Source organism: Neopelma chrysocephalum, unplaced genomic scaffold, assembly GCF_003984885.1.
Source record: "Neopelma chrysocephalum unplaced genomic scaffold, ASM398488v2 Primary Assembly neopelma1_94, whole genome shotgun sequence".
NCBI lineage: Eukaryota > Metazoa > Chordata > Aves > Passeriformes > Pipridae > Neopelma > Neopelma chrysocephalum.
This window is the reverse complement of record NW_020897756.1, coordinates 1,251,962-1,321,337: the sequence shown is the minus strand read 5'-3', so window position 1 is coordinate 1,321,337 and position 69,376 is coordinate 1,251,962. Positions and strand designations below refer to the sequence as shown.

At 49.9% G+C, this 69,376-nt stretch overlaps 2 protein-coding genes across 4 annotated transcripts; one reads left to right on the top strand and one right to left on the bottom strand.

Annotated features, from left to right (window-relative positions):
* The first annotated feature begins 36,007 nt into the window (after positions 1-36,007).
* Positions 36,008-54,748, top strand: RPN2 (ribophorin II). Of its 2 annotated transcripts, XM_027693798.1 has the most exons (18): positions 36,008-36,043; positions 36,153-36,358; positions 37,767-37,862; positions 38,874-39,049; positions 39,890-39,965; positions 40,350-40,484; positions 42,316-42,492; positions 42,836-42,954; positions 43,319-43,424; positions 45,779-45,870; positions 45,998-46,112; positions 46,441-46,635; positions 47,152-47,238; positions 47,745-47,840; positions 48,988-49,063; positions 49,970-50,099; positions 51,831-51,915; positions 54,367-54,748. In XM_027693798.1, the coding sequence occupies exons 1-17, from the start codon at positions 36,031-36,033 to the stop codon at positions 51,880-51,882; spliced, it is 1,947 nt and encodes a 648-aa protein (XP_027549599.1). In that variant the 5' UTR covers positions 36,008-36,030; the 3' UTR covers positions 51,883-51,915; positions 54,367-54,748. The 2 variants fall into 2 exon arrangements, with proteins under 2 accessions (XP_027549599.1, XP_027549600.1); XM_027693799.1 differs by lacking the exon at positions 51,831-51,915.
* A 1,648-nt stretch (positions 54,749-56,396) lies between these two features.
* GHRH (growth hormone releasing hormone) lies at positions 56,397-64,669 on the bottom strand. 2 transcript variants are annotated; one of them, XM_027693800.1, is made up of 7 exons: positions 64,453-64,669; positions 61,254-61,353; positions 60,297-60,428; positions 59,584-59,688; positions 58,851-58,988; positions 58,461-58,557; positions 56,397-57,648 (listed from the first exon to the last, which is right to left on the bottom strand). In XM_027693800.1, the coding sequence occupies exons 2-6, from the start codon at positions 61,331-61,333 to the stop codon at positions 58,494-58,496; spliced, it is 519 nt and encodes a 172-aa protein (XP_027549601.1). In that variant the 5' UTR covers positions 61,334-61,353; positions 64,453-64,669; the 3' UTR covers positions 56,397-57,648; positions 58,461-58,493. The 2 variants fall into 2 exon arrangements, with proteins under 2 accessions (XP_027549601.1, XP_027549602.1); XM_027693801.1 differs by lacking the exon at positions 64,453-64,669 and adding an exon at positions 61,446-61,541.
* Between the last annotated feature and the right edge of the window lie 4,707 nt (positions 64,670-69,376).

Genomic DNA, 69,376 nt, shown 5'->3' with positions numbered 1-69,376 from the left:
CCTCCCACCCCTCCACCAGGCTCTATCCCGTGCCAGTTGGGGGAACACACCTCTGATAAACACCACATTTCTGGCATGGCTGGCTGCGCACACGTATGGCTTCATCACAGGAAGAAAGGGGGGGAAAAAAAACGAAAAAAGAGAAGAAGAGTCCCTTTCTTTTACAAAACCATGGAAACATCCTCATTTGTGTGAGCAGATGGCTTTCCAATCGACTCCGTGGCCGAGGCTGCCTGCAATGTGCACAGCAGAGCCCTGGAGCCTGCCTTGTACTGCTCTGCAGAGGGGAGAGAGAAAACCAAATCACTGAGACAAGCACGTGGCTGTAATGCAAAGCAAAAGCCTTGCTGCAGATAAAATCAAGCACAAGGCAGGATGTGAACTTGAGAACCCAGAGCGGCTCTTTTCCCCCTTGGACTTCCCAGGCTCCAGCTGAGTGGTGATTTTGTCCCACTAGTCTTTATTTATTTTTTTGGCACTGGGGAGGCTCAAACTGAGACACAGCAAACCCAAAGGAAGCTGCTCTTGCTGCACTCAGGGATCTCATCCCGGCCAGTCAGTGATGCCAGCACAGGGTCAGGTCTCCCTCCGCAGGGGCAAATCTGTCACTGCCCCATGTTGTTTCCTCTCCTCGGAGCTGCAGCTCAGCTCATGTCCCATGGGGTGTTATAGGGTCGATATTGCCTCTCCAGCTGTTTCCTTCTGCCATCAGGTAGCTGTTATTTTTTCTCCATCAGGAGAGCCAGCCCCAGCCATTCACTTCCCTGTGCTCTCCGGAAAGCACCTAAGCCTCTTGCTTTCAGTCCAAGTGCATCCCTTTAAATCTCCCTTCTGGATCTAGGCACTTAATAGGTCTTAGCATTTCATTAGCAGATGCTAATAGCAATGGCACAGAGCCATGTACTTTGAATTCAAATCCTCCTTGGCTTAGCATGCACCACTCATTCCCCCGTCCACCCAGCACCAAGGATCCAGACGTCTCCTGCATCCCTGCTTGGAGCTCCTCCTGTCAAAGGGGTGAGAAGCCAATGTTTCCAGCTAATTGCAGTGCTGGAGAAGGGGGACACCGATCCTGTGGCACCCAGACCTGCCCTGAGGGAAAGGGAAATCACCACGTCTCAAAAGGCCTTCAAAAATCTTCCCTCCAGCTTCCAGCAGGAAAGTGAACCCCACCGAGCAAGATGAACCAAGGCAAGAGCTCAGCTGGAGAACATCAATGGCAGCATAGAAACCAGTCCAGAAGGGTGTATGGGATGGTCCCATCCATGTTTACTGAGCTGTTCCCACAGGCTCAATGGGAAGGTGACAGTCTCTTTCCACAAATGTCCCGCTTTTGCCTCTTCACTTCCAGGTCCAAAATGTTTCTGCCTGTGGAAACCCTTGTGTGGTTCATTCCTCCTAGCAGTCATCCTGCCCAAGTTTCTCTCGCAGCAGAGAAAGCACAAAACTGTGCCTGGAAAGCCAAGACATGGTCAGTCCCTTAATTCCCTTTGGCTTCCAGTCTCCAATGCCTGGTTATTGAGAATCCCCAAACCAGTGATGTTTCTCATCTACGTGACGGTGATGTGATACCTACAGAGTCCCAATGAGTCCCGTGGGAGACCACGGTGCTGCCAGGAATTGTTCCCTATCCCAGCCCTGCCTGTGAGCCCCCTTCTTTCTCATGCACAGAATCACAGAGTACTGAGCAAACCAGTACTCAGCGACCCTGCTCACTGACCTTCCCCCAGGTTGGGATGTAGAACCTGAGGCGGGTGCCCGGGGTGACAAATGCTGCACTGGATAGGACAAGGAAAAGCACTGCTCAGGAAACGCACACGAGCCAGGAGTGATCCCATCCACAATGGAGGCAGTTGCCCCTCTGGCACAGCATGGAGAGGTCCCTCAGAGGATCATGCAGACACCCCGAGTCCACGCTGCACATCTGGAAGTTGGATCCATTAAAACAAACCCTATTACATAACAACAGACATCTGGAGCCTGTTACCACTACATTTTTAGTAAAAATAGTTTTTTGATATGATCTCTCCTAAGAATGTGGCAGAGGGGCTCAGAGCCAAAGTCTTCCAAGAATGGCTGTGACTGCTTTCCATAAAGCATCCCCCACCTCCTGCTCGGGGCAGGGCCGTTCCCTCCCAGTGCACACACCATGCCTCCACACTGATGCTCAGAGTCACAGAGGAAGGTTTCAGGGTGAAAGGTACGTGTAGTGCTAGGGACAAAGATGGAGGATTCACCAGGTCCCAAACCCTGAGCTCTGTGTAGGCTTCACACTGCCCCTGAGATCAAGAATTGGGCAGCCTGCACCCAACATTTCGTTTTCTTAGTGTGGGGGACTATTAAGTCAAGTTAATAGAGAGAGCAACAAGTCTACACAGTGTTTCTGTGCATGGAGACCACAGAGGGACTGGGGTGAGCTGTTATCATGGTTGCTTTTGTCATCAAGGAGTAGCACAACAAGGGGAGCTGTGGGTTTTGCTGACCTCTCCAAACGGGGAGCCACGGGCTATGTGCCTCAGTGCATTCCCCTTATATCCCTGGAGCTTGGAGGAGAGGGCTTCCCAGGTGAATCTAGAGAAAGCAAGCACCTTTGAGTGAAAGCTGCTGGAGCTGTCATGCAGAAAATGCTTTTCTTTTTCCTGATCCCTGTCCTTGCAAATGGAGGTGCTATTTTGGCTGATGCGCAGCCAGTTCAGGCCAAATGGTTTGAGTCTGACAGAGTTAAAGGCAAATGAAATCACAGCCTTGTAAGTAGAAGTGTCAGGCTACTTTCATTAAAGTTCCACCTACAATAAAAACTGCTGGAAATTTGTAAGAATGCTCTTTTTCTCCCCCCTCTTTCTTTTGGAGGCTCTCACCCACTCTGCAGTCCCTGGCTAAAATCAAAGCATCTCATCCTCACTTCCCACCTGTACACTGTAAGCACAGCCAGCTTCTGACAAGCTGAGGGCAGGAGGAAGAAGGGACAGCAGGAGATGAGACAAGGACATTGCTCCAGGCTGATGTGAAGCTGGTGCCTGCTTTTGGTTTCATCTTTGCAGCCATTGTCTTGGGAGATGTTGTTCAACTGCTTCAAGCCCTGAAAACAAAAGGTCTTTATTTCCCATATTTTTTATTATTATTTGTATTTCATTTCCAGATTCAGATACTGCACATTAATGGGAAATTCCTGCATGGAAGGAGCAGCAAATGGAGGCTGCTGAGACACTGACTGCAGTGACTGTTCATGCCTCTCAGACGGCCCCTCTGCATCGCTCCGTGTGCTGGAGCTGCCTTCCCACCCTGGCTCTCTTTCCATCCCTCCCTTTACATTTGGAAGGCAGTGTATGTTGCCTCTGATTTTCTACAGTTTTATCAAAGAAAGACTGTGAATAAACAGAGCAATCTGGAGAAAAAACAGGCTCAGATTAGCTTCAGTTTGTGTTTGCCTGGCCAATTCCCACCGGCGCTCTCCTCACTCACAGCCTGTGGACGTCATTTCTCCTGCTGGAGAAGTAGCAAAGCTGATGGTTCTGGTGCTTTTCTGTGCTTTTGGCAGGCAGCTCCTCTCTGGTCACTTGTATCTCTGGGAGCAGCTCCTGGGACAGGGTTGAGGGAAAAAGGGTGATTTCTGCAAGCACAAGGTGCTCCCAGAACCAATGGGATCAGGAGCAGGGGCTGATCCCCAGATGTGCTTCAAGGGGAATCAGGGATCATTAATTGCTCATCACACCCAGGAGTGTCCCCAGCTACCCCAGGCACAGAAGGGGCAGGAGGAACCCTCACGTCCCCAAGCCCCAGGGACAGTATTGCTTTCTCCAAAGGCACAAACCCTGGCTGTCACATTCCCTCTGCTCGGCCCCCCTCTGGGAAATGCTGGGAATGATTACAGTGGGACACCCTCACACTCAGCTCCCTGGTGGATGTTCCCACACCCTCTGTTCCAACTCCCGTGCTGCAGATCAGCCTGGGCTTTCAGGGTGGGAGAGCTGCAGGAGATGCCATGGACTGGGCTGCCTGACCCACGGTACCTGGCCAGATGCGCCCCAGGAGGTCACATACCCTACATTTCTCCCAGAACAGCTCTGCCACGTCATGGGGACGCACTGCTTGGTCCCGCTGCAAGGAAGGTGCTGGCAGGCTGCCCCAGCCCTGTCCAAAAACACAGACGTTTGGCCTCAAAGCACTGGGAGCATGAGGAATCTCCCAAGAAGAGCAAAAAGTCAAGACACTGATTTGCAGATACTGTTATGAACCAAAGCCCAGAGCTCTGCTCATTGTAACAACTGACATAATCGAGGTCGTTATTTATACAGTATCTGCATGAACATTTGACACTGGGAAAATACTTGCAGTTCCTGAAAGACTGGCAAGTTCTAGCACAAGAGTTTATTCATGCCAGAATCTAAGCCAGAAACTCATTTTTCTTTCTCAGGGGATGTTTTATCTGACGAGAGCAGGAGCTGTGGTGAGCAGGCAGAGCCCAGTCTTCACCCACCTGAGCTGCTCTGGGACAGCCTATCCACTGGAGGTACCTGCATGGATGATGGGGAATAACGAGGATGCTTCTCAGTTATCCAGATTGCCTAAACGTTCCCTGATCCAGGGAAATAGACTCCAGAGATCCTGGTTATTTTCCTTCTTTGGAGGATGAATCCATCCCCTGTAAGGAGAAGGAGAGGTGCTCCTGAAGGTCGCAGCCAAAATCCCGGTGGGCAGCTGAGTCCCATCACACCCAGACCGACCCTGCCAGCAGTGATTTACTGCAGGGAAGGTGCCCAAGGAAATAAATAAAGAGGAGGAGGTGGCCCGAAGGTGAGGAAGGACGCCGGAGCTGCAGCGCCCAGCGCGGGTGCCCCAACATCCCTGCCAGAGCCCTGCACTTCAGATAAATATTTGAAGTGCCTGTAAATAAAGATCTCACTCAGGAATGGGAAGAAGCACTTTTGCTTCTCGCCCAGCTGTCTGGGAAAGGCGAACACGCTGGCCAGCAGCCAGGCAGGGAAGTGCCCTGTGGGATGTGCACGGGCAGGGGGTGGAGGTGACAGTGGGTCGGGGTCACTGGCAAACCCAGCTCTGACCCTCCTGTGGGTCACCCGTGGGATCTGGGGTGGTCCTGGGGTGATGGAAGCTTCCAGGGTCCCCTCTTCCAGCATAGGAGCACACACCAGCTCCTGATGCATCATCACCTTCAGCCTCAGACAGGAGGGACTGAATGAAAAACGCGCCCGGTGTGGAACAGAGCGCAGGGTTTTAGCTCCATCCCCCTGTGAGCCTCCATACCCCAGTGAGAACAGCCCCATTTTCCTTCCCCTCTTGCACCCCCCGTGCCTTTGGCCCCTTCCCACCACAGGGAGTTTCCATTGCTCCTCTCAAACCGCAGCCCCATGCTCGGGAACCTGAAACCTGTATTTGCCAGAGAGAAGAAAATCAGATTGTAGGAAATGCAGCACATGAAAAGGAGACGGGGGAGGGAGAGGAAGGGTGAAAAGCAAAGCCATTTTTTATTGCTCCCAGAGTTTCTTGCCGTGGTTTGAAGCGTGTTCCTCGTGCCAGCACACGGCGGGACAGCAGGGCTCCTGGAGCAGCCACTTCCCTATGGCACCTCAGGGGCTCAGGGCAGTGTGTGAGGTGCTGGATTTGGAATAGAGCAGCAGGGGTGGGGAGGGGTGTGAGTTTTGCTCTGGGATCTTCCCCCCCACCTCCACTCAGGCATTTATTTATTTATTTACATTCTGGCAGATTACCTAATCCCTCCCAGTTTCCATGGCTGTCACATCCCTCTTCCACAGCCAAGACACAATGGAAAATATGTTTGATTTTTTTTTCCTGGCAGGTACCTGATTTCTGTTGCTTAGGTTTTGTCCTTTTTTTTTTTTTTTAAAAAAAAGCCACCATCCCTTCTCCCAGAAATGCAGCAGCAGTTCTGCACCTCCCCTTGTTCATCTCAGGATGCCTCCCTGTGCCAGCATTGGCAGCACTGGGAGGGAGGTGGCGGGACCTGATGGATAGAGAAGGGAGTCCCAACCAGAACCACTGGTTCTGCCTTGCTTTCCTCTACCCTCCTCTCTTTAAAGAGATCAACCCAGATAATTAATCTCATTGTGTCTATCCAGTGGGAGCAACCGAGGTGTCAGTGCCATGACTCCCAGCTCCAGAGCAAGGCAGAGCTCTCAGGGGGATAAAGCTCCTGCATGCCTTCAGCATCTCGGGGGAAAAAAGAGAGAGCAAAAGGTGTGCTTGACACAGGGTTTGATGCTCTCCCTGGAAAGGACTGGGAGCATCCCCAGCCGGGGACACTGCCCGGCAGCCTTGCCATGCACAGACGGGTCCAAGCCATGGCCATGAGCACAGGCTGGATCTGCACCCAGAGAGGAGACAGACTCATCCTGCCAAAGATCCAAATTAGAACTGACAAGCGGGGAAAACAGCCTTTGAGGAGCGGGAGCGGAGACGGCAATACTGGATATCAGCCAAGCAGGAGGGGCTGGGAGGGGGAGGCAGCAGGACCCCAGGGCTGGGACTGGATCAGCCCCACCAGCCTCTGCCTGTGGTGAGGAGGACAAGGACACATCCTGCAACAGGGAGGATCAACACCCAGGGAGGAGTAATTCTGGGAAAAGGTGAAAAATGGGAACAGTTGAGTCATAAAGCACAAGGCTAGAGAAGGCTGACAGTGGGAGCAATGTTCTGGGCAGTGCAGTAAAGGCAAGGAACTCTGTCACCATCCCTGTGGGGCTTTGCAACATGGAGAGCACCTGCAGTGTCACAGCCCTCAATGACACCTCTGAGATTACTTCTCCAGAGCCCCCCTTTCCAAGTGACCCAGGAGGCAGTGGCAGGGCAAGACCCATACAAAAAGAACTCACCAGGAAAGGTGAGGGTGCTCTGGCCTTCAGGGCTGCCAGGAAGGATTTGCAGATTGTTCCAAAATCAAAAGCTTCTATTTTTAAAGAAAAAGTTAGTATTCTTCATGGAAAGCAGCGGGATTTCTGTTGATTTAAGCCAAACTCCACATGTGGGATAGCTGGCATGGCCAGTCCTCCTGTTGATGCTCAGAAACAAACATAAGGAGCAAGAACAAGGTAAAAGCAAAATAACAGACTTGAAGTTTGGGCTCATCTTCTTGTTTTCCTCTATTCCCTTTGCTTTCCATTTCATAATCCTGTGGGAGCTGGTGACACTGGGACCTGCCCCTATCCCTGGATATAAGCATAGAAGTGATGGTGTTTCAACCTCTGGGTTGACTAAAGGAAAGGACAAAGGTGCTCAGGCCTTTTGCTGCTTGGTTGCGTTTGAGAAGACCACGTGTGACTGGGCAGACCCCGCAGGCAGAGCAGGGCTTTGCCAGAGCTGCGAGCGAGCTGCTCATCTGCCGTGCAGCTGCAGGGAAGTGCTGTGTCCGCACACCTAACGCTTGGGAACACCGGCCGGGAAAACTGGGGGGGAGCTGGGGGGCATTTGCATAGCAGTCACGTTTAGTGGTGAGAAACCCTGCTCAGGCACAAGGATGTTGCCGGTGCTCGGGCTGCCTCAGCCGAGCCCCACGTTGGTACAACCCCCACGCTGGCAGCGCCTACATGTGCGGAACCCTTCGCTCCTGGGATGGAGCCACCGCCCCGTCGTGCGCGGGATCCGTCCAGCCCCAGGCTTCACCGCGCCCTGCCATCCCGCCCGTCCTCCCTGGGAATGACGGCGACACTTGGGCAAACGGGGAAGCAAAAGCTTTACTGTGCTTTTCCATCGTGCGCGATCGGCCGGGGGTTGAGCGGAGCCGAGGCGGGGCCCGTGCCAAGACCCAGCGCTCCCGCCCGGCCAGATGAGCTGGGTTAGAGTTTCAACCGCAAACCACGCGAAGGAAGGAACGAAACCCAGGGGCAGTGAGATGTGACCTGAATTCAACTTTGGGGGGCTGGTGCTTCTCCAGTCCCGCATCCCCCTTTCGACCCTCCCCGTCCCGTGGCGGACGCTCGGCCCCGCGAGGAGGAGGTGGTACGGGAGGGTCTGGGGGCCTCCGCGGTTTTGGTGCCGGTGCAAAACCCTTCCCATCCCGCTCCTGCAGGCACGCTGGGCTGATGGCCCAGGAAATGCTTTCATTTTAAACAGAGCGTGGCCCCCGCTGAGGCAGTTCCTCCCCAGCTCCCACACTGCAGAAATGTTTCGATCGATCTAATCTTCCAATAAACCCCCCTGCAATTCTTGCAGTTTTTTCTCCATTTCCTTTCCCGTTTGAGCTGACAGCATCAGATCTGTATCTCGCCATGGAGACACGGTGTCCCTTCCACCCCCGTGGCTTTGCTTGTATTTGGATGCTACCCCAGCACTCCCCAGCAGCAGAGGGATGCAGGGAAGCAGCACTGGTCCCTTCGCCCTTCTCGGTTACCTGGGGCTGCTCTAGCACTGGAGAGCAGAAGGAAATACCTGACATTCCTGCTCCATGCTCTCATTTCTCAGGCAGACCCCGCACAGCCCAGCTCACTGTGCTCCCGTTAGGCTCTTCAGGGAGATTTTCTCTTTCCAGTAACGCCACGAACTCTGCTTGTTCCCCACACCGAGCCAGGCAGGCGGCTCTGCCCAAGGAGACCTCGCAGGCATGGCCCAGCCTTGGGAGCAAGCAGGATGGACCGAGGGGAATGGAGGGGACACGGGAATGTCCTGCTGCTGTGCTGGGGTCAGGTGGCAGCACTGCTGAAGGGAGAGCTGGGAGAGAGGGACAATGCTGGCAAGGGAGGTGGACTTGGGTGCTGCTTTTCCTTTCTGTCCTGAGGTGGAAAGAGAAAAGGGGGAAGGAGAGGAGAAAGAGAGAAGAGGAGAAAGAGAAGAGAGGAGAAGGTTTAAATTCTTTATTTATATTTTCCTCTCTGCTGCTGCTGGCCAGCAGCTGTGCACAGCTCCTCCAGCATCTGGAGTCTCTTGGCCACTGGCTGGGGCTCTTGGAGGACGTGTGAGCTCGTGCACACACTGAACTGCAGCACGCCGGGTGAAGGGAGGAATGTGACTCTGGCCAGAGCAGAGCAGAGGTTGTGCCACCCCTGTGCCAACAGCTGCCGACTCAGCAGGAGCTGCAGCTCCATCTCTCCCTCTCCTGCCTGGCAGATGCTGCCCTGAGGTGCCTCTGACAAGGGGAAGGGTGCCAGGGTGTGCTGAGGGTTTGGTGCAGCCCCCGGGCCTCGTGCAGGGCTGAGACAGGTGAGCCAATGGGGCAAAGCCCAAATTTCCATCTCCGGCCCCACAGCTCCACTCATGGTTCCCAGATGTGGGAGGCAGTGGCCAGCACGAGGAGCGTTCCTGCAGCAAGGCTTGGCAGAAGCCCAAATTCTGAGGAAAAGCACAGTGGGGAGAGGGGCTGCTGCTGGCAGGGTGTCCAGGGGTGGAAAATATCCAAAAGCTTGTACCAAGCACCTGGAAAAATGGGGAAAATCCTCTAGGTCTGTGTAACAGCCATCAGGAGGGCTGGAAAGCAGCTAGGTTCTGAAATTTGGGGCACACACTCATGGGACGCTTCTACTCTCCAAGCTACAGCACCAGCCATGCCCACCTTCGGCACACGTGTAGGGGAGGTGTTTTGTGGCCCATGGGTTGCTCAGCTGTAAACAGCAAAATCAAATCTCACCCCAAGTTTTTGGAGGGATTTCACACCGCCCAAGTGATGCTGCCATTCCCTGCCCCACGGGGCCCTTGGTAGCTCTGCCCCTGCCAGGGAGACGTGGTCCAGCTGTCCATGGGCACTGGATCAGGGCAGGAGAGACTGGGAAACCACGGCTCCCTCCCAGTTCTGGCGCTGACTGAGCAAACCCTGGCTGTGCTCGCCTTGGCTGGGGCCGCAGCCTATTTTTGGAAGCTCTTGAGATTTCCAGGGATGGAACCGCCTTTTCTTTCCCTTCATTCACAGACGGGGTCATTTTGATTTGTTACGTTTGTGCAGGGATTTTTTATTGTTCTTATTATTTATTTATGTCCTGCCTTTTATTCATGGCATCAGCGAAACCGGAACGCGGCAGAGGCTGAGGGGAAGCTTTGGGCTCTCCTGGTTGTTGGAGCAAAAGCTGCCAGGCTGCAAACCCAGTGGGGACTTGAGTGTCTCTGCCATGAAATGTCTGTTCTTTGTATCTTGCTGGTGGCACTTGCCAGACTTGGGGATATGGAGGGAAGGAGAGGAGCCGGCGGGTTCCCACCTGGGCCCCAGCCTGGTTCAGGCTGCCTGGCAGGGATGCTGTGAAAACTGTGGCTTTCCAAGAAACTGGGCTCAAGGCTGAGCATTCAAAAAAGGACCAGCCTGCCTCTGACTGGGGACATTGGACTACTGACTCCCTTTGCCACCAGATCTACAGTTTCCCAGCCCAGAATTTTTCTTGCTGGGGGTCTTCCTTCTCCCTGCTCCAGGTGTCCTATGTGAGTCCCAGGTCCCATTTCTGGAGAGTCCCTAATTCTGCAGCAATCCTCCCAAAGCACAAGTGCAGCTGTTCTTCCGGGGATGCAGCAAAGGACCCAGAAAGAGCCAAGGTACAAGAGGCCCCACTTTGAGGAGAATGTGAGTCTCTCTCTATGGTGTGGGTCAGACCTTGACCTCTCTGGTGACAACAGTAGAGGGCAGAGAAGGATGAGTGGTTTGTGACCCACTGCAGATGATGACACTAATTTGGGTGTCCCAGGTGAGCCAAACCCTTGGCCTGCCACAGAGGATGGCTAATTGCATTGGGGATTCATGGGATGCTCCTGTGAGGCTGCCTCATGCAGTCTTGGTCACAGCTCCCATGTCCCTGCTGGGCTCCACAGCCTCCCCCAGGCACACATGGGGAAGGCAGGAGGGCCAGAACCTTTCCCATGGGATCAGGGCTGGCCGGATCTGCAACCCCCAGCCCTCCTCCTGGGCTCTCCCCATGGAAGGGGTTAATGCAGGACATGGTATCAGGCTGGCTGAAGGGCATGTCCTGACCCAAGCCAGGAGAGGGGACACCAGGAGAGTACATGGGGTTTTCCTCTTCCTGGGGCTGCCTTGCCCTTCCTCTGCACTGGCCCTATCCCATGATGCTCAGAGGGACTCACAGTTCTCCCAGAGGTCAGATCCCCCCATCCCAGCCAGCTGGGCGGGGGTCCTGGTCTGCACGGTGCCTCAGTGCTGGACTGTCCTGGTCTGCCTGGGAATGGAGGCAGGAAACATAAAAGCAAGGCTGGGCTGTGCTTGCCAGGGCTGGAGCTGCAGCGGCCGGGGACTGCCACGTCTGTGAGCAGAAACAACAGGGCTTAAATATGCTCCCTCCCCCTTGCTCCCCCCACCATCCTTCCCCATACAGCCCCTGGGTTCACAGGAAAAGGGAGGAGGGGGTCTTGAGGAATGTTCTGGATGGATCCCAGGGGCACAAAGGCTCAAGCTCAGAGCCAAGGAGCCGTGGTGGATGGTTGGAATCCCATAGTGAGAGGGGTGGGGAGTCCTGGGGATGTCTCTGCAACTATGCCCCTCTCTTGCTCTGTCTCCTTGTCCCAGCCAACACTCCAGCAGGGCATCCAGCTCACCTCCACTCCCAGCCACGCATGGTGGGGGTAGTCCTGCACCATCTCCCACAGCCACCAGGTTTTGTATCTCCATGGAAATCCTGTGGGGAAAAGTGCCACCAGAGTCCCTGGGAGGGGAGCACCGAGGTTCCTCTCAGCTAAGGGGGTTGGAGGCAGCCCTGGAGTGAGCCAGGCTGGGGGGGAGGCCTGGGGGAGCAGCTGCTCCACAAGGAAAGCTCTGTCCACAGGACTTTGTGACATGTGAAAGTGTTTATTTCATTGGATGGAGATGGAAAAACAAAGGCTCAGCAGCGGCGGTGGAACAAAATCTCCCACAACAAGCCCTGGCCGGGAGCTGCCAGCTCCCATTCCCGCGGAACGCTTCTGCCTTGGACCCAGCCCCTCCAGGGAAACAACAAAGGCTGGGGAAGGCAGTAATGAGTCTGCCAACAATTAGCACACACGGGCCCAGGCTCTGTTCAGTTCACCTTGGTGTAAACCTGGTACTGGCAGTGTCTCTCCAGGGAAACTGAGCAGATTTGGTCTTGAGAAGCAAATGCAATAAAATAGTGGAAATCTCTTTAAAATAGTGGGTTGGAAGGGACTACAGGGCAGAGGGAGCAGCAGGTAAATGCCATGGAATGGCATTACATGACAGAGCCTGTTGAAGTCCTGACAGCTGATGCAAGACTACAATGGAGCATCTCTGCACCTTCCGCTTCTCCAGATGGGCTGGCAGAGGATTGCTGGCACAGGGCACCTATATTCCCATCTTGGGGCATCAGACCATGGGGCATTTGCAAGGCTCTTTCCATTGGAAGAGCTGGAGGCATTTGGAATGTGCACAGAGGCGAAGCCTTGGAGAGGAGCAGCCAAGCGGGCCCCGCTGGGCTGGGCCTCGCGCTGCCCCAGCCGTCAGCTGCACGGCAAGGAAGAGTTACGTGCCTTTCCCAAGCTCCCCAAGTGACTCAGAGACAAGGCCAAGCCAGATGTCAGAGTCCTGACTCTGGGGCTGAGTGGTCTTGGGACCTCCCAACTGTTTGAAAGAGCAGATGTGCTGAGAACTGGACTTGGCATAAGTGTCCAGGATTTGGAAGGAAGAGAGGAAGGAGGTAAAACAGAGATAATGCAACTGTTCTGAGGTGGTGAAAGGTCAGGTGTATTTCTGCTTTGCCTTTTGCACATGAAAGCAGCCAGACGGAGAGGCTCTGACGCCAGGGGAGATGTGCAGCAATGCTCATTCCAGCCTTCTTCACATGATCCCATCACTCCAACCCAGGAAAAAACTCCTGGAGAGGAGGAAGAACAGTTTGAGAAGACATCAAGCATCTTCATTGCCTATTAAATTCCTGGCTTCTCCTCTGATACATGCTAAGAATGAGTCCGGTGGATGTCAGCAAGGGGGGAGTGCGGGTAATGTGCAGAAAGGGAACAAGGCTGAGAACAGCCTTCATTTCCCACCGGCTGCAAAACAGCAGCTATAGATATAAATAAATGTGTATATACATACATGATGTGTCTGGAAACTCCCAGGGAGATCTGGCCAGCATGGCTCCACATCACTCCACCAGACACTCTACGGAGGGGGCTGCACTGTAGCACCGTGTGGGATGGGACGGGGCCTCCCAGGCTGAAAAACACCTTTTGGCCCTTGCTGGGCTCCCACTCACTCCCACCAAGGACATGCCCCTGCCCAAGCAGGCAGATGATCTCCCATGCCCAACTCCTGCACAGGCAGGTGAAGCTCAGACCTGCCCTCCCTGCCTGCTGCTCTCCTCACTTAGGTGGGCAAATGAGCCAAACTGGGACAGAAGGTGAGGAGAGGTGGTTTTCAAGGAAGAAATATTTTAGGATGAGGGTGGTGAGGCACTGGCACAGGTTGCCCAGAGAGATGGTGGATGTCCCATCCTTGAGAACATTCAAGGTCGGGTTGGATGGGATTCTAAGCAACCTGATCTAGCGGAAGGTGTCCCTGCCCATGACAGAGGGGTTGGACTACATCGTCTTTAAATGTTTCTTCCGACCCAAACCATTCTGTGATTCTAATGGAGCTGGGGAAACGAATATACAGAGAGGGTTTTCTTTCCAATGGAGCAAATTTCTCAAGACCACTAGATCTATTGGGGTGCAGCATCTCAGCTGCAGTCCTTGTGGCCTGGCACGGGCACGAAAGAAGTTTGTCCTTCTCTGTACTGCACCCACAGAGCAGAACACATTCATTATTTCACGAGTTAACACATCCCCCTCCCATGCTGGGAGCATGTGCTTTGCTCAGTCTGAGAATTTCCAAAGGATGGGAAAGGTTGGTAGCTCAGTTTCCCTCTCCATGCTTTGGCCATGCATCCTCTCAGCTCCCCTGTGGCCACGGGGCTGGGCAGGGAAAGGTGGAGTCCTGGAAATGTCCCGGGGATGGACAGAAAGCCAAGAAATTTTCCAAGATGGAAGCCATCCAGCATAAATACAAGGGTTGGGCATGTGTGTGGTCTCCATAAATTAATGCTACTAATTGGCTTTAAAGGGGCGTTACAAAGACCAGGCCTCACAACCAAAGCTGGCCCACGTGATCTGGGTCCCAGGGACGCCGGTTCCTCGGTGCCCACTGCTCACTGTAGGGTGAGCAGCCGAGAAAAATCCCTCCTGACACGTTCTCCAGAGATTTCCCTCCTGCTCCCTCCTCAACACCCTCCAGTGATATCTGCCCCTGTCAACACACAAACCCTCCATCGAAAGCTCGCTGGCAAAAGAGAAAAAGCCCCAAAAGTAGCAGGTGTCCTTAAGTCCTGTCAAAATACATCAGCGCTGTCTTTCGAGCACGGCTGGCCCTCGGAGCCCGGCCTGACCCTGCGATCCAACCGCGCCAGGCTGGTCCCTGCAGCAACGCCGTAATTAGGGCTCGGGAGCGAGCAGCGCCAGCAGAGAGGAATGTGCGGCACTGCCCGGTCCTGCCGGCAGCAGGGCACCCACCTCCCAGAGCAGCATCCCAGGGACGGCTCGTGGGGAAGGGGGGTTCCTGAGCAGCGGGGGTTGCCAGACGTGGCCCCGGGGTGCCGCTGGGTGTGGTGGCGGTGGGGACTGAGCGGGGCAAGGGGCCGCGAGTTCCACGGGGAGGGGAGCGGGGAGGTCAGACGGGTGTCCGCGGGGCGGCTGCTCGTTTTCTCACCCAGAATTAAAGGAGCAGGACGTGTCAAGGAAGATCCCTCATTCAAGCAGAGTCCACTATAAATCTTCGAGGGCCGCCAACGAGATGGAAAAGGGGTTAAGCACTCATTTCTCCGAGGCTGACAGAGTTCAGTGCATGTAGCCTGGAGGTCCTCCAAGGAGCCTGATGTTTTATGTCTTTGGGATGTTTTTGTCTTCCTTCAGTTGTATTCAGTGCTGGTATTGTGTTTATATCAGCAAAATTTTGGATTATTGCCTTTTTCTTTTTTTTTTCAACAAACATCTGCTGCTTCTGCTTGTGGCTCATCGTACCACTGCATCCTGCCAGCGAGGAGAAACTCCAAGTAGGATGTGGGTGGCAAACGTGATGCTCCATGGCAGGCAGAGGAGCTTGGAGAGCTCAGCCCGCCACTGTTCTGGGTGACACACAGCAAAGCAGCTTCATCTCAGCTGCTCCATAAGAAAAGCTGGCTTCATGTGGGGAATTAGGTGAAGCTCCCTGTCATGATGGATAGCAAAGCCACAGGATAGAGAGCTTGAGCAGAAATAGCTCTTGAAGTGCATTCTGGCGGGATCCCAGAGCACCCCATGGCTGGAAGCATGGTGGAATCCCAGCCCAGAGGAGAGGGGCTGGGCTGGCAGGTGGCTGTGGGCTGTGTTGTCCCTCCTGGATACTCATCTGCCTGGAATGAGTACACATGGGGTGGAAGAACTGTTGCATTAGTGTGCCCACAGGATTTCAGCAAGGGCTCTCCAGGGACCTGGTGCCTTGCTGGGAGATGGCACAGCCTCATCTGCCAGGGCTCCTGCCACTGTCCAGCTTCCAGTGCCAGCCCCTGCCCTCCCAGCTCACCCACCCAACCCTCTGCACTACAAATTCCTGTCCTTGTGCTCTATTTCCCATCACCTGAGCAGCATCTCCTTTCTCTCCCAGACCAGCTAGGGGGGCATGAAGCCACCAGAAGCCAAGGGAGCCCATCACCCTTCCTGGCCACACACACCATCCTGCCACCGCCCCCTGCTTCACACCAGCATCCCGAAACCAGCACATGAAGAGGAATGTGAGTAAACATGGACTCCCCCAGCCTCCTCCCATCCCAAATTCCACCGAGTGCCAAAGAGGGGCCACTGATGAACAGGAGCAGTTTCAGTCAACTCCGTATTTACTTATGAATTCCAGTCAAAGAGGCGACAAAGGTGCCAGAGACCTCCCACCCACCCCTCACACCCCAGCATCTCCTCCCACTGCCTGAAGGAGCAGCTCCCTGTGTCCCAGGCACAGCTCCCCTCTGTCTGCTCAGTCGTTTTACCTTCCCTCCTCACTGCCAGTGCCTCTCCTCTCCTGCCTGCCTCTCTCTCTCTATTCCTTTCTTCCTACATTTACCGGAAAAAAAGGTTTCTACAGAAGAAAATGCAATCAAAACAAAAGAGGAATGGAAAGAAGCACCTCAAAACTTGCTAGACAGGCTTTTTTTCTGTGAGAGATCAAGGGCCAAATTCTGCTTTCATCACAGTGAAGAAAAATCTGGACAATCTCCCCTTGAATTAACGGCATTCCTTTGTAAGGGGAACAGAATTTCATTCATTCACGCCTTGTACAGCAGCAGAGGGGCCATTAATCCTTACGGCTTCCAGTCACGTCTGTCCTGATCCACAGCTCCAGCAAGTCCTGCATGGGAAGTCCCAGATCATTTTCTCACATCCTTCCTTGGTTTGTCAGCTCATGATAAACAGCTCCTCATCCTGATCCCAAATGTACGAGCACACTGAGTGATTACATCAGCTCCGAAACCACTCCAATAAGATAAATTGTAGCTCTCATCCAATTTGAATAACTTTGTATTCCCCAGTGGGCTCCTTCCTCTCGTGTGTAGTGCTCAGGGGCCAAACCCTGGTGTCTGCTGCAAGGCATTCAACCCACTGTCCCTCCCTTGAATTCGAGGATCATTGATCCTGGTCCCTGCCAGAACTGCTGCTGGAGGAACCCTGTTGTGGTGGATGCTTGGTGCTGATGCTGGGAAGAGAGGCTGTCCTCACTGCCTGGCAACAGGACAGCTCTGAAACCACTTTCCTAACACCAGGTCACAGCCCTGAGAAGAAGGTGGGTGAATGCTGGAAACTCTGGGTTTCATCTGTGCTGTTGACAGGCAGAGGGATCCTCAAATTCCTGGCACCTCTAAACATCCAGGCTCATCTCCCCTCGGTACCTCAGGATTGCGCCTTCAGATGCACCTCAGTGCACCCCATCGCCCTGACCAGCCTCACCTGGGACCTCCCCACCCTTGCCCATGGACCCTGGGCTCTACTTAAGCTCAGCCCCAGGGTGCTCTATCCTTGGCTGAGCTGGGCTGGGGGTGTGCCTTTTGCTCTGGCTTCTGGATGGGCCTTAGTCATGGGATAAAAGTTCGTCTCTGATCCTCCTTCTTACTGCTTTTACTCCTGGCTGGGCTCCAGGACAATGGGTCATCACTCCCTGGGACTCTCAATGTGCCCTGTTACCTGCACCCACCTCTACCTGCTGTGTTTTGTGCCTGCAGGTACCCCCTGTGCTGTGCTGCCATCATCCTTGGCTCGTGCTCCACCTCAATCCTGCTCTTGCTACTCCCTGACAACAGTGTGGCTTCTTTCCTGACTGCTCTTCTTGCTCCTGGACCTCACTCCTGGTAGGACAGGAGACAATATTTTTTTTACTGTTGTGGTTTTTTGCTAAAAGCTAAGTACAAATGAGTAGCAATATTAATGACAAATAAGGTGGTACCTCTTAGCATTATGGTTCCTGTCTACTTGAACATGTAGGTCCAAGCTCCTTTAAAGCTGAAGTTGGCATCCAGGATTTGGAATCCTGTATGTTAGTGTAGCAGATCTTCTACTGCTTTCCAAAGGGAAGGTCCCAAACAGGCACTAGAGAATTACCCCACTGGTTGGGATTGTGCGTTGGAGTGATACCACTGACATGAGGGATAAGCTGTGTCCATATATTAAGGGTGGACTTGCTGGGCAGGTGCTGCAAGGCCCTGGAACACAGTTTTGTGCTCTCAGGAGGTGTCTGACTCCCTTCATGATGCCCTCAGCACGTGGCTATTACGGCTGGGAACACCCGACCCTTGGTGGTGTTGGCTGCTTCACTCTAGGACAATAATTTAGGAAATAGAGCCATGGGACAACCTGGTGTTTGTGGGGATGAGTCCCACACCCAGCACAGAAGCTTCCTGGAGGGAGCTCACCCAAAATGCTGCTCCAAGCCTGCCCAGGACATGCAGAAGGAGCCAGGCTGGCACAACTGGCCCCCAAAGTCCCACTGACCACACCTGAAACCCCCCTGAGCTGGGCACTGTTATTTATTCACATTAAGGTGCAGGAAATCAGGGATGGATTTTTTTATGTGGATGAACACTTCAGTCTCTGTGTGTCTGCACTGAGGGGTCAGCAAGATGCTGCCAGGGAGCAAGGATTTCCCTCTTAACACCTCTGAAGAGCCTCTCAGGGAATGCAGAGGGCTAAGCCAGCATCTCTGGAGTGCAGCTGCCTTGCATGGAAGGGAGCATCAGAGCATCTCGGCCCTGGGGAGTGGGAGTGGCAAAACAAGGGTAGGGGAATTTGGCAGGCTGGGATTAGTGCTTTCTGGGTACTAAAATGAGCTGTGAAAGGGGAGCTGCCTGCCAGCCTTTGGGGAGGGCTGGGGTGCAGATGGGGAGCAGACAGGAAGGAACGATTCCTCACATTACATCTCTGGGGCTGCTGGGAGTCCCCAGGTGAATAAAGCTCCGGTTTCCTGCCAGGTCTTGAGCCTTTGCAATAAGAAGTTTTTAAATATAAGCAAATACAGGGAAATCCTGCTGTTTGCTGTCTTACTGTGGGAAGTGCCTGGCATAGGAAGGAGCAGGAGCTGGTGCCAGGCCAAGCACTGCTGCAGCACAGACCAGAGCAGCTCTGCAGATATCACTGCAGGGCAGTGGAGCTCCCTGCCAGGCTGCCATGCTCTGCTCTGCTTCTGCCCAAGGCTTAGACTCCAGAATTTCTCTCTCCTGCAAGCAGGAGCAGGGGAACAGAAGTGCCTTACCCCAGCAGCCATCCAGCTGAACCTGTGGAGATGGTGCCTGTGCTGGGATAGAAAGGAGCTAAATGGGCTTTGGCACAGCACCTCTCCTGAGTTCCCCCATTTGGAGCAATCTGATGTTGACACACCACAGCAGACATGCTATAAAATTAGAGTGAGGGTGGAGAACAGCATCCCTTGAGCCCCACAGCATTTTCCTTCCAGAGCACAAACTCTGTTTGCCTTATTAGAGTTGAGGAGCTGTGAAAAATCAGTGGGAATAAGCCTGTCTGACCCACTGAAGCCCAGCACTGCACCGGGAGAGCAGGAGCCAGCCCTTTTGGGGCTACGGGAGCCCCTGTCCTGGGATCAGTCTGATGGGGCACATCATGATTTTTCTGCCCTTCAGAAACAGTCACTTCAGGCAACAGTCCAGAACACATCTCTTCTCACAAAAGCCCCCTGGGGCATCCGCAGATTTGGATGGGGAAGGGAGACTTTGGGCTCTTGATGGGCTTTCCCCGAGCTTGATCAACTCACGCACAAGACGAGCAGCCTCGCAGCTGGAGTGACCCTGTTGATTTACACAAATTTCTCCAGACACATGCTGGGATTTATGCTCTACTGGCATTTGCATTTCTACAGTCTGGACTCAGGCTGGGAAACTTTATTGGGTGGATTTTAGCAAAACAGAAGGCAAGGAATAAAAATAACTTTTTCTGGGCTGTGTTGATTGCTCTTACTCCGGCAGAAATCCAGGCCAGCACTATTGATTTTTAAGGAGTAACTGGGTTTATGCTGGTGTAACTGTGTCCCCAGAGCTGTGTGAAATGTTCACAGCAAAACCTGAAATTACATGGAACTAGCAGAGCTTCACTATTGGGGTTTCATTACAAATTTGAGTCTCAGACCGAGCTTGTCAAAAGATTCCTTAAGGTTCGTGAACCTTTCAGTCAAGCCTTGGCCCAGAGTCAAACCGAGCCCGAGCTGATTTATAGCTTTGCATGGAAATAATGTGTAATCTGTGGGTTTTGTTTGGTCTCTAAGCTGAAGCTCAATGCTTGCAGCCGAGCTTGGCTTTTGAGAGGTCAATTCTCTTTGAAAGACAGGCTCGAACCTGAATCTGCAGTGGGAGCTGTTGGAGATGCTGTCGGGATTAAAAACACAGGTTGGATTTGCAAGGGTAATGAGGGGGGTGATTCTTGCACAGCCCTTCGAGTATGAAAGAGCTGTGCTGCTGCTCCATGCTCGGAGCTGGGCAAGGAATCAAATGCAATTCATTAGGACATAAGGGCATGTAAGGATCATTTGATTCAGCTGGCTGCTGAAGTGAGCTAAGTACTATTAGTCCTAATCTCTGACAGTCCCTTCGACTGCCTCTTGGAGAGGCAGGAGATAGCAGTGCTCCTCTGATACCCCACTTCACACTTCAGGGATGGTGTAGTTCCCGCTGGTTATATATTGCCTGTGGGATTAAGATCCACAGGCAGCAGCAAAGCAGTTGACAGTGTGGTTTGGCAGTGCTGCAGCACATGCCTCCTCCCTGGCCAGCGCTGAGCGCACAGCACTCACAGCAGCCCCAGAGCAGAGGGATAGAAACCTCCCTCAGCTGTGTGGGGCCACGCTCAGAGCTAGCACAGTCTGCTTGGCTTGCTTCTTTTCTTGGCTTTTTTTGGGGTGAAGAAGGCCATGAAAGGACTGTCCCCCTTGCCCAGTGTAGAATGTGGAAATGGCCATGGCTCGGTAGCATGCAGCCCTCTCCTTGAAGGCTTGTGGGATGAGGAACACCATATCTCCTCTGAGAAGCTCTCAGTTGGGTGGCTGGGTTTTTCAGAGTGGAGTTGCTGTTGTTTTAGTGCTCTGGTGATGCCTGGAGCATCCAGATGCAGTCAGAGCCCTGCATGTCCCAGCCCTTACCGGGAAGAGCTGGCCTGGCTGTGTCCTGGAGCTTGCCACCATTGAGGCACTTCTCAAACTGATATTAGGAAAAATTTCCTCACTCAAAGAGTGATCAGGCATTGGAATAGGCTGGCCAAGGAAATGGTGGAACCACCATTCCTGGAAGTGTTCAAAAAATGTCTGCATGTGGTGCCTGGGGACGTGGTTTAGTGGTGGTTAATTCTTGGAATCAATGATCTTAGAGGTCTTTTCCAACTTAAACAATTCTCTGATAAATCAGGAGATGAGGTCTGCTGGGAGGTCCTGCACAAGGTCCTGTGATATCCCAAGCAGGGTCTGAGAACCCCCTGACAAGGAGCTGTAGTTGCAGAGCTGGGCCATCCTTGCCTGTTCGTGGAGCTCAGCCTGTCCTGCAGTGATGGAAAAGACCCACAGAAATGGGACCCAACCTTCAGGCACTAAACCCAAACCCTACAAATCTCCATCCTGTTTGAGCAGCATCACTAGCCTTCTCCCTGCATAAGTGCTCAAATAAATTTGCTGTGGTTTTTCCCTTTGAATATATGTGATTGCTGTGTCCTGGTGGCTTAGGGACAGTCTTGTTGCAGCCTTTTAGAGGCTGAGATTCCTTGGTAAAACTGTGCTTATCTAATCTGAGACTAGAGAGCAACATGTAACATATAATCTTGGGCAATCACAGCTAATGAGTGCAGTTCACATGTTAACTTTTGGCCAGCCCTGCACAGAGCAAGCAAGCCAAAATGAGATTAATTGAAAATCAGTTGAAGGGACTTGACATGTGCTCACAGAGATGGCCCAAGCAAAACTAGAGGTGAAATTCAATGGATAAATAACTCATTGTGAGTTATTTGCTCGGCTCTACTTAAGTGGTTGATTATGTGGGTCTTTGGTTAATTGACTTATTGAGTGGCTGGCGTGGGTTTTTGGCTGCTTGCTCACTCCCTGCACGTTTTTGCTATTAACTCAGCTGTTTGATGGAACAAGTAGTCTATTGTCTGTTTTTTGCTGGCTAGGTTGGTGTTTGGTTGGATGTTGGCTCTTGGGCTAATTGAACACATCTGCTGCTGGCTGTAGGGTGGCTTGCTGGGTTCATCACTGGCTCTTTGTTTTGTTGCCTGTCGGACGTGTTGGTGGCCCAGTTTGTCACAGGCCGGACGCTTGCCTACCTAATTGCCTTCCAAATTTCCTGCTCCTTTGAACTTGCAAACCAGGTCCTTGCTTTTCCCCATTGCCATTTGGGGTTTCCATTGCCTCTTCCATCATCCTTGATGGCTCCTCTTTGGCCAGCTGCATTCAGTGTATCATCTCTGGGACATCTGAGGGTTGTCGTTGGGAAGGATGGACATTTTCTGTAAGTCCATTCCCAGCTGTAGCTCTGTCCTGGCATGGCTCCATCCTGACCTTTTACCTTTTCCACTGAATTCCTCACTGTGTCTTCTGGGAAATGTGGCACAGGAGTGTTTGGGTTAGAAACAGGTGGGATGCTGTCTTGGAGGGAGGCTTCAGATAGAGCAGGGAAAGGGGAGGGGAAAAGGGGGAGTAGAGAAAAGACAAGATCTGGGCAGGAAATGATCTCTGTGAGTCTATTAAAAAACTGTGTTGAATTTTGACAAGCGCTCTTCTGGTCTTCTTGTGCTTGGCCCTGATCTAACTTTAATTTCAGGGTGAAAGAATATTTTTCCACTGTGGTAAGAACTGTTCCTTAGAGTTTCATGCTGGGTAGACCAGAAATTGGCATCAGGCAGTGAAATGTATGTCTGAGAGCAGAGCCAGGAGCCAGCTCAGGGACGTCATGAGGGACAAGGGTGGGAAGGGGGAGAGCCTTCCCTGTGCTCTTCCTCCCTGCCTTGCTGGAGCACCTGAAATCCATGTGCAGACAGTCCCTGTGGGCAGCCTGGCTGGGCTGGGCTCTGGCTGATGTGAGAAGTGTTGACTGGAGCTGAAGTTGACTTGACAAGGCCCTGGGGAGACACTCAAATGAGCTTGTTTACAGCTCTCCTGCTCTTTTATTTCATCCACCATGCTTGTAAAACACTCTCATGGAGTAGATGGCAGTGTGTCTCTTGCTGTGCTTCCTGCTCCTCTGGGGAGCCCAGCGGGATGCTTGGCAGTGCTGGGAAGCTGTGGCATGTGCAGGCAATGCAGGTGTCCCCCACAACCCCCAGAGTGACTTTGAGTGACCCTTTTGTATGTACCCTGTCCCTCAGGCACAGGGAATGAATTGGCTCCTGCTGGAGGGCCCTCCAGGTCAAGGTTCAAGTCATTGCCAGGGTAGGAATGCAACGAAATCTGCTCTGGAAGCATCTATCCCTCAGATGGCCCTGCCCTGGGCTTTGTACCCTTTGGAGACCTCATCCCCATCCAGATCAGCCATGGACCATCCTGAGGGATGTTGCTGCTCCTCTTGGACACTTCATGTAACCTGTGGTATCCAGGCAGAAACGGATGCTTCCCTGACTAGGAAGTTCAAGGAAGGGCATCCTCCCTGTCTGGGCAGCTTCTCTTGCCCCAGCCTCCCTCTGCAATGCCACACACAAGATATCCTTTGACTTTCTTTATCCTCTGTTCCAAGTGTGGGATTTTCCTGGTGTGCTGCAGCAGTGGGTTTGTGTATCAGCCTGGTGCTGTGGAAGGAGCAGTCCCTCTGCAGCTCTGCCCTCCAGCTTAGTGGTAGGACACAAGTTATTTTTGTCCTGTGATATCCAGGCCTGGTTCCCTGCAGGGGAGAGGGATGTCTGTGCCCTTGGGCAATTCCTTGGCAATGTGATAGAGGAAAGGGGGTGGGATGACAAGGTACCACTGAGGTCAACCCTTCTGTTTCAAACCTTGTCTTGGATTTCTCCAGCTGTACAGTGGCCAAAACCACCTAGGAGAATGTGATGAATGCAAATCTAAACCTTTGGAGTCCACTTGAGCAGCCAGACTCACTCAGTGGGGATGTGGAGCACATCTGGTATTGAAAGATCTTCCTCCAGCCATTTGGTTGCATGAGGAATGTGTATGGAAATAATTCTTACATTAGTAGTCAACTCATCTTCTCCCCACCTGTCTTATTCTTTCTCTTTTTCCATTTCTGTGGCTTGTTCCCCAGCCTGGGCTAGGCTGGCAGGAGCTGTCCTGGGACATGACAGGGAGCAAGGGAAGATGCTGCCTAAAGCTCCCTGAAGGTCACCTGAAGGTCACCTAAAGGTAAGGGAAGAGAATAGGCCAAATTCTACACATTTTTGTTGCTGTCTGAAGTTTCTCCTGTCTTGGAAAACACCTCCAGGGCTGTCTTGCTGGAATCCTGCAGAAAAACACAGGGCTTTGGGAGGGCAGATGAAATGAAGGTGGTTGGGGGGGTGGATTTGTTTGTTTAGCTTCTTGGAGAGGCAGTGAGGAAGAAAAAGGTGAGTGATGGGGTGACAATGTCAAATGAAACAAGGGAGAGAAAGACAGGAGCAGAGAAAAGGCTAGCCCAGGAATGGATTATACACTCTCAGTCTTTGAACTTCAGACAGCCAGATATGTTTCCTGCAGAGCTGGTGTGTGACTCCCACTTGGCACCGTCAGAGGCACCAGTGCAGCATCCCCAGGGGCTGCCTCATGCCTGTGATGTGAAGTAGGCTTCGAAATGATGCCCTCAGAAAAGGAGCCCATCCCAGGACTCGGGTCTGCCCATATCCCATGGGATACCCAGCAGCTGCAGCAGGTTCTTCCTTCCCTTGCTGTGTGCCCTAGTCCTGCTGAGTCTGATGCAAATGTCCTGTCCCTTGCTGAGCTCACAGCTTGTTTTAGCCCCCCCATGGTAGAACTGGAAGACAGGGAGTGTCTACCAGTGTTTTCCAAGCCAGGGAAGAAATATTTAATCTGCCAGCAAGGCTGCTGGTGGATTTTTGTCTCTTGGAAATGTGGGCTGGGGTGGCATGTGAGGGTGTCTGTGAAGGTGCTGAAAGGCAGGAGAGTTCATGTACCAGCACCATTAAATAGTTCAGATTCTGAGGCAGAAAGCAGTGATGTTTGTCAAGGATGCTACGTCTGCACTGGCCCTGATGTGTCTGTATTTGTGCAGCCAGTTCCCTGGGGAGAACACAGAGCCTCCAAAGTGCTGCTGCAAGGGCTGGATTAGCTCCTCCTGAGCAGGGCTACAGTGACAGTTTGTGCAGATCAAATGATCAGTGACTAAAATCAGACAGGATATGCCCAAAGAAAGGGCTCGAATTCCCATTGCCAAGCCAGCACCCCAGCCACTGGGATGCAGCAGCTGGATCAGCTCCACTGTGCTTCTGCAAGCTGGTGGTTCCTCTGATCCTGGTACTTCTGATCTCCCTGGCTCCCAGTAGCCCCTGCCAGGATGTTTTCCTTAGCTGTTGCCCCAGCACAGCCAGCAGTGTGTGGCTCTGCTGCAGCCCAGCTGGGCTGGTCTGAATTAAGCAGTGAGTTTCTCCACAAAGCTAAGAGCCATCCAGAAAGGTACCATAAGGATGGGGATGCAGGAGGAGACCAGAGGAGCTCCAAGGTGTCCTGGAGCCAGAGGGGCTTGTGAGTGCTCAGCCCAGCACAAATATTGCTTAATCTGAGCTTCCAAACTGAGATTTTTAGCCCCAGTGAAGTGAGGACAAGTATTAAAGTATGGATTCTTGCTCTATAGTAAGGAAGAATTTTCTGGATGAAAGCTTTAATTAGATTTGTTTGGACCACGTTCACATGCCTCCTGGGTTCACTTTCTGTGAATACTTTAAGTAACAGTTCTATTGGCAGGAACATTTGTGCAAACTGCAAATTTGGGGTCAGCATCTCAGCTGATATCAATCAGCACAGGCGGTGGAGGTACATCGATTTACACCCACAGAAAGGCAGACTCCCCAAACGAATATTGAGAAATTAGTCTTGGAACATAAACTTGGAGTGAAAAACCTCGAAGTGTTTGTACTGGAAACCTTATCCCAAGGCTGCAGCAGCTTTCAAATTGCAGCAGGGAGCATCAACCCCCGGTCAGCAGGGATCCTGGCGTCCTCCTGCATCTCCTCACCTCCTCTGTCTCTGCAAACTGCAGTGCTCTGCTCCCAGCCAGCCCTTCCATGCTGCTCACCCTCTTGTTACCACCATCCAGGCTGAGCCCCACAGTCTGGACTGGCTGCCCCGGGTGCATGGAGAGCCCTCGCCCTTCTGGAACGTGATGCAGCCCAGCCCCTGGTGGGGACTTTGGGGGTGTTGAATTTGGAGGCTTTGAGGGATGGAAACTGGGGGGATGGGGCTGAGCCTGGGGATGGCAGGAGAAAAAGGAGGCAAGGGGCCCTCTGATTGCTGTCTCCTGGAGGAACTGGAGCATACCCAGAAACAATAAATGTCCAGCAATGATTTGATGTGAGTTAGGATGGAAAAGCATCACAGAGGGTGCGTCTGAGACAAGCTCTCACTTTAAACTTCTGTGAACTCTTGAACAAATTCTTGTGTATTTGCAAAGCTGTGCTCCATATGGGCCAGGGATCCCTGGAGATGGGGCTGTTCCCTCCCTGGGATGCAGAACCTGCTCATGACACCTTTGGGCAGAGCTGCAGATGGGGAAAGGTGAGGTCAGAGATGGCTGGGCTGGTGCAGAAGCATGGGAGGGAGCAGAGGTGCTGGATGCTGTACAGAGAGGATATCCTGCCTCAGCTCCCTGTTATTGCAGGGAGCACTCAGGACCAGACCTAGCAGGGAGCAGGTTCAGGCTGGCAGGATGCCTCACTGGGTGCAACAGCCTTTGCACCCAAAAGGCTCCCCAACACATCTGTCTTGCATGATGAAGACTGCAATACAAGAATGACCTTTAAACCTAGAGGAACAGGCAAAAGCTACTCCCATGTTACCACAGGTAACACTGGAGACACCAACGACCACAGAATCATAGAATATCCTGAGCTGGAAGGGACTCACAAGGACCATCGAGTCCAGCTCCCTGCTCTGCACACAACAACCCCACAAATCACACCATGCACCTGAGAGCACTGTCCCAACACTTCTTGAACCACGTGTCAGGTCTTTGTGGACTCGCCATCCATCACCTCTCTGGTCCCAGGCAGTGATGGGGACAGAGCTCCCTGTCCCAGCTGGCACAGCCCAGGCCAGAAGCAGGACTAGAAGAGGACTCAGGTGGGGTTTGGGGCACCTTCTGGGAACATCAGCACTCGCAGATTTCCAAAGCCCCCATGTGATTTCGGCACCCTTGGAGTGGCCATGGGGCTGAGCTCTCCTGGGAAGCCCCAGCTCCCTAACACTGGGGCAGGAGGGCACCTTTCCCTGTGCAGACACAAACAGCTGGGACTGGAGGCCCTCAGCCCCTATTGCAGGGGCATCACAGCTCACTGGCTCTCACAGCCCCTTTTAGGCAAATTCTGCATGTCTGGCTGGAGCCCCCGGCTCCAAAACCCCCTACACAGCACTGAGGTGAACAGAGGGGTTTTCATCCTTCACTGACCTAAGCAGATTGTTCTTGCTTCCCAGGCCAAGCATCTTGAAAAGGAAGGATGGCACCAGGTGTGCAAGGCTGGCTGTGCCTGGCTGTGGGGCTCACAGCACGTGGATGGATGTGGCAGTGGGAGAAGCAGGAGGTAAGGTATGAAGGAATAACAGCAGATCAGGAAACCCCCCCCAAGAAAATACATTTCCTGATGTCTGCATGGATCAGACCTGGCAAATCCCTGCCTTGCCTGGCCCATTGAAGGCTGTGGGGGTGAAGGGGTTGGGGAGATGCTCTGACTTCCCATTCTCTGATTCACTAGACATCCCAAATACTTTCCATTCCATCAAGTCTCACTCAGCCTAGTCATCTGGGGGGGCTAGAGCCTGCTGATCTAGAGGTAGTGGTGGGATAGGGCAAGGGGTGTGGAGGTTGCCTGCAGAGCACAGGTCTCTGTGGAGGTAGTGGCACTGCTGGGGAAAGTCTGCCCAGCATTCAAAAAGTACCCAGGAGAATCTCTGGCATCACAGGGCCTGAGCTCCCCTTCCCTGGGTTTGAGCCACTGGCACCACCTGGGGATTTTCCAACTTGGCATAATGGTGCAGGGCTAATCTGGGAGCCCTGGGCTCAGCAAATGGCACTGGTAACAGCCAGCTCTGGGCAGGGAGCAGAGCTAAAATCAGGAAAACAATTGTGAAATTACCTGTATGCCTGTAAATACAACCCAAACCAATTAATTACGTTGCTGATCACCACTGCTCTGCATGTGGGGCCAAGGGGGGCTGCTCCGTGCCTCCCCAGGCATCCAGAAACACAGGGAGGTATTTGGAGAAGAGAAATCCCTGTATTGCTCTGGGGGGCTGAGAGGGGCATGGACAATCCAGGCCAGGACTTGTCCATCACTATCCATCCCCAGAGCACGGGAGCTGAGCCCTGGGGTCAGGCAGGTAAGGAGCTCTGGGGGTCTGTGCAGTCACCTGGAATAAGAGGGGAAGGAATGTGCGGGTACTGTGGCCTGGCTGAGGGGCTTTGGGGTGATGGGGGTTAGAAGAGGAGGGGGCAAGTATCTCCTGGGGCTTTGTGGGGAGCAGTGCTCTTCTGGGAATGGGGTGTCAGTCTGCAAAATAATGATTCCCCGCTCCTCCAAGATTTTCCTGGCCCCAAGGCTTGGCAGGCAGCACCCAGCCAGCCCCAAAGCCACCTCATGGAGCAGTTTGGCTTCTTCTCCCACGGGGAGAAGCCCTTTCCATGTAGGGCTTCTCCAGCACGGTGAGGGGGTCCTGCACACAAGCATGTCTGTGCAGATGGTGCCTGCAGGCTAAAAGTATCCCAGACAAGCAGTGTGAGTCCTCCTGCTGCACTCCAGCTCGCTGTGGGGAGGGAGCAGGGACGGCCGGACGGGGCAGCCCTGCCCTCACACCCCATAAAGTGGAGCTGTGTCTGGTTTGTATCGAAGGCAGAAAGAGAGAGAGAGAAAAAGGCTCTCCAAAATGAGATTCCTTACATGACAGCATGCTGACATGCTCTGGAGTGATTTTGGCACGAAAGGGGAATGCTAAGCAGGAGCTGGGGTTTGTAGGATAGCACAGGCACTGGGGGAGTTTGGGGGGGCTGCAGGGCTGCTGTGCTCCCCCCTCCCCAGCCCTGCACCCTCCTGCTGCCCCTTAGCCTTAAGCTGCCACCCTCCCTTGGTGCTGGCCTCACTGGGCCACTGCCCTGATGAAAAGGGAGCTCTTTGTATTGTAGGGTTTTGGGGTTTTACTTTTTCCCCTCCATTTTTTCCTCTCACTATGATCCCTCCAACCCTGGCTAAGCCATCAGTGGGGGTGCCCAGCACGCTGGAGCTTTGCAGATTTGGTGCTGGTGGTGCAGGTGTGTGTCCCCAGTCGGTGACAGGTCGAGTGGGCACGTGGGATGGATAACTGCTTCTCACCCATCACCCCCGGGCTCCGGGGAACCCCTCAGATTTTACCCTCAGACTGAGAGGGAGCAGGCACTGCGCTTGGGGAAGCAAGTGCACACAAAACCTGGATTCGCCGGGAGCAGCTGCACCCCCGTCGCTCTCTGGGAATGTCCCTCCAGAGCCCTCCCTGTGGTTTAGGGCATCAAGTTCTCGGCCTCCACCCCCTCGAGCAGTTCTGTATCCCTGGTACCCGACTCCGGGGGAGCGCGTTTCGGCACCGCGCTTGTTTACGAGCTGTCGGCTTTGGCCCCGGCTCTGTCCTGTGCGTTGGCCACGGGGATGGATCCCGGCAGGATGGGGCCAGGGACCGCGGGCGCCGCTCCCACCGGCGCGCGGGGGGATTCGCAGGCGCTTTTTCAAGCATCTGGCGGTTGAATATTTATGAAGTAGGAGAGCAAACCAAACATCGGGAATCAAAGGAAACTGAACCTGATACTTGCAGTTGCTAAAAGAGCCGGGAACCAGTTTCTTCCTGCCGGCTGCGGGGCAGGAGCAGCGAGTTCCCCGGGACAGCGGGGTGGGAGGCGGCAGAAGAACCCATCAGCCAGCTCCATCCCAGCCGGGGCCAAGCCAGGCTGGTGTAACTGGGAGCAGCTGCATGGCAGCCACGCTGACTTACACCCCCGCTGCTGCTCCAGCCCCAAAATATCCACCTCCTTCAGCAGGATCCCACTCCTAAGGTCTTTTTGGGAATTTCAGTGCTGTCTTTACACGAGTCTGGTGCAAAGAAATCCCTGTTGCTTCCCTGCCTGCAGGCAGCTGGGGGTCAGAGAGAGCCAGATCCAGCCAGGAGAGGAGGCAATCTCCAAATAACTGTTCCCAAAAGGGCTCAGAAACGTTTGGAGCTCCATGCCACAGCCCCAGCTGCCATGCCAGCAGCATTGGCACAGGCAGTACTGGAGGCTGGGAATTGTGAAGCTGGGGTGTATTTCTTCAATTTCTCTGTAATAATTCGTTCTGATTTATTTTAAATTATTTTTAACAGTTTTTCTGAGTGCTCCCTGGGGCCGTTTTTCTTAGTTAGGGACTTGAGGAAAGCTGGAGCAGAAGGGAAATATTATCAACTAAGCTGGGATTTCTAACACATGCAGGGGTTTTGTGGCGGGTCCTCCCCATACCCATCAGCACCCTCTGCCCACACTCACATGCTGCCAAAGCCAAGGGAAGGGTCTTCTCCAGTCATTCAGCATCCCATCCTTTCCCTGGCTGGCTGCTACTTCTGCATCACTAACAAAGCTTTGCCAGTGACTTGCCCATGTCCCTTCTCTGGGACCGTCAGGAGGACACTGGGAAGGACCTGCCCACCCATTGCAGGAGGCAGTGCAAGGGGTGGTGATGATTTTATTCTCATTTCCAACAGAGAGAGGACCCCAAGCTCAGATATCCCCCAGTGATACAGCATCACTTTGGAGCCTGTGCTGAACCATCACCGTCCACCTTCTCTGCTTTCTGAGCAGGGCTTTCTAAAAGCCTTTTGGAGACACTTTGGGATGTACCAGAGTATCTCACCCTTGGGATTTCATCACTGAAAGTGCTGTAGGAGCAGGGAATAACTACACTCCTTGTCTCTGGCAGCGTGGAGGACAGAGGGAGGCCTGGAGCTGCTCAGCAGTGGTACCCACAGCCCTGGCAGGAACTCGATGCTGAGCTGTATCTCAGAGCTGCTGCTCCCAGACTTTCAGTGGATCTAGGATGGACTCCAGCATTACCTCTTGGAGGACTTTCCAGCTTCAAAACCTCTGCATTTCCAGCCTGTGTGGGGAACAGTTGGCTGGGATGAGTTTCCAACAGCACCCATAAGCTTCCCCAGCCACTGTTCCCAGGGCAAATGGGGGGAAGATGGGCAAATCTTCCCCACATCAGGGGCACAACTTTAGGCTGCTTGCACGTCCCCAAAGGAGGGAATACCAGGAGCTGTGTGTGCCTCATTGTACCAAATACATGGGAAATATCTCCAGGCCTGGGAGGTGGGATACATCCCCAGGCAGCTGCTGGGGGCTGCCTGTGGGGGAGGCTTCCTTGGGGCAGCCAAGCTGGAGGTGCTGCTTTTAGAGGCCAGCTTTTTGCTTTTCTTCTGTGGGCTCACAGAGGCAAAACTGGCCATTCCCTTTCCCCCTGCTTTGTTATCTAAACAAGCTGTCAAGGGTTCAGCAGCCACCTCTGCATGGGGCCAGGTCCACGAGGGTGATGTGAAAGAGATGATTCTCCCCTTCCTGGGGGCCAGGTGGGGCAGGGACATGCTGACCCCCAGCCCCATGGGTGGGAATGCCTCCAGAGCCACCCCTGGAGAGGTGAGCCCTGATGACTGGGAGGGATTTTCACACGTGGAGCCAAAGTGATCCAGGAAAAGCAGCAGGTCAAGTGGTAACATTTTACCTGTCCACTTCATCTCATGCAATGGAGAGGGTGGTGTATGAGCTCACTGGGTGTCCTGGATGGGTGCCTCCATTTCCCCACAGCTTCTGCTGCTACTCCCACCTCCTTCACTCCATCTCCCTCCCTGCAGCAGAGGGAATCTGGCCAAGGAGCCCAGATCTGACATCATCTCACGAAAACAGGGGAGTTTCAACATGTACAATGGGAACAATGCAAACGAACCCATCTGTTGAAGGCTTTCATGTGTTCCCATCCTGCTTCCAGCTCCCATTTATCCCCTGCCCAGGGTTGGAAGGTGCTGGGAGGTGGGTTACATTGTTGGGGTGGCACGGAGTGGAGGGGCTGTTGGTAAATCCCTTTGCTAACAGGAGATGATGCTGTCAGGGCTCATGAGGGGACTGTGCCCTGGGAATGCTGTCAGGATGATGTGGGATGCTGGAGGCACTGCCAGCTCCAGTCCTCCCAGCTCTCTGCCCCTAGAGGGACTGGGATAACTGAGAGAGCCCCACAGCAGACAGTGCTCCAAAGGAATGGGGAACTCAGGGGTGTGACTCAGGTTTGGGTTCAGGCAGCCTGGCAGCCCTTCATCCCTCCTGCCAGGGTGGCTGGTGGGGCACGGAGTGGGATGGGGAGGGGAGGACAAACGGCTCTGCAGAGAAATGAATATCAACAATTTAACAAGACCTAAAAAAAAAAAGTCTCCCAGCTGGGATTCATCAGAGAGAGCTTTCCAGGAGTAATAAGGAAAGCAGGCCCCTGCCAGCACAGCAATACCTTCGTGCTGGCTGGGGTGAGGTGTGTTCGTGGGAACGCAGGTTGGGAAGCTGAGCTCCTGTAGAGCAAGACCAGAGGTGCCTCTTCAGTGGGGTAGGAGCTGCCAGGCAGGGAAAGCCTTGAATAAGGGCTGTCTTGGAAAGCTCTTTGCAGGCACTTGGAGCAGGGGTTGTGTCCCTGCAGCAGCCCCTCCACCCAGAGCCGGGCTGGGGATCGCGCTCCCGTTCCTTCCCAGGACTGGTGGTATTAAGCCTAAAAAGGGAATTGTTGGAGCCTTTACCAAAGAAGGAAGGCTGGCTGTGCTGCTGGCAGGCAGAGCTGGGGGGAGGGATGCCACAACACAGCCCACAGGTCTGGGGGGCTCCCTCCCCTGCTTGTCCTGGGCTCCTCTTGAATGCACAGGGGCCAGATCCAGCCCAGAAGTGCTGTGGAGGCTGGTGCTGTGCATGGCCCTCCTCAGAGCCAATGCAGGGATGGAGCTGCTTGGATCCTGTGCACTGCATGCACCAGGTGTGGGGAGGCAGTGCAGGATGGGACCTGCAGTAAATTCACCCCATTCCTGCCTGCACAAGTTTAAGCAAAGCTCCCATGAGGGGAGAAGGAGGAGCCACACCCCAGCTTCTTCCCAGAGTTTTCCTCCAGCCTTCGCCTTCCACCCTCCATCCTTCACCTTTCACCCTCCATCTTCTGCCCTCCACTTTCCACCCACTATTCTCCATCATCCACCCTCCCCCCTTCCTCTTCCACATCCATTGGCACCAAGTGGAACAACAGAGGAGAGCTCTGCCCTGGGTGTTCAGAGACCTTCCACTACCCTGCACCCCTGCCCAAGCTGGCAGAGTTATTCCACATCTCCTCATCCCTCTGTCCTTGTCACCATCGCCGGCTGAGGCTCAGATAGAACCAGGCAAAGCACCCTGTGGCTGGAAAGCTGTGCCCCGAGGCCAAATCCTGCCCACAACAGCAAGTGCTGCTGTCCAAAGGTCCCAGCAAGGACCAGCCAGAGGCTCTGCCCCAGGTGACACTCCCAAGGTATTTTATAATGAGGGATTGCAGCTCTTGATGGGCTGCAGGTCAAATGCACAGTTATTAGAACTTAGTAAATGTGGTTTTAACAACCATCTGGCTCTTCTCTTATACGCAATAACCATCCCATTACATTGAAATAAAATCCACATTTAAGGCACTTAATTGCACAAGTGGCCTTTAGCTTTTTCTCTCTCATCTCAAAAAAAAAAAAAAGCATTCCCATTTCCATCTGTCACAGCAGAAGAGCTCAGCTGTGGGTCTCCAGCCTCCTCTTGAGGCTGGGCTGGTGCATGTGGGGTGTTTCAAGCCCTGGAAGAAGGCATTGGAGCCGGCCAGATGCCCTGTGGTCCCTGAGGAACCTTCCCCCAGGGCAGTGGTGGGGTCAGCCATCCTGCAGCCTCCCAGAGGGGTCCCAGCATCCCTAGGGATTGTGTGGGCATCTCCTCATGTGGACTAGAGTAGGGCAAGAGCAAGATCAAAGACTCATCTGATGGCTTGAACAGAAGAGAAATGCCATTTCCCAAAGGATTTTAAGTTCATTTGAGTTTGGCTTTGCTCCAGCTGTGGGCAAAACATCTTCCCCTCAGCCCGGTTTCTCTCCAGGAAGGGCAGTGGAATGGGAAATGCCAGTTATGCTGGCTAAAATGTGTCACTTGGTTACTGCAAAATGTGACTGACGTGATGCAAACCCAACTTGGCAAAGCAAAAGCCTTTTCTCAGACAGAACAGCAAAATTAGCCACTCTGATGCAAGACATATTTTTCCTTCCCCCAGGAAAGCTCCAGTGACAGGATTTTGCAACACATTTCAGAGGAGCTACATCTCCCAGGGAGAATGGGAGAGGAGTAACCCAGTGCAAGGGAGCATCCTCAGCGTGGGACATGCTCAGAGCAGAGATGGGTGCCTGTATCCATCCGTGATGGATGGTACCATGGGTACCCATCCGTGCTGTGAGCATCTCCTGTGCTGAGGTGGTCAAACACATTCAGGCTCAATAATTGGAGCATTTAGGTGAGATTGGTGGTTTGGCCCTGTGGAAACCAACCTGAGGCCAGCACATCTTGGCTGGGGTTTATAAACCATCAGGGAACCTTCCCCACCACACCTCAGTGTCACCCAAAGAAGAGCCACTCCAGCACAGAGGGAGAAGCAGGGGCAGAGCAGGGACCAGCCTGATTTCTCAGCAGTGGCTTTTCCACATTAAGCAGCTCCCTGGCTCCTTGTTTTCCCCAAGCAAGGCCAAGAGCCCTGTCCACATTACAGCAAAACTCCAGGGCGAGCAGAGGCAGTGGGGTGGGTGTGTCAGTGGGAGCTGCACCAGCTCCGGGGGATCTTTCCCAGAAAGCAAAAAGCACAAGTTCCCAGTGCCCTCTGCAGGAGGAAGCACGGCCCTTTCCCCCAAATTTTGAGGCCTTCCAGGAAGGCAGTGAGCAGTGGGATGGGTGTCTGTCACCCATGGCTTGCTGTGTCCCCTGTGGGGACAGGGACCCAGAGGCCCACCTGTCCATCCCCAGGGGCTTGCACACATGTTGATGTGTGCATTGCTTTGCTGAAGGGACTTGGGGACCCCAATAGCGTGGCCATGGCTGTTCCCAAGAGTCATCTGAAATAATCAACACGGGGTAAATAGATGGTGTTATTTTATTTATTCCCATGGAAATCCAGCTCGGTTAACTGAGAGGTCTGGTTTTTTGCACAGCAGAGCTGGGGCTTAACATTACATTTACTTTTTTCGTCTCGTTTTATTTGGTACTTAGGGAAAAACAAGGGGGGAGAAATGAACAGATGGAAAATAAGGCTCCCCTAAAGCAGGGATCATTGAAACAATCCCTTAAAGCCTTGCGTGTCTCCATTGCTGAATCTGAGTGAGCAGCCTTGCACGGATTTATTTGCTCACTCCCATGGTGCCCAGGGAGCTCCTTCCCTCGCCATGAACCCTGTGCCAGGGGTGAGGGCACTGCTCCCGGGGTCTCACTGATGAAGCTCACAGGAGATGCCCACTCCAGGCTGTCGGAGGCTGCCCACCCCCAGGAAACATGCAATGGGACACTGCCCTTTCTGCCCCAAAAGCTTCTGGCCATCAGCAGCCGAGGAGTCGGTGGCTTTGCCGGTGGCAATCAGCTGTCATTAAGAGCTGGAGGTCACTCCGGTGTGGCAGAAAGTGCCTTCCCACCATGGCTTCATTTCATCAAACAAAGGCATCGGCATTCATTGATTACAAATTACATAACGTTTTTGTTAATTAGTACTCAACTCCCTATTTGCTGTTGTATTTATATTGCTATAGATACAACTATCCGTTGGCTCAGATCTTGGGGTGCTCGGTGTCAGTCCGACAGGGCAGGGCACGGTGTGCAACGACAGCATGGCAGGACATCGCACGGCACAGCGACAGACAGCGTGACACGGTATGACACAGCACCTCATGGCCTGCCACGGCTCGGCATGGCTGTATACAGCGTAAAAACGCCAGGGAATGGCACGACATAGCATATCGCGACATGACGTGTCGCGACACGAACCCGGCGCCCCGCGCACCTCCCCGCCGCGGCCCCTTTAAGGTGCCCTGGCCAATCAGCGCAGCCCACATCCCCGCCAGGGGCCGCCCCCGCGGCCCGCCGGGAGGCCCGTACCACTCCCGCCACCCGGGGGGGAGCCGCCGCCGCTGCTCGTTGCTTCGCGGCCCCACCGCGGCCCCGCTCCCCGCCCGCCCCGCCCTCTTTCACGGTTTCGCGGTGTTCGCAACGGGCCTGCGCGGGGCTGAGGCCCCTCTCGTGAAATATGCCGTCCCTCCTGCCCCCTTGGTGGGGTGATGGTGCGCGCCGGGGCGGAGCGGGCGCGGGGCGGAAGCGGCGCCGTGGCGCGGGCAGGGGCGGCATCATGGCGGCGCCGGGTGAGGCGCGGGCGGCGGGGCCAGGGCCGGGCTGGGGCCGGGCTGAGGCGGGCGGCACGGCTCCGGTACCGCGGGGAGGGCCTGGACTAACTCACTTGTCTCTCCGCAGGCCCGCGGCTGCGTGTGGCGGCGGCGCTCAGCCTCCTCCTGCTCCTCCTCGCCGGTGCCCGGGCCCTCGCCCCCAGCCACCGCCTCACGGCCCGCGACCTGGCGCGGCTGCGGGCGGCGCTGGAGCGGCCCTTCGCCGACGTGCGGGCCGCCTACTACTCCATCGTGGGGCTCAGCAGCCTCGGGGTGCGGGTGGCGGATGAGAAGGTGAGCGGGGCTGAGGGGCTGCAGCACGGCAGCGAAAGACGAGGTGTAACGGAAGTGTCCGGCGAGCTCTGCTTGGAGGGGACCGTGTGGGAAATGTAAATGTCCTTAGTAAGGGCCGGAGCAATCAGCTCTCGTACACGTGCTGTTTGCATAAATTGCACCTTTGTCCGGGCAGTAACGTGCCACGGGCGCTCCTACACTTCCTGCCTTCTAAATGGTGTCTGCAGGGCTCGCTCCTCCATATCAGTATTTGTTTAACCTCCTTGTGAAGAAGTTCCCTGCCTGTGGCATGTTTGCCTCGCTGTCCTGTTAAACAGAGCTCTCATTAGTTTGTTTCAGTTCAAGTACTGAATTCAGCCAGGTCACACCATTTCTGCTTATAAAATATGATCCCTTGTATGCCAACACCACAAAGGCTTGTGGAATCAGCACGATACTTACTGTGTTATGTCTTTGTGCATTTCTACTTTAAATATTGCAGCTTTTCTGTGTAACAGCCTCCTCACACAGGCACATCTGCTCATATGCATAGTCATGTTTACCTGTGCACATGAGCTGTAAATACAAGTTCGTTCTTTCCTCATAGATTCATTAGAACAGGGGTTCTGAACCATTTGGTCTTAGTTTCTCTTTGAGTGTTGCACATTTGCACCATAAATTCTGAGCTTCCTGAAGATGTTGTGGTTTACTCCATGCTGTGGCTGGTTACTGGTCACCTGTGGGCTACACTGGGAATTGCTGCTTTCCTTTGTGTCATTGTGGTTGACTTTTTTATTAGTTCATGATAGCACAGCCTTTGCTTCTGGAGGTAAACAGTAATTATTTATTTGTTCTTGAGGCTTAGTGGTGAGGCTTTTTTCTGGACAGTGCACTTCTTCACAGGGTTAGACTGTTTAAAAGGTGAAAGTAGTGAAAAAGAACAGCTATGTGTAACACTTGAACGTATATCACAAGGTGGCTGGGGTTGGAAGGGACCTCTGGAGATCATCTAGTCCAGCCCCTCTGCTACAGCAGCTTCACCTCAAGCAGGTTGCACGGTGTGATTGTGTCCAGATGGGGTTTGTCTCCAAAGAAGGAGACTCCACAGCCTCTCTGGGCAGCCTGTTGCAGTCACCCTCCCTGGCCAGCTGGCAGGGTTCTTCCCAAGGTATCCCAGGGTCCTTGTCCCCCAGGGCACACTGATGGCTCGTGGAAGCTGCTTGTCCACCTGGACCCTCAGGTCCTTCTCCACAGAGTTGCTTTCCAGAAGGTCATGTCCTGGAAGGCTGTCACATCGGTCAAGCATGATTTCTCCTTGGTGAATCCATGCTGGCTACTCCTCATAGCCTCCTTTTCCTTCCTGTGCTTAGAGATGAGCTGTTCCATCACCTTTCCAGGGATGGAGTTAACTTCTGTTTCTGTTTCACAGGCTGCCTGCAAATTCATCAAGTCTCACGTGGACTCCAGCAGTGTTGAATCCCTCTTCTATGCTGCCCAGTCCATCCGAGTCCTGTCTGGCTGTGAGGTGAGTTTGGAACCCTGAGCTCTGCAGACCAGTGTGATGAGCCTTGATATTTTTCTTGGTTGGTTTTATGCATAGCTTCTACTTTTGCTTTCTTTTAGTGGGTTGTACTCTGTTATGCCTTAGGTAAATACTGGGCGCGAGACCCCTGGTGGCCTAGTGGTTAGCATGCAGGACTCTCACTGCTGCAACCCGGGTTCGATTCCTCGGTCTCCCGGGCAGATGGAACCCGTTAGCCCTGTGAGGCCATCCATCTATGAGAAGGTCACTCTAAACAAACCTACGTCCTGAGGACCTCACTGCCATTGTCCAAGCTTGCTTGGCCCCGGCAGATGAACCTTAGGATTAAAGGGTGGGCTCAGTTCAGCGCAGGCTGTGTCTCACCTAAAAAAATCCATTGTGCAGGCTGGAAAGGTAAAAGACCTTTCCCCAGATCTTCGTTCGCGAAGACTGGCCATTATTATATATTATAAATACTGGGCATAATCTACACAAGGCAGAGTGTAAAGATACAACACAAGTATTTGGTCCAGGGTGATTCTGAGGGGATGTTTTTCAGTTAAACACTGGTGGCTAAGAAAAAAGGCAGAACATTTTATTCTCAGGACCTGTGTCAATTAGCGACCCTTTGGGCGGATAACAGACTGTTTGGATGTGAATCCTGGTGCTGGAACACTGCTGGATACAGATGCAGAGCACCCTTGCTGAACTGGGCTGGGTTATCCAAGCCCTATTTGCCATCAGTCCCACCAACCGCTACACAATGATGTGATGCCACGTGAAAAGCAGTAGCACATTACCAAGATAAATCTGAATCCTGGATTACCCTGACTTACTGATAGCTGACAGCAAAACTTAGGGATTTCAGTAATTACACTGAAAGGTAATGAATGAGAAAGGGTTTTTTTTTTCCTAAAAGCTTACAGTAACTCACCAAGTGTGTTGCTGCAGGAAGGAATCAGTGGTGACAGGCTGTGGTTTTTTTCAAGTGTGAATCTCTGTGTTCTTCCTCAGGTCACCATTTCAAATGAGACCAGGGAGCTGCTGCTTGCAGCTGTCAGTGAGGATTCCTCCATCACCCAGATCTTCCATGCTGTTGGTGCCCTGAGTGGCTTTGGCCTTCCTTTAGCATCCCAGGAAGCTCTTAGTGCTCTTACTGCTCGTCTTAGCAAAGAAGAAAATGTGCTGGCGTAAGTCTCTGACAGAAATGATTCGTTGTTCATCCTCTGGGCAGTTGGATTTTGGAGTAAAGAATATTTTAACACTTAATGGTTGTAATACAGATGTAGTAGAGTAGGTGTTGTGTTTTCATTTGATGTATTTGTCCAGTTCATTATTGTCCCTTGGGGGAAATGTATGTTTTGGGGCTATTTTCTGTGTGATTTTGCGAATGAACGTATGTATTCAGTTCAGTTCAAGAATAATGGTCAAGAAAGAGACTGAATCCCAAAGAAGCTTCCTCTTAAAAAGATTGACAACCAATTTTGACTTATACCCAGCCACAGTTCTGTGTCATTTATGGTGCAGCACACTCAATGCTCTTCCTCAGCCCTGTTGTTTGTAGGTTGGGGTGCCTGTAGTGTGAGCTGGAAAATATGTGCCAGTAAGCAGAAGGCATCTTGGCATTTATCACCCAAAAATTTCATAATAAGAATAAAGCATCCCTTAAAAGCTGGGGAAGAAACGGAAACTTTAATATTTGCTTTGTGGACTAAAAAAATGGATTCCTGGAAGCCTCAGTAGTAAGTCTGGGATCTGTGCTGTGCAGGGATCAAAGTTTGGTTTCTTCTCCACCTTTGAATCTATGAGTTTGTGGCAGTGCTGATGCAGCTAAAGGGACATTCTGTAATGAATGCTCAATTCATGCTAAATCACTTTAGATTCATTGTCTTGAGTCAACTGAAGGCAGGAACAGCTGTTTTACACTTCATTCAGAATTGGAAATGAAGTTTCTTTTGATTTAAATGATGTTTGCCTTTTAAGGAAGGAATAATCATACACTTGTTTGGTTTTGTTTGTTCTTGTTTCAGAACCATCCAGGCTTTGGAGACAGCATCTTACTTGTCCCAGCAGGCAGATCTAAGTAGCATTGTTGAGGAGATTGAGGTAGGAACACACTATACTCTCTAATTATTCAGAAATTTGCTAGACATCTGTAGTACTAAAATATGTATTAATGTGAAACACAAAATGAAAAACCAACCTGACTAATTGCTTGCTGCATGATGTGGCTTGGCTTGGCCCTGCCTTTCAAGCAGATAATTCTTTTATCTGTTTCACGGTGGACTGAAACATAGAAAGTCATGACATTTAATTATAATTAAATCCACTAAAGGCCGGAGGTTTCTCTTTCTTCCTGTTTCTAAATGACTATTACAAAATACATCAGTGATCCTATAGAGGTAATTCTTGATTACAGGCCTAACAGTAGAGGTAACTTCTGTGGATCTGCTAGAATGCAATTTAAATTTTAATAACTCTTTCTGTCAGGATCTTGTTGCTCGCCTGGATGACTTGGGTGGAGTTTACCTGCAGTTTGAAGAAGGAATTGAGACTACTGCCCTGTTTGTTGCTGCTGCCTACAAGCTGTCAGACCACGTGGGTACAGAGCCAGCAATGAAGGAGGTCTGTACCTGCCTTTTCCTCCCATGCACGCTCCAGCTCACAAAAAGGATCTGCCCAGTCCCTGTTGTGCAGTGCAGGAGCCCCATTGTAAGCAGGGAGAATTCCTGCTGGAAAAAATAATGAGCATACTCAGCAAAAAGGGACATCTCATAGGGAGTGCTAAGGAACAGAATCTAAGAGGAAATTCCAACTTCAAGATCACAGGCTGAATTTGGTTTGATTTTTTATTTTTTTCTTTTTCAAATGTATAGAAGGAAAACAAAAACTTGTCTAAAATGAAAGACTGTTGGAAATTTCTTTTGAGTTTGGTTAAGCTAGAAATTATTACTGCAAGCCATCCGCTTGGTAATTTTTTTTCCACACCAAGTTAACAGAGTTAGATGTACTTTGGATTGAGAATCACAGCTCCCTTAGGCATGAGCTGAGGTGGCAGGGTTGAGACTGAAGCCAGTGTAAGACATCTGAGTTCATTCCTGGCTCTCTTCCACACTGCTGACAAACAAACCAGTGCAAAGTACTTTTGATGTCATTTTTGAGGTGGTGATTCTGCTACACACAATTCCAACTGTCAGCATCCAAATGATACTTAAAAAGAAAAGGTCAATTGAGGAAAATTGTTTAGTGTTGTTTCAGAATTGTGCTGTCAGAAGTGCTCTTTATCTCTGGTGAATAGTGAGAGTGCCTCTGGAATACCACAAAACTGTCTTTAAAAAACAATATGTAATATTTGAAAAAATAACTCCCTTTCCCCCCCCCAACTTTAGTGAGAGTGTCAGTTGCTGATTCGTGTCTGGAGCGATGCCATACCCTCCATAGAAATGAAAAACACTGCAGGATTTGCACTGTGCAGGAGTTCTGTAGCATTTGTCTGAATGCTTTCTCCAATTTTGATTTTGTTTGGTGCTGGTCAGTACAAGCAGGAGGGTGAAAATTTGAGATGCAGTGGATTTCATTTAAAAGTGTTCTTTGTAGGTCACTAAGTTGTGTGCCTGTTGCTTTATTGGGGATTGTCTTTGATTATACTCATTCTGATTAGAATTTAGCCCACAATCCTTTGCTTGGATCAAAGTGCAGGTAGCCAGTCCCTGTTTTCCAGACTGGCAGGGAGTGATGGAAGAAACTGAATAATGAGGCATAGCCTGCAGAGTGTGGCACAGATGCACTGACCCTCCTGAGTCAGAGTGCAAAACCAGCTGGGGGGATGCAGTCCCACTCCTCCTTTGGAGAGAACAAATTAGCTTTGGGACATCCCAGAGCCAGAGCTGGCTCTGTGCTCCTGGTGGTACTGCTTTAAAGCTAATCCTCTTAGCTTGAGGACACTGCTGAGCCTAAGGGGATAAGCCTGCATGGGTCTAGACTGGCTCCTTCCAGAGCCATTGGGGTGCTTTGCATCACTGCTCTGTGGCCTTCCCAGCCTGGCAGGTAGCCAGGACATGGAGTCTGGTCCTGCTCCTCTGTATGAAGACAGTAAAGCTCCTGGAGCCAAGGTGTCTTTTTGTAGCCACATGCAGTCTGGGTAGTTGAGCTGACAACATCTTCTGTTCTGTAACACATCCTTTGGAGAGGTGGACCCAAATTCTGGTTTTGCCTGTTTCTAGCACAGTTACAGCCCTTGTGGTTGGAACCTCCCAGCCAAGAATAAGAATGCACACGTGATATGAGGTAACCCAAAATTAACTACCTCTGGAATAACTTGAATTATTTTTAAAGCAAATGGAAAATTAAACAGTCTTTATGAATGATGTTTTTATTAATAACATTACACTGAGCCAGTTTGCAATGTTGCGGTAAGCTGCCGGTGCTTATACGTGCTTTGCTTTTCCTTTTTCAGGATCAAATTATCCAGTTGATGAATGCAATTTTTAGCAAGAAAAACTTCGAGACACTCTCAGAGGCCTTCAGTGTTGCCTGTGCTGCAGGCTCCTTATCCCAGAACCGCTTCCACTTGCCTGTCATTGTTGTCCCCGAGGGGCCTGCGGCTGTGTCTCACCATCAGCCCATACTCAGGGTGAGTCCTTAGCCCTAATCTTGGCTCAATCTGTAGTATTGTAGCTCTGGGTTGACTGTGTAAGGTGATACCAGGACTCAGGTTCCAGTAGATCTTTAGTGCTTTTGTGCAGTGATTCTTGGGAATCTCTGCTTACCCAGGGCTTACCAGACACTCCTTGAGAAGTCAGCAAGCTCTGTTACTACTTCACCTTTCCCTGTTATGTGAGAAAGAACAAGGGAATCCAGGATAGTGGGCAGGGGAGAACTCTGGTTTGGATTACAGAGGGGTACCAAGTTGTCTGTGCTCCTGCATTCCTCCTGGGACAGTGGGTTTCACAGAAATGCTGGTGTTTCTCTTGTAGCTACAAGTGACCAATGTTATGTCCCAGCCACTGACTCAAGCTTCTGTAAAGCTCGACCAAGCCAAGTCTGTGTCTAGCAAAGCCACTATCCTTCAACAGACACCATTTGTTCTGTCAGGGTAAGAAAATAAGATTGTTTTTACAGTTTGTAAGGCAAACGGGTGTTACTTAATCAGTGTTGGACTTATTTTCCTTATGTATTCTTCCACCAGAAAAATGTTTGTGTGATGGAAAACTCAAAATGCTGTGGTAGTGTTTTGTTGGTGAGGGGTGACTGAGCACGTTGGACGGTGATGGTGAATTTCTGTTGCTTTTTCTTTTGATTGGGAGTGGGAAATTTCCAATATTCTTCTGACTTTGGGGCAGCTTTGAAGAATTCTCTTCCTGCCACACTTAGCAATGTCAGTTTTATATTGTGGGGTTTTGCCTGCTTAGTGTGGCTTATTTGGAGGCTTCTCAACACCTTGGGGTTTTTTGTTACAGAGATTTCTTTGAGCTGAACTTCATGAATGTGAAACCTGCAAGTGGATATTATGACTTCTCAATCAGTGTAGATGGAGATAAGCGATTTATTGCTAACAAAGTGGAGGTGGGTGTGCTCTTTGATGGCATTTTAATTCTGTGCCTGTTCACTGAAACAGCATTTTATTTATATCCATGAAGGATGTTGCTAGTTATATGGGATTTTTATCACATGTTTTTTTGTAATACTTTGGATTTTGACTCAGGATTATGACCAGTAACGAGATTAATATATGATCAAAAGGGATTTGTGTAAATTTCAGACCTGACTTATCACTTAGATGCTGATCTGACACCATACTAACAGAGGGTAACAATGCAAGTGTTTATGTGGCAACCTAAAGTAGCTTTGCAAAAATTATTATTAAGAGTGTTAGCTCTTTGGAGCATTCCGGATTTGAGCCAGTAACTCTCAACACTTGGCTACCAGTTGTCTGGTGATTGCCTGATGTGTGGAAGCTGAGTATTGTTGTCTGTATAAGCTCTAGAGCCCTGAAAAAGAGTCAAGGGGGTCTTTTGGCATCTCTGAACTGTATATATTGAAGATTTTGTCATCTTCTTTTCATGCATACATAGCCCCTTTTTGGTGGCCAAATCTTTCTGAAATACAGTTTTATATAAATGCTCAGTTTTCCTTTCCTCAAGCTTGTTACAGTGAGCAGTGTGACCCCCAGTGACTGTTCATACAGTCACCTCAGTGTCAACAGCTGAGAATGCTCCTCTCCAATGAGTTCTGTTCCCAGGGTTAATTTTTGCCCTCGATCACCTATTTAAGGAAACAATTAGCTTTTCAAATCTTCCAACATACTCAGCTTGGAGTGGAGGAAGAAGACACTTATTTACAACTGGTGACCTTTACTCTGAGTATCCAGTTGATGCTGCCAGTGCAGTAGTAATGGCACTCAGGGGTGTCAGAAGGGGATGGATTGTTGTGCTTAAGCTGGTGCTGGCACACGGAGGCACCACCAGGAATGTATTAGCACTGGCAGCTTTGTGAGAACCGCTGCTAATAAGACACATTGTTATGGGGGAGGACTGCTGGGGAACTGCTTTTTTTCCTTACTGTTATTAGCATTAATTGTCCTTAATGCACCATCGTTTTGACAGTAATGAGCTAAACCAGTGGGTTATTACTCCACCAGAGATGACATTTCCTGGCATTAAAATATTTGAGAGATGTTTGTGTACTGTGCTGTTGGAGGGGCTGTGTGCAGCAGCTCTGATTTGCCTTCGCATAACTTTTTTTAAAATTAATATTTCATTAGTCCATCTTTCATTGCTCCCATCTTGGAACAAAGTAGGGCTTTGCTAAAGTTAGCTTAAATCATCTGCATGTTAATGGATCCATTTTCAGGGGTAACCTCTCTCTTAAATTACACTTTTTGTTGTAAAGGAACTGCCAAGATGGTTTTGTTTGAAGTCTGACCTGAATGGTTTGGTTAATGTTTTTACATATTTTTCCCACAGGTTCCCTGTGAATTATTTTTCAAGCTGAGGGCGTGGGGCTGGTTCACACGAGCAAACCTGTAATAACAAATTGTAGTATAAGATGAAAAATATCTTGGCAGTGAAACTTTTAATTCTCTGGGGGAACATTTGTAAGCTGTGAGAACAAATGTGCTAATTAAAAACTACAGACTGCAGTAACTGCTTATGTTTGAGAGAAGGATTGAAGTCAGTCAAACCCACCGAGGCTCACTGCCTACATGGGCTGTGGTTTGGGGCTGGGGAGAGGGCAGGAAGTCATTCCTCTGCTTGGAGTTTATACTGCACTTAGCACAAAGGAGTGTGATAAATGGCAGGGCTTTACTGGCTGCCCAGCACTGAATGATAAATGCTGTGACTCTGAAGGAAGGCTTGCTGAACAGAGTGCAGGGCTGCAGGAATGCTTTGGCGTTTGCCTGCTGGTAATAAAATCAGCAGAAACCTGTTGGGCTTTAGGAGCCCAGAGAGGCAGAGCTGGTTGCTGTCCAGAGACCACTCGTCTCCAGTTGCTGTCCGGAAAGCAGAAGTACAAACGCACATGCAGTTTGAAGTTGTACCACACGTGATGTAATCTTTAATAGCTTGTTTCTAGTAGTTCAAAAGGAAAACTAGTTGGATCTGGATGGTTGGACTGTTTCATTAAAAACAGTTCTCCAAAGGCCAGCTAATTCCAGCATGCCTGAGAAGCTGGTGGAAGCAGTCTGCAGAGCTGGCTGCTTGTGCAGGAAGGAAGAGGGTGGCTTAGGGTTAGTGACTGGTGCAGGAGCTTTGCCAGAAGCTAAATTGCTATAGATCATTCTGTTCAGGTTAGGCTCTCTCTTGGGCTTAGTGTAAGACCCTCTTTGTTGAAGGGGGACAGAAGCATCTGCAGTGAACTTCACCATAACTGGTGTATGTAGAGTGCTCTGAGTAATTTTCTGTTGTGTTTTGTTGCAGCTGAAAGTAAAAGTTTCCACGGAAGTTGGGATTACTAATGTAGATCTTTCTACCGTGGATAAGGATCAGAGCATTGCGCCAAAAACAACCAGGTAAAGTGACACAGTGGGTGTGATCCATTAAGGGCAGCTCTGCCTCCAGACAGGAGCCTGGGTTTCTCTCAGTGCCAGACTTTCTCTTGGAGATTCACCTGAGTCCTCTTTGGTTTTTAACTCCTAGGGTAGCTTACCCAGCCAAAGCCAAGGGCTCCTTCACTGCTGACAGCCATCAGAATTTTGCTTTATCCTTCCAGCTGATAGACGTGAACAGTGGAGCTGAACTCATCCCTCACCAGGTTAGGACAAATTTTTGTCGTTGCTGTGACACCAGGGTGTTCCATCATGAAGCACCTGGGGTGACAATTGCTCTTGAAAAGATTTGATAGGTTTTAGAAGCCTTATGTTTCTGACATGGTCTGTGAAGATCACTGATCTCAGTAGATGGGAGATTCAGTTCATTTGTTTTGTGTGTCTGTTAAATGAAACATCTGGCTCTGGTGCTTTATCATATTTAACTCAACAAAGTGAAGGTAGGTAGCCTGCACTGTAAAAGCACACTTCTGATTTTTTTTAGTATAGATTGTTGGCTGAAAAAGCCCTTGAACGTTACAATCTTCCTTTCAGACTTTTGTCCGACTTCACAACCAGAAGACTGGCCAGGAGGTGGTGTTTGTTGCAGAACCAGATAACAAGAACGTGTACAAATTTGAACTGGATACCTCTGAAAGAAAGACTGAATTTGACTCCGCCTCTGGTACCTACACTCTTTACTTGATCATTGGAGATGCCACTCTGGAAAATCCAATCCTCTGGAATGTGGTATGTAGCTGGAACTGGGTGATGTGGTTTTGAGGTTACTGGCAGTCTGACTAAGAAGGAGGGCATGGTACAGACCTGGAAGAAAAAAGCTCAAATGTTTTGTTCTCTGTAGTGAACCAGAATCCTTCTGGCCATTTATGGGCTCTGAGGTTCATTTTAAGTTTTGAAGTAAACATCACAGCAGGACAGAAATGAACTTTCAGTTCATCATGTGGTGGAGCAGAAACTGCAGAACATTTATGGGTTTGATTGTAATTTCACAGCAAGTTCTCAAGGTTTAACCTTTCTATTCTCTCTCTGCTGGAAATAAGTCCAATTCTTGTTTGTGGGTGATTGGCATTACTGCCTCTGTTTAGAAGAAGCTGCTTCTTAAAAAATATGGTGGCTTTTTCTTAGGTGCCTGTAAAAATCATGTCAGTGGTAGATTGGCAAATAAGGAAATAGGCCACAGTAATGGAATAGCTTTTATTAATACGTTAAGGTCAAAGTTCATGAAGCTGCACGATTTCATTTCAGGCTGATGTTGTGATCACATTCCCAGAAGAGGATGCCCCATCCACAGTTCAGTCCAAGAACCTCTTTGTTCCCAAACCTGAAATCCAGGTACAGTCAAAATTATGTGTGGAGATGGGCGTCTAGTCCTACTGTTCTTATTAGTTCTCATCATAGTTTATTTGTAAGTAAAGTAATTTAAGGAAAACCAGAGTTACTGCTTAATGGAAGGAACTTTGTTGCAGTCCTCTGGAGTATGAATACATAAGCTGTGTGTCCTACCTGTGAGAGAGCAACTTGTGTCACTGAGAAGATTCAGACATGACAATTTGACCCAGGTGACTGGATAAGCAGCACAGAAAGGTCTCTGCTTCATTCCAGCCATCTGTGCTGGTGTCAAGTGAACAAGTGCTTCTGTGAGTGCAAGGAAAAGTTAACTGTGCAAGAGATCAAATGTGCAGAGAGTGGAATAGACACTAAAGAGTCAGTCTTTGCCTTAAGAGGAATGGTTCTCTTCCAGAGGAATGTGTGGGAACAGCACCAGGGGTCCTCTGAGGAGCTGAGAAGCTGCTCTGTTGGAATACTCCTACTCATGAGTTGGTTTTGTTTGTTTGCAGCACCTCTTCAGGGAACCTGAGAAGAGGCCTCCCACGGTGGTCTCCAACACTTTCACAGCGTTGGTTCTTTCCCCGCTGCTTTTGCTGCTCATCCTGGTGAGTGAACTGAGCCCCAGAGGAACATCCCCTTTTCCCATGCAGTCCAGAGTCACTTGGGAGACTGGGCAGTTCAACTCTTACTAAAACTCCTGGTTAATCATGACTGGCACAGCAGTGCTGGAGTTACAGCTAGCAAATGTCAGTGCAGAGCATTGGTCTGGTTTGGTTGTTTGAGTTTATAGTCAAAGCAGAAAAACACTGCTGCCAAGTGGAAGTAGGTGGATGGGTTTCTTCAGTCTGCTTCAGCTGGGGATGATGAATAACAGGGGGCAGATTAAGTTATAAGTAACATTAAACTTCCACAGGAAAAAGGCAGGGATTCTGCCTCACACATAATAAATCTATCACAAAATCTGTGTTACTTAATCCTATCAGATTGATTCCCATTTATGGACATAATATTGGAGTGTCTGTAGTTGAAACAATCCACTGCTACTCATTGTATCATTAGGGCAGTGTTCTGAACTTAATGCAAAACAAAATCTCACTAAGGCAAGTTAAATTATTCCTTATTTGGAAGATGAAGCTGATTCCAAGAGTAATTTGCCATTAGCTGGTCTCACTGAAAGCAGGTACTCGGGCAGTCATGTCCCCTGCTCTCTGGAGTTCACAATATACACGTTGATGACACTTTAATAAAAAATCTTATTGCTGCTGCTCCTGCTTCCCATCCTTCATGCCTTTGTCTTTTGAACTCCAAAAACTACAATTGTTTTTATGAGCAAACATCTTGTATCTATAACTGGTTTTTGTCTGAATCCAAAATGAGAACCTTACCTTTTTTGTTTTGGTCTTTTTGATTGAAATTAATTCAGCTGGATAGAAATAGCAATGGCAGGTTTTGGGGTTTTTTGACAATCTAAATTTGGAGCAGTACTTTGTCATCAGTTTAGGATATTTGAGCAACTGCATTAGGGCAGTCAGAAGCAGCAGGAGAGTTCACTAAAGGAGCTCAAGAGTGCTGCCTTTAGCAAAATTACTACTCTTGCAGTAGTAAACAAGTGCTTCTGTAGAGAATACACTGAATACAGAGAATTCATTGAAGGACTTAAAGCAAACAGGCTTGAAAGATACTGAAGTTTAAAATAAAAGCTTGTGTTCACAAGGCTGTTGTAACTCAGATTTTGGGTTTTTTTCCTTTTAGTGGATCAAGATAGGTGCCAACATCTCCAACTTCAGCTTTGCTCCCAGCACCATTGTTTTTCACATGGGACATGCTGGTAAGTGTCAGAGGCTTTCTGCTTTGTTTGACCTCCTCACCTGGGAGTTACAGATGAGAGCCTGTGGTTAATGGGCTCGTGGTCTATTAACTATAATGACATAACAGCATAACATTTGTTCTCTTGTTTCCATCTGCCTTCCTGCTTTTCATGATTGTTAATATGGTGATAAACCTGTTTTGGCCATCAGCTTATAACAGCCGTCATTATCCGGACCCCTCTCTCACACCATTTATCTGTACTTAATAGAACTTCTTATTTCCAGAGGTCACACTTTCTTTATTGCATGTTTATCCTCTGAGAGCAGAGGGGATTGAAACCTGTGGGACTGTTGGCAGGGAAAGGCTACATCTTTTCTTTAAAGCTCTTCTCATGAGAGCACTTCTGGTTTTTTGGCTGGACCAAGTTTTTTCATCAATTTTATTGTGCCCTTGGTCACACAGTTATTTACTGTCTTGGTAGAATTTCAAAAACATAGCAAGTTGGGACAACTTTGGATCTGCTGATTCTCAAATGTCACTGTGTTTCTCAGTCCAAGTGAGTGTCATGGAAGCTTTATAAAGCTGTAAGCCCTTATAGATGTGTGAAGGTTAATATCCCCTATTGAAATCCAGAGTAACCTCCTCTTTTTAATAGCCCTTTATGTCTATAGTATGTCCATAATTCTGCCACAGGAGGGTTGGTTGCAAGCTGTCCATCACTTTTTTTTTTTAATGTGTGGAAGCCCCGACACCTTAATTCCCTGGCAATAATGTAAAGTCTTTAGATCTGCCATTCAGAGCTTCAGAAATGAGATAGAAACCAAATGCTTAGAACTGGCAGTACGTTTGTTCTGAGGATAACAAATGGTTGGTCTTTGAAATGCAGTTTCAGCCATGGGCTCTGTCTTTTTTTTTTTTTCTCCAGCAATGTTGGGGCTCATGTATGTCTACTGGACTCAGCTCAACATGTTCCAGACGTTGAAGTACTTGGCCATTTTGGGTGGCATCACATTCCTGGCAGGCAACAGGATGCTGGCTCAGAAAGCTGTGAAGAGGTAAGGAGGGAGCTGCTTTCAGCATCGGTGGGGAGGAGTCAGTGGTGCTGTCCTGTGCCAGTGGCTGAGAGGGCAGCAAACGCTGCCCTGGGTCCTTAGACCTCGTGTGTGGGGTGGGGCTGCTCAGTCCCACCTTCCTGCCTGTCTCCAGAACAAGGGCTTGAACTGAGCAGGGCAGTTCTCTCCTGCACAGAGAATGGGCCATGTGGCACGAGCTGGAGCAACCAGCACACGGAGAAAGCACAGGGTGGAAGTGTCTGTGCTTTGGCGTGAAGAAACCCACGTTTGGCAAGGCACATTCACTGACAAATTTGTTTTACTACATGGTATGTCAAGCTCTTAGAATATTGTTAGATTATGAAAGGCACTGTAAATGCAGGAGAGGCCCAACTCTTCAGGAGCTGTGCTTGTGATCAAAGTTTTAAGAGGAGGAAGGTAGGCCAGGGGTACCTTACAGCAACAGACAACAGGCAACACACACAAGCAAACCCAGGGAAAATTCTGCTAGATAACTAGGGATACAGGATTCATTTCTGTACTGGCACTGGACTGATTCTGGACACTTGTGTCTTCTGCCATGCAGTGCCTCATGACTGCCATGGCTTGGGCAGCCAGCAAGTTGCTGACCCAAGCTTCCAGTGCAGTGCACTGATCAGAGGACACACCACCCCCTCTCCTTCACTTCTGCCAGACACAGTTCCATGTGAGACTTAAGCTTTAGCCCTTTAGTACTAATGTAGCATTTTGTTTTGAAGATGATCTTACTGACGTGCTTTGCCATCAGACCTGTGCTTTTCTTACTTTCCCCTTTTTGAGCCGCTGGAATCTTATCCCTACATACCAATCTGCATAGATATCCCTGGGTTCTCACTGTTTTGATTGCACTCCATTAAAACCAGGACAAGAGATGTAAAAAAAAAATAATAATACAATACAATCTCCCTTAAAATTATTGATTTGTTGTCTTTAAAACATGTCAACTTGCATGGCTTTAGCAGGGAGGATGATTAATGTAATTAACCCTTTCCATAGTGTCTTCCCAGCTTTCTCAGCCTTGGTCCTTTGGATATCCAGCCCTCTCCACTGTGGCATTTATCTTGTTAGCACAACAGTTCCTACTGGGATTTTCTTTCCAACGGCGCTATGTTATGTCATTTAATAATGTTTCCTTTTTTCCTTTAAAGAGTAATGATAAAATCATTATTAAATGCAGATTGCCTAGGATACAGATTTAGGGGAAAATAATACAATGAAGCTAATTTCTAAGTATCTTCGCTTAACCAGGGCTTCTGTTAGCACATAAATGCAGGTGGTTGGTACCTGCTTCAAACCACTGCAGGGGGTGTCCGTTTGCTTTTTCGCTGTAAATGACACGAAGCTGCAACTACAATGGCAAATTTGAAAGTAAAACTTCTACCTGAGGCTAAAGTGAAACCTTTTGTACATGACTTTTAAAGTTCAAAAAGACATCTTCTTGTTAAGGCGCTGCCTGCCTGTCTCAGAGGCTGAGGTGCAGTGACAATTAACTGGGTTGCACGTTGAGGCAAAGCTGTGGAGGCGGCTGGTGGGCGTGGGAAGGGAGGGAGACTGTATAAACCATCTTGTTACAGAAGTTACCAGAAGGCCTGGTTTTGCTTTTTGCATTTCTGTCACTGGCTCTGATTCCTGGAGCAGGGCTGCTTTCCTCCTTCCTGTCTTCTCTGAACCTTTCTCCCTCTCTCCTTTTGGCAGGATCGCTGCAGAGCAGAGCAGTAGGTTGGCAAAGTATAGAACGCTGCGGTAAAAGGGGGTTTGCTAGTGACCAGCTCTTCAGGAAGTAAGGGCCTTTTTGGATTTTGCCTTTCCTGGGCATGCTGCCTGTTTCATTTCACCTCATCACTCACTCCTTTTGCAAAAAGATATGTGAACTGAAGCTGCTTCCTCCCAACATCGCTTATTGGGCTTTGGTCCTTGGCTGCAGCTGGGTTGGCATATCACCAGTACGTGTTCTCTGAGACTAAATTGCATTTGTGTGATTTCCTTAATTGTCTGAAATCTGCATGGTGATATGTGCACATGTAAATATGCTGTCCTGAGCAGCAAGCAGCTCTCAGGTGATGAAATAAACCTAGTTTAAACAGTATTATCGTTCCCATAAATAAATTACTGGTAATGTTGGCTGGAGGAGGACGTGATGGAAATGGCTGTTTCATCATCCTGCTGCTGGTGCTGCCTATCCCCATCCACAGTATTCTGGTTCTTCAGCTGCCAGGCACTCTGCCTGCTGAATTACACCCTTGCTTTGGGTGGTGAGAGCTCTGCAGCAAAGCCAGGTCAGCACCACCTCGTTCAGCTGAGAACACGACCCAGTCCCGGGGTCACCCTCCTATTAGAGTGAACTGGCCATGATGGCTCAGGCAGCAGCAGCTCCCAGCCTCCTCCATTCCATACAGTTGTGTGATAGGTCTCCATGATCATTTACCAGCAAAAAGCCCTTCATTTCCTTTCTTTCCAAGAGGTAAGGTCTCAGTTTGCTCTGTCCACAGTGGTGTAGGAGGCAGGACTGCTGGCGTTCCACACGCTGCCCAGTTCTGAGTGTGTGTGTGCATGGGGGCTCCATTCCCTGTTCAGTGCACTGGTTTGTTGTGGGGAAGAGGGAGAGTGTCTGGGATGGCTCCTGTGATGGGACAAATCACTGCACAATGTGCTGCACTGGTGCATCTCCTGAGCATTTGCTTTCTCTCACATTTGTGGTCAGTGCTCCAGACACACACACACAGTGCATTGAATGGAGCTCAGGTTTTTTGGTGCAAAACAAAACCAGTGTGGGAGTCACTGTGGGGGCAGCACCTGTGTGCAGATCAGGGAGTGTGGAGGATGGTTTCATGGAATTTACATGTGAAGAACCCGGCATCATGTCCCTCAGAAAAACACCCTGTCAATGTCTCTTCTCTCCCTGGAGCATTTTGAGGTATTTGAGCACAGAACAAGCTACAACAAGTTACTGGAGAGGAACTGGAGATGGCTGTCACTTGTCCTACTAAACAAATGCTGGGTTTGCATCCTGACTGTGTTTGATGGTGCTGTTCAGGTCCCTGGATGCTTCTTTTTAACATTGCTTTGGGCCTGTGTTTTTCATCTTTTTAGTGGTGTGTTACCAGGTGCCTCACCAGTGTGTTCTCCACAGCTTGCATGTTTTCTGTGTCTCAGCCCTGCCAGGGGCTGTGAGTAATCCTGGAAGATCATAGAATCACAAAATGGCTTAGGCTGGAAGGGACCTTTAAAGATCATCCAGTTCCACCCCATGCCATGGGCAGGGACACCTTCCACTATCCCAGGTTGCTCCAAGCCCCGTCCAACCTGGCCTTGGACACTTCCAGGGATGGGGCAGCCACAGCTTCTCTGGGCAACCTGTGCCAGGGCCTGCCCACCCTCTGAGTAAAGATCTAATCTAAACCTTCCTTCTTTCAGTTTAAAACCATTGCCCCTAGTTGTGTCGCTATCTGCCCCTATAAAACATCCCTCTCCCTCATTTTTGTAAGCCCCCTTCAAGTCCTGCATGGCTGCAGTGAGGCCTTCCCTGGGCCTTCTCTTTTCCAGGCTGAGCAACCCCCCATCTCTCAGCCTTTCCTCAGAGCAGAGGTGCCCCAGCCCTTGGAGCATCTTTGTGGCCCTAGGATCTTGCAAATAACTTATTATCCACAAACCTTAAGTTAGGTTTTGCTGCCATGTGCAGTCACAAGCATTTTTCCTCATTGCTGGGTTTTTTGATACCCCAGATACATCAGTTAAGAGTGTATTGTTACCAGTTCCTAGGGATGGACTGTCAAGAGCTCTGCATCCATAGCTATGCTTGTGTCTGGCAAAAGAACCCCAAAAAGTTGGATCTGCTGTGCTAAACTAGAGTACTTCATCTTCTTGGGGACATGAGGATCTTTGTGTTTACATGGACCAATGATTCCCAGCAGGTGGATTGGCCCTGTTAAAAGTAGAAGTTGAGGTACCTCCAGGCTTTGTATTCAACCTGGGGTTTTTTTGTTCAGTTCTGCAATTTAAAAGGCTTGTTCATCCCTTTTGCACCAGGGATTAACCTTCATTTTTTTCTGACCATTTCCATCTTCCTTGAATTCCATCCCCCATTCCCTTACAGTACTCCAATAAGCTGCTTTTGGGAAGCTTGTCTGACAAGCTTTCTTTGAGAGAAGATGAGGGTTTTGGGGACACTTTTACTGTGCAAGGAGGTGCTTTGTTGCCTGGAAGAGTTAATTTTTTGGGTTTTTCTTTCCAGGACACAGTAGTACCAGAAGAGTGGAAGAAATGTGGAAAAACAAAGCAAATGCCTTCAGAAGAGAAGTGAATAAATAACTGAAAGACCAAAAGAAGGAAGGCAGAAGATGATTTTTTATATATATATATATATATTGAGTCAAAAGGGTGCCAGTTAAACTTTTTTAAATATCTTGATTTTCATCATTGTGTTCCTGCTACTGGAGTGCTCTTCATATGAATCTGGAAAATCTTTTTTTCCCTGGATCCTCCCCCTTTTTTCTCCCAGGACATTTGAATTTCCTTTTGAGAAAGAGGAAAAAGAAAATACGGTTCTGCCTTTCCCCAGATACCCTTTCCTCATCCTAAAGATTTGTGAATAAAGAGGAAAGAATGGTCCTGAATGTTGTGTTTTGGCTGTGTCGGAGGCGGTGATTGGAAGCTGGGCTCACATGGGAATGAAAAGAGCTTTTTCTGGTGGGTAATTCTGTGTGTGAGTCACTGCTGTGTGTGACGCTTCCTGTTCTTTCATGTGCTTTCCCAGAGGGATGTGTTTATTGGGGGGGACTTCCTGCTCCTCCCTGTCCCCTGTGTGAGGCTGTGGGCTGTGTTTCTCCACTGATGGCTGTTCTCTCCCACCCCAGGCTGTGCTGAGCTGCTCTGGGCCCTTGGGGTCAGGCAGGAGGAGCCCTTGGAGAGAGCCAGCTGTGGTGCTGGAGTGCCTGTGTCTGACCCGGCAGGTTTGGGGGTCCCTTGGGAGGGTTCACTTTCTTTCCAGCCTCTGGAGCCACTGTTTCACTCTAAATAAGAGTTTGATAGAGGTTGTTGCCTCTGGTCTTCTGTGAAACCAAAAGCCAGGAATGTGCTGGTTGCCATGTGGCCGCATTTGAATTACTCAAGCTCTAACTTCCCAACTAGTTACTCCCTTCAGAACCACCAGGCATGTTGAGGCAGCAGATTTGGGCTTTATTGAAGAACCCACTGATAGTAATAACCAAAGGCCAAAATCTCCTCCTAATGAGCAACTTCCACATTGGAAGCATAACAGGGAAACATTCCCTGCATCCCTGTGTTTGCTCCCGTTCATCCTGTGTTGGAGTAGTTTCTTTAAAGGCCTTTTGGCAAAGGAACTTTATCAAATTTCCAGGAAAAATTAAATCAGCAAGAAAGTATGTGGATAAAGGGTGTGGAGCTGAGTCCTCCAAAGCACTTCACGTGTGTGACATGACTCCACTTTATAAAATCCACTTTTTCTCTTCCCCACTGTGGTTACTCACACTTAACTCACTGTTCCTGCTCTTAGTAGCAGTTCCTACCTGTTTGCTCAGTGCAAAAGTTACACTGGACCCACAGAGGTTTAATGAATTTCTCTGACCTCTGCACTCCTTCAAACACCAATCTCGGGCTGCATTCAAGTCCTCTGGGACTAAAGGAGCTTTAGGCAAGAAATAACTAAGCTACTGTTCATAGTAGTTTATCCTGGAATTCCTTCTCATCGTGGTGAGTTTTTTGAGCCTCATATTTTGTTACTGCTCACTTAGCAGCTTTGTTTTATAACTTTCTTCTGATGCTTCATGCTAGGACAGGACTTTCCCTGTGCCTGTAGAGCTCTAGCACATTATCCAAGGAGAGCACAGATGCAGAAGGAAAACCATGGAGTGCCTTGGTGATGTATCTTCTCTAAGCTGTGTGTTACTTTTGATTTTCTACTTCCTTGGATATGCAGTAGGAAAGGTAGCTTTTATTAATTTGGCTTTTTATTTCTCACGTATTTTCTGTTTTGCTTTATTCAGTTTTATATTTAATATCCCAGAGTTTGAGCATTTGTTTCCTCATTTTGATGCAAACTTAACTTTGAAAGCAGTATCTTTTATTCAAAATAGCTGCACTCACCCACCTGTTTAATCACACAAACACTTTCTGAAATGTTTTTGACAGGTCTTTTGATTTTATTGGGAGTATCCAATCCAGTGTTTGCCAATGGCTTTTATGCCACTTAACAGAATTTAAAACCTGAGCAGGAAGGATGCAATGGGTACGGATTTGGTGCAAGTATGAACTAATCTTCAAACATACTGGAGTTTACTGTCCTAAAACACAGTCACCTGAGGAAAAATGTAATGGTACCTACTGCAGACTGTCAGGGAATTGTTTGAGTGCAAGGAGGAATGATTTCAGAGGCCTTAATGCATGTTTGCATGTCACTGTATTTCCAGCCTGGTGGTGTTAATGGTATTGGAGCTCCTGCCTTTGTTAGCCCAGCTCTGAGTCACCCTCGGTGCACTTGAGCACTGTCTTTGAGAAGCATCTTCCATTCTGGGCCCAAAATCAAGAAACTAACTTCTCAACAAAAGAGCATCTTGACCTGCTGTTGGACAGGTTTATTTAGAACAACTTTTATTTCCTGCTAATGGAGGGAAAGCAGACCCCGTCCTGATGTTATTTACATTTCTGAAGACATAATTATTACACAAACAATAGGAGAATTGGGATGGCAGGGAGGAAGTAGCTGTATGACATCACTGGGTAAATAACTTACTCCTTTGGAAACATTTACAGTCGTATCTGATCAAAGTGGAGTTCAGAGCCATGGGGTGGCACTCAACGGAATGTTGAGTTAAAACGTAGTGACAGCCCAATCTGATGCACAGAGATCTCCTTGAACTCTCACAGAGCTGTAGCTTCAGTTTGAACACCTCAAGGCTGAGCATTAACCACAGCTGAGGTTTTTAGAGCTCAGTTTTGCTGCCAGGGCTCTGTGTCAGGGAGTGAGGCAGCAGCAGCCCACGGCAGTGTTTCTGCTGGGTGGGAGACGTGTGGGTTCATGTCTCACCTCACTCTGATCTGAGCTGTGTGTGTGGTTGTGCCATCAGCATGTATTTAGAGGAGCCTGTAATCAATTTACTAAGTTGCCTAAAGGTGCCTTTTGGTGGCCTCATGTTTGTTAATCAGGCCCTCAAACAGAATGATGACTTGGCAGAAATTTTGCTACACTTTGTGATTTGAAAGCCTTAATTAGCAGATAGAATGTCCCCAGGATTACAAGTGCATGGGTTGTTTTAGTCTGTGTGTAAAGCAGCCTGAGGTTAAACCATGGAAGTGGGTTTTTCTGATTCACTACGGAGCAGTATTTAGAGAGGGGAGTTAAATTGTAAAGACTGAAGGAAATTAAGTAGTGCATCATCACTGCATTCCTTTGATCACGTCTGAGGAGTGTATGCATCAGTTTGCAGCTCACATCTGGCAATGTCTTCACTGCTGTGAAGGGCTCACTGTACATCAGGTCCACGAGCTCTGAATTATTCTAGACAGAAGGAGAAGGAAAACAGAATTATGAGAAAACTTTGGGAGGATGTACAGAAGTTTTTTCATCCTTTGGAGGCTTTTCCTGACTGACCTTATTTGTGGAAAAGTAACCAAGTCAAGAACGGCAAGAGATGCTGGAATGCCATGTTCTCCCAGCTGAATCCATAGGCATGATTTATGTAGAGTTCTGATCTTCCCATCCCCAGCCCCTCTTTTGTTTAGTGTGCACACAGGTCTCTCCACACCCCTTTTTATTGTGCTGGCAGCATTGGACAGGCTTAATTTCTGTGGGACAGGGGAGTAAGATGAGGTTGCTTCACACAGGACAACTGATGTTTGTACAAGTGAAGGTGTTCCCAAGGATGGACTGTTTGCTGGTTCTCAGTCCTCCAGGGCTGGCAAGATTTAGAGTGTAATTCAAGTTCCAGGTGACTGCTTTCAGGAATGAGGGGTACAGAAAGCAGTAAAACTTCAGTGAAGGGAAAACCTGAAACTCCCAAGTATCTAGAGGCAGGTGTTGCTCCTGGGAGAAGACTTTTATCTGCCTTTACCCTGGCTTAGACGTTCAGGCACGCTGTCTCAGATTTATAAGGCTGCTCGGGGTTGCTGCAAGCCTGTTCCCAGGCATCCACATGCAGCTTCACAGCACTTGAGAAGGTATTTGACAAAATTGATTGGGAGTTTTTTCCCCTGAAATTGCACCTTTTTTCATGGACAGCGGTGGGGGCTGGTGTCGCTGAAGGAGAGCCTGCAAACCTTGAGCAGTGCAGCAGTGTGTATGTACTGGATGGAGCAGGGAATGCTACTCACCAGAGCGTAGGGAGATGGAAAAGGCAGAAGTATTTACATGAGCTTAGCCAGGGTGCTGGGAAAGCCTTCTAACCGACTGCTGTCCATGTCCTGAGGCCTGCCAAGGAAGAGGACAGGGATGGTGTAATTGGGATCAAGAGAGAAATTATTTTTCCACTGCTGCTTTACTGCATGATGAGGTTGAGAAGACCACTGTGTGTGGTGTGGGCTGGCTCAGCACAGGCTGCTCCTTATCTGCACCCTGCTTGGGCTCAGGTAAGAGGTTTATTCTTTCCCTGACTGTACCTGAAATGATACTTAATCCCATAGCTTCACATCTGGAATCCAGGCAGCAATAAGGACCTTGTCGTATTCCTGCAGTGAGCTGATAATGAACTGATTCCCACCTACCTCTGGTTCTGCAGGATGGCTCCCAGGAAGTCCCTCAGGACCATGTGGTGCTGGTAGCTGCTGTCCATCAGGATGCTGTCAGACTGGCGCCTTGTCAGGAACTCCTGCACCCCTTCTCCTGGGCTGCTCCCGCTGCCTCTGTTAGGTGAAGATGAGAAACATCTTTGTTTTGGAGATGCTTTTTTGTCCCTTGCTCCAGGTTTGGCTCAGGCTGAGCAGCACAGTAAGGGAACCTGCTGGGTCTGACCCTAGGGCCACTCTGCTTCATTTCAGTAAGGATTGGTCACTGTATTTGCTCCTCTGTTAGAAGATGGATTGGAGCTGGCTCATATCTAACCAGTTGGTCTTAGTGGCAGTCAGTGATCCATCCAGCCAGAGGTACTGGAGAGGCTGCCTTCTGTGTTTAAACCAGGCCAGGGATAACTGTTTCCTACCAGTGAATGATCATTGCAACTATTATTTACAAATATTATTGCTTGTTGATATTACAGTAGAACTCACAGCTGATCTGATGCTTACAGCCTTGGAGGAAAAGATTAATTAGGCTGCTTAATGACAGCTGTGATTAGGAGGGATCCAAGATGTAGGGATGCAGGATGCCCTTCAGGATGTGGAACAGCAGGAGAGATTGTTTGTCTTGCAGTGGAAGGCAGCTATTTCTGCTACAATCATGAAAGAAACTGCCACGTGTAATAAACAAACCACAAGCCCTGGGCCAGCAGGATGGGCTTACCCGAGCCGTTTGCCAATGATGGTCTGTAGGAATTTGCGGGCGGAAACCTGCCCCAGGAATTTCCGGTAGTTGTCGGTGAATATGGCATCAGCATGGCGCTGCATCCTAGGGGAGAAAGGCAGGCACAGTGTGCTCTCTGAGCCAGCAGTGAACCCTCCAGGTGAGAAATAACACACTGGGTGTAACAGTGCTGATAGCAGGGGCAGGTAACCGCAGCAAACACCTTCTGGTGTTGGACTGTGCTAATGTTGCGGGGTAACGGGATTTGAGGGACCTCAGTCCTGACATGGAGGCAGCAGGCAAAATAAAATGTCTGTTAATCAGAGTCCACACTAAAACAAGTAAGGAGGAGTGCCTGCAAACCAAAGGTGAGGTCAGAGAACCAGTGGAAAGGAGGAGGAGAACCGAAGGCTGGGAGAGGGCAGAGCTGAGCTGGGACATTCCCATGCTCTGTCTCCTGGGAGAATGGTGTCTGGGACAGAATGACAGGATCCTCCAGCAGGTCTCTAGCCTGTGGTTAGACCCAGACTCCAGAAAATCCACAGATAAGGGAAGCACGAGCCACTTGACTGGTCCTGCTGTTGTAAGGACGAGTCCCCTGTCCACTTTGTGGTGCTGTTGGGACTGACTGACCTGCTGCTCTGCTCCTGGGCTGGGGGGAGGTTGTAACCAGCACACTCCACAACAGCAGGGCTGACAGGTGAGGTACAAACCTTTTCTCAGTGGGGTCTGCTAACAAACCCTCCTCCTCCTGTTCCTCTGCCGAGGGGTTCTGGCTCTGCAGTGGGCTGCTGTGCTGGAGCTGGAAGCTCGTGGCCTTGCCAGCAACTGGCCCTGGACTGTACCTGCAAGACAAAGCCCAGGCATACTGTGAGGTGTGCTCAGTTGCCAGTTGGGGCTCAGTCTTCTTGACCATTATTCCCTGTTCTCCTGCTTTTTTCTTTCTCCTTTTGCCATCCCATCTTATCACTAACGCAAGTATTGTCTATCACTCTCTCCAGCTAGAAACTGCCCTGAAGCTCTTTCAGCAATGAAAAGATGATTGATAATGCTCCCTCTAACTCACTTCCCCCTCTCTGAGCTCCCAGCATCCCTGAGCAAAATTCCAGTGATTGTGGTATCATTGTGCCAGGGCCTTGGGACAAGGCCAAACCATCTTCTATGGGACGTGTCAAATCCACACTGGAGAAGCCAACGCTCGATTTTGTGCTTCCGTCAATTTGTAGGGGTAGAAAGAAATATTACAACTTCTAAGAGGTGACAAGGAAATACCTGAAATATTAATAGACAGCTGCTGAGGTTGTGTACTAGAACAGTTCTGACTTCAATGCAGGTGCCCTGCAGCCACAAATTTTAATCAGTGGTGGAGCTGGTGGTGCTGCCTCCTCTGGAGATTGCCAGATTTCCCTTTATAGAACCCAGCATCCTATTCTAAAACCAGCTGTTTGGGCTAAAATATTCCATCAGGTGCCTGTCCCTTTGGAAACCACTCCCAGGCTAGCAGTGTACCCAAAAAATTAAGACAGGGCAAAGAAATAGGCCTAGCAACACATTTAGAGTTCATCTGGCTTTCAGAAGTGCTGGCAACCTTAATTTGGCACGTGCTTATTTTGCACAAGGTCAGGGATGAGGCAGGGAGTGATAGTGTGGATAAAGCACTCAGCACTTACCTGAGAGCTGGGTAGAGAGGAGAGGAGATGGAGCATGCAACTAAATGCAGGAACAGGAGCAGGGTGGCCTTATCCAGCATCTTCCACCACTTGGAGTCACCTAAAACACAGAGCGGTCTGAGGGCAGTGAGGTGCTCTGGGCCAGGAGAAGAGGCCAAGTACCACCTTTAAGTTCTCAGTCCCCCTGCTCACTTTTTGGCACAAAGGGCCTGGAAATTTGCCTCTGTTTGTGGTTGGGGTGTTTCCCAGTGCAGAGGTTTCTTGGCTTGGCAGTGTTCCCCAGGGAGTGCAGTGCCTGGAGGCAGTGGCTGTGTCTCCTTGGGCCAGGAGGCAGGGCTGAGCAGAAGGGTTTAACACCGTGGGACCCCCGATGGACTGCTGTAGTTGAAGGAGAGCTCTCTTGGGCTGGGGTGAGCTCCAGGGACCACTGCAGGGGCTGTAAAAGCCCCTGGATGGAGGGCAGCAGTTAGCAGGGACCGGAAAGGAACCACTGCCTGCACAGGACCATCTGCAGCCAGCCCCTGGGACCTCTCCTGCCCTCGACTCTCCCAGGGACGTGTGTCTGCTCACACGGCTCTACCTGTGTGGCACAGCTCCACACCTAAGAGCTGACTGGGCTGCCTCCAGCCAGAGACTGGGAGAAACAGGGAAACCCAAATAAAACTCCTGGGCAGAGGGGTAATACTGGCAAAGCCATTTATCAGAGGTAAGTGCTGAGCTTGGTTTGCTGAACAAAACTCATTGTCAGGCTTGAGTGGAGAGGGGACCAGATTGAAATATGTCCCTGTGGGGGGGATGAACTGCCACCCTCGAGGCACCTACGCAGCTCTGAGCACGGGCTTTGGTGGCAGGTGGGATGGGCTGAGCCGTGTGTGCAGCCCCGGCTGCGGTGCTTCGTTCCTGGGGTTGGCTGAAGAGCTGCGAATGACTCAGGACAGAGTCACCTGAGGTCACGCACCCGGGGAGCTGAATGCTGTGCTTTTGTCCTTGGAAGCCAGGGACAGTAGGAAGGTATTTCAGTGAATGCTGCTGTTCCTGAGTTTTGACAGAAAGCGATTGATCTTCTGCTCAAAAAAGATTCTTTAAGAATGTGGATAGAAACCTTTAAAATACCAAGTTTCCCTGTTCCCTGTCTTACTTTACGCAAGAAAAGAGCAGAAAGATGTTTGATCTCCATAAAAGGGGGAAAAAAAACCTTCCAAAGGTATAACAATACTTCCTTGCAAAAGGAGCAGCTTCCAAATGGAAAGGGTTTGGTTGGGCTTCTGACTGCCCAAGTGAACTTTCCAAGGAGTGGGTTTTCCTGAGGGGGGGTCTTTCTGATGGAGAACATCAGCAGTGAGCTCTGCTTTACTGCTCAGACAGAGCAGATCAACATAGAGAGGAGGACACTCATTAAGGACTTTCAAGTGGGTCCAATCTTGACACTGTGGAAGTTAATAATAGAATTAGTGGCAGTGTCAGAAGCCCTTGCATGGGAAAAGGTGTTGCACTAAGAAATGAGGTTTCTTAACCCAAACTCATTCTCAGCCCAGTCTGTTTCCAGCTGCTTGTGCTCCCAGCAAGGGACCAGCAGCTTCCCCATCAGTTCCCCTGGGAGCACCACAGTAGCTCCTGACTCCTGCAGAGCTTCTTGTGCTCGTGGATGGCGTCTCCTACTCCTGGTCTATAACTGAATCATTTTGGCCCCTCAGAGAGCCAAGGAATACTTAAAAGAAGGAAAAAAGGGACTTTGAGAGATTTACAGGGCTTCTGCCTTTAGAGCAAATTTACTGCTTCCCTTTTTTTTCCTTTTTCATTTGAACTTGGAAAAGCATGCCTTTTCTGTGCCTCTCCCCGAGTATCTTAAAGGCAAATCCCAAGTCAGATCTTTCTAGATAGAGGAAATTATCTAAAGCATGTCGGGGGTACCAGGAGACTGTGGCACCAGCATCTAGAGAAAGGGCCAACCAGGAGATTTGATCAGTACCAGGGAAGCTACTGTGTGAGCTGAGAAGTTAAGTGCCAGTGTAAATGCAAACCTTGCCCAGATGCTCTTCCTAGCATACAGCCCTGATTGGCACTTTCTTTCTGTCTCTGGTTTCCCTTCTTTGAATGTTTGGGCTTTCTCCAGAATCACTTTTTGAACCTTTGGGGTATTTTTTTTCTTTCCCTATTAATAGCTTCTTTGCAATTTTGTTTGTTCGTCTCTGGCTTTGCCCTTTTTCCCCTGTCTTGCTTTGCCTTCTCTCCCTTAGCTACAACCTGCTTCTCATTCAGCTTTTTGGGTATGTCTGTCTCCCTTTTTCCCTTGGGAATAAATCTGAAATTAAAGTCCTACACCCCTTCCCAGAAGTGTCTGCTGTTTCAGAGGAGAAGCTGGGGAATTGAAGTGTCACTCTGCATGGAGGCAGCTTGACAGCTCTACAAAACATTGTCACCCTCAAAATTCTCTGGAGGTGAGGGACAGCTCACTTTACATTCTGGCAGTACGTGGAAAAATGATTAATAAATAAATTCCCCTTGAGCTTTTAGTGCCATTCCTGCAGATGAAGCATAAAAGCTTCGTTCCATCCTGTGCAGTGGGAACAGCAGCACTGTGACAGTGATGCTGGAGAGATGGGTATCTCTTACCACTTCTGATACCTTAACCTAAGCTGTATGAAAAATACCCCTATGTAGATGAAATGAAGCTTTTGCCATGCCTGCTGTTTTATAAAGCTGAGACTTTTATACTCTGAAATGCTACAGTAGAAAAGCAGAAATCCTTTTCAGTCCCTCCCTCTGCCTCGTTGTTTGGCTTCACGTTACCTGTAACACACTGTTGTGTTTCTCCTCACACTTGGCTTTGGCTCAAACACAGTTTCATTGCTGGGTGAGTAAAACACTGTTCATTTTGCCAGGGAAAAAGGAACTCACATCAGTATAGCAAAAGAGAAAAACTGTGCTACAGCTGGTAAACATCTAACATGTTTTTACAAAGCTTATCTGTAGTATCATTCTATTGATTTGCATTTATCCTGCAGTTCAATTATTGTTTCTTTCTATGACTTGGTTCAAAAACATCTTGGTACAAAACTTGGTATGGTACAAAGGCTTTTGTACATGGCAAAGCTAATTCCTGGTGCCAGCTTTGATTGCATTTCAGTACAATTTAATTGTCTCCAACTTCCAAATAGGCATTATCTTGTTAAACACAGAGAGAGAGACTCCCACTTACCGTTCCCGTGGAAAACAAGCACTTCCTAGATCAGCTCCTGCCCAGGTGTTCCTTCCCCTGTTGCAAACACAACTTCTCCTCTGGAGCTGCCTCTGTGAGCCTGCAGGGTCTGTGCCCCGTGCGCGGTGCCGGGCAGGACACGGACTCGTGCTGAGCAGGGAGGACTCTCTCGGATCTCCCCCCAGCTGTCCTCTGGCTGCCAGAGAGGTGCATCTCTGCTTTTTATACCTGTGCTCCCTCAGGAGTCCTGTGGGCTTCCACGCGTCAGAGCATCAATTATCCTCCTGAATTTCAAAGGCTGCGTTTAGCATCCTCTTTTTGTGTGTGTGTGTGCGGGGAGGTGGCAGGGAGAGGGTTATGCCTGTAATCGAGAGTCATTTGCACACTTTCTCTTTATCCCTCAAAGAGTGAAGAGCAAATAAAAACAGCAATAATCTGGCAGAGTGAATGACAAATTCACTTTGAAAGGTAAACTTCTCTTTCCCTTTGCAATTGCGTTTTTTTTCCTTCTACTCCACAGTGAGTGAGTTAACCATTAATGCTTTCTCCCACTGCATGAACAGGAGGGTTTGTCTTTTTGCTATTCTATTTTTCTTTGATTACCAGCCTTTCCCTCCTTCTCCTTTGTTACTCACACCTGCATTAGCGGGGCAGTTCATGCTCCAGTCCCTCGCAAACATCACAGCTTCACATCAAGCACACAAAGCAGCCGGAGAGCCCTCTCCCTTCATGTGCTCTGCAAAAAGGCAGGGGTCTTCCCTGGGGTGCTGCGTGCACTGGCAGCTGTTTTCATTCCTGGAACAAGGTTTATGAAAGCCCCATTAAAAAGAACACGGAGCCCTGGTGCCAAGAAGACCAGGACAGTTCAGAGGAGCTAAAAACGAGGTGTCAGCATGAGCTCCACCTGCCAGATTTTTCATACTGACTTTACAATGCCCAGAATTGATGGGGACCCAGACCCTTCCCATCCCAGGGCTTGTGTGACTCGATGGTGGGAAGGAGTTTCAGCAGGTGAGATGACTCATACCTGCCCAATCATTCACCTTGCACCACAGCACATCACAGCTGTTGGGGGCAGAGAGGGACTGTAGGAAGGACGAGCATCTGGTGTGCACATGGGTGCCTGTGTGTGCAGGGGGTCAGAAGCATCCAGTGCTGGTCTAACTCTCTACCATTGCCCCTCTGCTTCTTGCTGAGGTGAGAAATCAGCACTGTGATTATACCTCGCTTCTTAGCGAAGCAATATCCCTCTGCCAAAACGTGGGCTCCCAGTAAGAGTAATCCCACAGCTGGAAAGGCTGAAGCGAGCTCAGAACACCAAGTTACTCTGGTGTTAAACAGGTCACTCTGTACCTGGACAGATGTGCACCGACACCTTTGGGCTCCCCCCTGCTTTTGAGTACTCCAAAGGCTCACATTCCTTTTGGTATCTAATTAAGATCAGGCCAGAGAAATCACAAAAAAAGATTGAGCAGACCAAAGCAGGAGCTTGATCTGGCCCAGAACTGAGCATCTGACCTGGGCCTGTCTAGTGGAATCCAGAAACAGAATAACAATGTGAAGAGAAGCAAGAACTACTGCCTTCCTCCAGCTGTGAAAGGAAATGCTGCCAGCCTGTTCATGGGGAGAGGATCTGCCATGCAAATCAGGCAGATATATCATCTGTGTCATCCACTGGTGGGCACTGGAGAAGGGGGTTTCTGGGTTGCACAGAGCAGGTTTTCCAAAATCCTTGTCCTGGTGCACACAGCTGCATGCTCTCTGCAACTGGAAAGGGATTTTGTTTGCTTTTTTGAAACAATCTGTCCGTGTTCTCTCGTGTGTGAGGCTGGTTGCACTAATTTTTCAGCATGACTTATTTTTCTTCCACTGTCTTGGTGCTGCACTGGCTGAACAGACGAATTAGACCGTGCTGTTAAACCAGCCAAGAGCTATTTCAAGGTATTATCCTATAGTGCAGTTTTGAGCTCATTCTCCATCCACCTGGTCCCATGCCTTACACAGAGCTGCTGTACAATACCAGGCAGTATCTCTCGGATCAAGGAGAATCAGTCTATAACTGACTTGTTTATAGCTGCCTGCTGCCCAGCTTGGATTAGGAGGGCTGTGATCCATGTTCATATCTCAAGCAAGCTGCTTTCAGAGAAGGCTGAATAAAGCTCCATCATCCCAGGGGTTTCCTTCTGCTGCCTGGGTTGGGTTCATGTCGTGCACAGCTGGATACAGCAAGACTCACAACACCAAGCTCTCTTTATGACTTCAGATTAATTGCGGGAGGCAGCAGAAATTTCTAAAAGCCCTCCAGGCTCTGTCAGGTGTACCCAGCTTAGGAGTTCTGAATTACCATAAATAGAGCAGCTTTTCTGTCCCTGGGATTTCCTGTTGCAGCGTCAGTCAAAACCTTCCTGTCTTCCCAGGACCCAGAAGGGTCATTTGTGGAGCTCCTGCACCAGACTCCATGAGCTCTCCCTCTGGCTGGTGAAGCTGCTTCTGCAGCAGAAACATCTGTGATCCCCACTGCTGCCAGCAGCTCAGCCACAGCATGAGCCCCACCACGGGTGACCTGGCTCCAAACATCCCCGGATGAAGATGCTATGGACTGTGATAGGATGCAGACTTGTTTGGAGCCAGCTTTGCATCCCTCTGTGTTGCAGTGTGTATTTGAGGTAGCAGCTCTCTGTCCTCGGGATCATTTTTTCAGTAGGGCAGTCACACATGTAGAGCTGGTGGCACACAGGTAGAGATGGTGTCACACATGTAGAGCTGGTGTCCCCTGCACGTGCAGGAGGAGGGATCTGGCTGCAGTTCTGTGCTCCCCACAGCCCCAGAGCTCCTCTGGGACTATCAGTGGCGTTTGAAGGCTGAACATACTGGCTGTTTGACAGCATTCCTCATGGGAACTTCATTTGAGGGGTAGTATCAATAATAATTTGGCACAACAGATGAGAAACTTGTTTTGCAACATGAACAGCTTTTTCTCTTTAGAGTATCTCTTGGTTTGTCCCTAGAACTTTCCCAGTTTCCCCCAACCTCCCTCCCTACCACAGCTAGTGCTGTCAGCATCCACTGGCTCCCAAACCAGAGGTATTTAACACTCATTATCTCCCACAGATCACATTAGCAGTGTGCAGCGGGTAACTCTCTTTTTGCCCTCTAAACCTGAGCCTACACCAGTGCAAGCTTGGTGGAATCTACAGCCAGGTATGAGCTGTCACAGGTATCTACTGTAGCTGGAACAGCTGGATTTTGGAGTCACATCCAAGCAGACCTACCCTCCCTACGGTCCTTCGGTGAAGCACATGCCAGTTGCTTTTTTTTCAGTGCCAATCCTTCACTGACAAAAGGACAGAGTTAGGATCCTGAAGCAATTTCCCAGGTATTGATTTCCTCTTAGCTTTACCTCCCCCCGTTTCCATGCCATGCTTTAAAAAATCACCCCTGTCTATTCCAGGTGCACAACATACAGCTTCAGATAAGCTGAGCAGTGTGTGAAAAGGTCCCGCTCACCTTGTGGGCTTGAAACTAATGACAGTCAGAAGTAACTCATCAAATGGCAAAAAAAAATCCCATATTCTCAGCACTCAAAAGCTGTTCTGCACTTTTCCAAAATGGCACAGGTGGTAGCTGTTTGTCCCTAGTTTCTCCAGCCTCCAGCACTCCTGAGAGAGCCACACACAGCTGTTTCCTTTCGTTTTCTTTCACTTGAGAGATGTGGTGTTGCCTAACTTATTGCAAATGCCATAATGGTAAGTTAAACAGAACTGCCTAAGACTGAAAGTTATGGTTTTTTGCCTGGGTTTGCCATCACAGAGGTAGGATGGGACTCATTTTAGTTCAAATATCTTATTCCAAGTGGCAAAACTAAGGCACATAACAAGTAAGTTGGTCATCAGTCATTTAATTACATTGCCCATTACTGCTGTGCTTAGTAACTTTCATTACTTTCATTCCCAAGTTCTTTGCAAAAAACACAGTCATTATGTGAAGGCAAGCAAACAAAAATGAGATAAGAAAGACAAGATTCAGCCTGTGTGGCCAGTTCCTTCTAAGGAAAACCCAAAACTTATACCCAGCAGGTGTGGTGAGACTTGCCATTAGAAAATCTTGGTTTCTCATCCTTGGAAGGATAAAGTGCTAAGATGTGGATCTTCAGATCCTCCAGGCTCCATCCTTTGAACATCAATAGATTTCCTGGGGAGAATTTTCCCTTTAGGAATTCAAATTGGTAGGAAGCCAAGTACAAACATTTATCAAAATAATCCCAAGGAAGGAGTCCATGTGGGTGAGAGCATAGTTTGCGCTCTGCGAATGAGACTGAAGCAAGAGATCAGATTAAAAACAGACAAAATAAATCAGAAATTCAAAATGTGCAAGAAGTGCTATTGGAAAGGACTGTCTCATGGTGTTAAAAGCCTGCTCGAAAAGCCTATTTAATCTTCAAACATTAACTATCCCTGAGACTGTACAATAGAGCAAATGGCAGCAGCCTGTGAGATGTGCATGTGTCAGGAGGCCCGATGGGCTCTGCAGGTGGGATCCATTTATAGAGCCTGTACCTGTCTGGCTCTGTTTATTCCCCAGCAGAGCTGCTGGAGCATTTCAGCATCGCCCAAGTGAACTGCCAAGAGTTTCAGCCAGGCATCAGCACGTTACACTCAGCTGTAGGCTTGAGAATTCCTAGTTCCTGAATTTCTGGCTCTCGAAATACCATCTCCTTCCTCTTCCAACCCCAGCAGACAGACAGAGCTGAGATGCCAGCATTGAATCTCAGTAATTAAGGAGCCTGTCTTTGGTTCCACCACTCCTATTTCAGTTTGGAAAGGAGCCTTCACTAGAAGGCTGCACAGCACGTTACAGAATCAATGAACAGGGAGAGGCAGCTTCAACCCCTCGAAAAGCTTCTGATAAAAACCAGAATTTAAGT

Coding starts and splice junctions, on each gene's coding strand:
- RPN2 (XM_027693798.1), top strand. Junction 47,239..47,744: donor TTCCCAAACCTGAAATCCAG/GTACAGTCAAAA, acceptor GTTTGTTTGCAG/CACCTCTTCAGGGAACCTGA. Junction 47,841..48,987: donor TGCTTTTGCTGCTCATCCTG/GTGAGTGAACTG, acceptor TTTTCCTTTTAG/TGGATCAAGATAGGTGCCAA.
- GHRH (XM_027693800.1), bottom strand. CDS start 61,333: ATGCTGGATAAGGCCACCCTGCTCCTGTTCCTGCATTTAGTTGCATGC. Junction 60,429..61,253: donor CCTCTCTACCCAGCTCTCAG/GTAAGTGCTGAG, acceptor TTTGTCTTGCAG/GTACAGTCCAGGGCCAGTTG. Junction 59,689..60,296: donor GCAGACCCCACTGAGAAAAG/GTTTGTACCTCA, acceptor TTTCTCCCCTAG/GATGCAGCGCCATGCTGATG.